This window comes from Dryobates pubescens, chromosome 7 (genome assembly GCF_014839835.1).
Source record: "Dryobates pubescens isolate bDryPub1 chromosome 7, bDryPub1.pri, whole genome shotgun sequence".
NCBI classification, from domain to species: Eukaryota; Metazoa; Chordata; class Aves; order Piciformes; family Picidae; genus Dryobates; species Dryobates pubescens.
In genome coordinates, this window is record NC_071618.1 from 42,886,580 (window position 1) to 42,951,318 (window position 64,739).

The 64,739-nt window shown below is 48.2% G+C and overlaps 1 protein-coding gene across 2 annotated transcripts; it reads left to right on the plus strand.

The window, feature by feature from the left end:
* The first annotated feature begins 20,583 nt into the window (after positions 1–20,583).
* Positions 20,584–60,676, plus strand: ITM2B (integral membrane protein 2B). Of its 2 annotated transcripts, none has more exons than XM_054163118.1 (6): positions 20,584–20,897; positions 46,920–47,051; positions 51,265–51,468; positions 54,187–54,297; positions 58,928–59,078; positions 59,957–60,676. In XM_054163118.1, exons 1-6 carry the CDS (start codon positions 20,799–20,801, stop codon positions 60,043–60,045), a joined length of 786 nt encoding a protein of 261 aa, XP_054019093.1. In that variant the 5' UTR covers positions 20,584–20,798; the 3' UTR covers positions 60,046–60,676. The 2 variants fall into 2 exon arrangements, with proteins under 2 accessions (XP_054019093.1, XP_054019092.1); XM_054163117.1 differs by having other exon boundaries at positions 20,588–20,897; positions 51,262–51,468; positions 59,957–60,674.
* The last annotated feature ends 4,063 nt before the right edge of the window (positions 60,677–64,739 follow it).

Sequence of the window (64,739 nt, forward strand, 5' to 3'; positions counted from 1 at the left end):
AGCCCAGAGAGTGGTGGTGAATGGTGCCACAGCCAGCTGGCAGCCAGGAACCAGTGGTGTGCCCCAGGGATCAGTGCTGGGCCCCATGCTCTTTAACATCTTTATTGATGATCTGGATGAGGGGATTGAGTCCAGCATCAGTAAATTTACAGATGACACCAGGTTGGGGGCAGGAGTTGATCTGTTAGAGGGTGAGAGCTCTGCAGAGGGACCTTGCCAGGCTGGACAGATGGGCAGAGTCCAAGGGCATGAGATTGAACACATCCAAGTGCCAGGTTCTGCACATTGGCCACAACAACCCCATGCAGAGCTACAGGCTGGGGTCAGAGTGGCTGGAGAGCAGCCAGGCAGAGAGGGACCTGGGGGTACTGGTGGATGGTAGGCTGAACATGAGCCAGCAGTGTGCCCAGGTGGCCAAGAAGGCCAATGGCATCCTGGCCTGGATCAGGAACAGTGTAGCCAGCAGGAGCAGGGAAGTCATTGTGCCCCTGGACTCTGCACTGGTTAGGCCACACCTTGAGTACTGTGTCCAGTTCTGGGGCCCTCAGTTTAGGAAGGAATTTGAGATACTTGAGTGCGTCCAGAGAAGGGCAACAAAGCTGGGGAGGGGTCTGAAGCATAGCCCTGTGAGGAGAGGCTGAGGGATCTTAGAGAAGAGATCTGGAGAAGAGGAGGCTCAGAGAAGACTGGATGTGGCACTTGGTGCCATGGTTGAGTCATGAGGTCTGTGGTGACAGGTTGGACTTGATGATCTTTGAGGTCTCTTCCAACCTTGGTGATACTGATACTGTGATTCTTGCTCTCTACAACTACCTGAAGGGAGGTTGTAGACAGGCAGAGGTTGGTCTCTTCTTCCAGGCACCCAGCACCAGAACAAGAGGACACAGTCTCAAGCTGTGCCAGGGGAGGTTTAGGCTGAAGGTTAGGAGGAAGTTCTACACAGAGAGAGTGATTGCCCACTGGAATGGGCTGCCTGGGGAGGTGGTGGAGTCACCATCACTGGAGGTGTTCAGTAGGAGACTTGATGGGGTGCTTGGTGCCATGGGTTAGTTGTTTGGGTGGTGTTGGGTGATAGGTTGGACACGATGATCTTGAAGGTCTTTTCTAACCTGGTTTATTCTATTCTATTCTATTCTATTCTATTCTATTCTATTCTATTCTATTCTATTCTATTCCATTCCATTCTATTCTATTCTGTTCTATTCTATTCTATTCTACTCTATTCCATTCTATTCTATTCTATTCTATTCTATTCTATTCTATTCTATTCTATTCTATTCTATTCCATTCCATTCTATTCTATTCCATTCTACTCTATTCTATTCCATTCTACTCTATTCTACTCCATTCCACTCCATTCCATTCCATTCCACTCCATTCCATTCCACTCCATTCCAATCCATTCCATTCCACATTCAAAGCCAGACTGTGCATGGGTTTCTTGAAGTACCGAATTTCAGCTGTAACAAACCCGCTGTCAGCATGCATCACATGTGAATACAGAAAGCCACTACAGGCTGCTGGGAGATGGCTATCTGAGATGAGGAAACCAGCCCAACTGGCATGTACAGAAATGCCTGCAGCCTGCTCTGTTATGACTACAGTGAAAATACACCTTTCTTTTCCTAGAATAACAGAGCAGTCATTCCCTCCTGCTCCAAGCTGCTAGGCATCTGCAGCATGTCATTAGCAGCTACACAAATGTCTTGTGCTTGGAAAAATCAAAGGGATTAGTGAGTAAGGAGAATTAATGCCTCCCCTATAGCCCTGCCCTTGGATTTGCTGATGTGTTTTGCTTGAAGAAGTCACTGGATTGAAAAAGTGTAATCCATACTGGAATCAAGGACTGGCAGCCAAGAACCTCTGTCCCTCAGGGGAGCACCCCTGTAATTAAGGTGCTCGGTTGGGCTGCTTATTATTGCTTGTGCTGTTCCTGGCTTTGTGACTCTTCAGTGGATTGTTTTGCCCAGGGGTCTCTAATGAGAGAGGGAAGGCTTACCCTCCTAGCTCTGGATTAAGGACAATCATGGAATCAATAAGGTTGGAAAAGACCTCAGAGATCATCAAGTCCAACCTAGCACCCAGCACCTCAGGACTAACTAAACCATGCTTCAAGTGCCACCTCCAATCCCCTGAGCCTCCTCTTCTGCAGGCTAAGCAACCCCAGCTCCCTCAGCCTCTCCTCACAGGGCTGTGCTCCAGACCTCTCCCCGGCCTCATTACCCTTCTCTGGACACATCCAAGTGTCTCAATGTCCTTCTGAAATTGAGGGGCCCAGAACTGGACACAGGACTCCAGGTGTGGCCTAAGCAGTGCTGAGTCCAGGGGCACAATGACTTCCCTGCTCCTGCTGGCCACACTGTTCCTGATGCAGGCCAGGATGCCATTGGCCTTCTTGGCCACCTGGGCACACTGCTGGCTCATGTTCAGCCTACCATCCACCAGTACCCCCAGGTCCCTCTCTGCCTGGCTGCTCTCCAGCCACTCTGACCCCAGCCTGTAGCACTGCATGGGATTGCTGTGACCAAAGTGCAGCACCTGGCACTTGGACTTGTTGAATGCCATCCTGTTGGACTCTGCCCATCTGTCCAGCCTGTCAAGGTCCCTCTGCAGAGCTCTCCTACCCTCTACCAGATCAACTCCTGCCCCCAGCTTGGTGTCACCTGCAAATTTACTGATGATGGACTCAATCCCCTCATCCAGATCATCATTAAAGATGATGAACAGGAATGGGCCCAGCACTGATCCCTGGGGGCCACCACTAGTGACTGGAGCTCTTCTTTGAGATGAAGGGAGCTGCAGGTTTGCACACAGTCCATCTGAGGAGTACCTAGGTAAAACCTTGATATCTTTTGCCCTTGGGTGGATGTTTAAACCATTAAGCATTTCTCCCTTGAGGCCATGTTTCACCAAGACATGCATTTGTTCCCCAGGGCAAGATCTAGTTTCCTAAATCTAGAAGCAAGTGCAAAGAAGAAGGGCTCAAAATATGTTCCAGTCTCATATGTGCAGAAGTCTAAATCAGGGAAGAGGAAGAATCTCAGCTCTCCTCTTAGCCTTGTCATTTCCCACTGGCTGGCTTCAACAGATGCTGCTCTCCCTTACTCAGAGGTTTTGTTGCTAGGAAAGGATGCACTCTCTCTGTTCCTGGAATGGGAGAGAGAGCTCATGATACCTGCCTAGAGAGAAAATACTCAGCCTGAGTCTCATGTGAATCTTCCCTTTTCAGTTCCCACCCCCCAAGCATGAAAACATGCCTACTCTGCATATTAAAGTTCACTCTGTTCAATGGTTGTTGAAAAGGAAAGACCTCTTCCTCTCCTTTGTTAATGCCATGAGCTAAATGCCTTGCACCCCATCCCTTGCATGACATGGACTTGATCAGTTGTCTGAGTCAGAAAAGAGATGCCTGAGGAAACAAACCACTTTCTGACAGGTTAGATGCAAGCTAAATCAGCTCAGGTCATCTTCTGATTCCACTGGCACCAATGCTATGCATGACATGAGGACAAAACATGCAGGAAAGGAAGAAATGTGTGAGAAGGGAGGGGAATCAGGCAACAGTAGCACAAACTTAGAGCTGTTTAGGCTGCACTGGAATCACATTCCAAGGTACAGTGTGGGCTGTTTTCTGCCCAGTGGGTTGCCATCATCCATAACTCCTGTACCATGAACCTGTTTGAACTGCACACTGAGTCCCAAAACAGATTAGATATCACCCACTGTAAGGTTTCCTGATTAAAAACCCAACCCAAACCAAAACCTGTCAATGAACAAGGCCCAAGGGTGAGGTTTCATGTGATGCTGAGAGAAACTGAACAGCCTGATGTTGCTGAAAGAGGACTGCATTTTTCTCCTTCATTTTCTTCCCTCGAGGCACATGCCACTAATCATAGAATCAATAAGGCTGGAAAAGACCTCAGAGATCATCAAGTCCAACCTAGCACCCAACACCTCAGGACTAACTAAACCATGGCTTCAAGTGCCACATCCAATCCCCTCTTGAACACCTCCAGGGATGGGGACTCCACCACCTCCCTGGGCAGCACATTCCAATGGCCAATCTCTCTGTGAAGAATTTCTTCCTAACATCCAGCCTAAATCTCCCCTGGCACAGCTTGAGACTGTGTCCTCTTGTTCTGGTGCTGCTTGCCTGGGAGAAGAGACCAACCCCCACCTGGCTACAACCTCCCTTCAGGCAGTTGGAGAGAGCAAGAAGGTCTCCCCTGAGCCTCCTCTTCTCCAGGCTAAGCAACCCCAGCTCCCTCAGCCTCTCCTCACAGGGCTGTGCTCCAAACCCCTCCCCAGCTTTGTTGCCCTTCTCTGGACACCTTCCAGCAACTCAACATCTTTCCTAAACTGAGGGGCCCAGAACTGGACACAGGACTCAAGGTGTGGCCTAACCAATGTTGAGTCCAGGGGCACAATGACCTCCCTGCTCCTGCTGGCCATGCATGCCTTGCAGCAATTACAGCATTCAATCTGCACTTAGTTTTTGAGTGGGTCAGTCTGTCTTGCTAATCATGTCAGAAAACAAAGCCCATAAAAAGTGAGTGGTCTGGTATGCTTAGGAGCCTGAGTCAGCTTTCTTGGTCACCTGGCTTGGTCAAATGAGCTCTACACCAGTTGGAGGAAAGGGGCAAGATCAGAGCCTGTTGGCAATGTGAAGCTGCTAGGCTGGCTCAGCTTCCTGCCCAGTTTTAGCCCAACTCTCCTTGGACTTTGCTATCCAACATATATTATTAAATGCATGCAACTCCTGCATCAGAGCCCTGCCAAACTTCTGCTGCTACACATTCTGAGCCTCATGAATTTGCAAATCTTTGTAGACTCAAGAACCATCTTTGATCTTGGCTCTTGCTGGCACCTTGGCCAGGCTGTGGAACAGTGATGCAGTGTGCTTCCCCTTCAGCAAATTCTGCTTGCTAAGGGAGCAATCCAATTATGTGCTCAAAGCTTATGGAGAATCTGTATCACCAGCTCCCTGGAGGGAAGTTGCAGTAACCCAGATGCTAGGCAACAATAGTAGGAAATGCTGTGATGAAGCCTGCATTCAGTAGGGAAGAATGTCTCTTAAATGACAAAATACCTACTTGAGAACTTCCCCTCTCTGAGCAGCAGTCTAGTGGTTCCTTTGTTAAAAGGAGTTCACATTTGTTCACTGTCAGGTCACTTTTTACAGTCAGCTGTCATAATGGGCCCAGCTCCTGAGAGATACACACATCTGTTTCATAGGTCACAGCTCAGGCCCTTCCCTGTTGCCCAAACAAAAGTGGTTTCAGGTGGCCAATAGTCAAGCGGAAAGGAGAGCTTTCACCCACAGGGAGCAGCACAGACAGTTGGAGCAATTACAATCTACAGTGTCAGCCACATCTCTGGGACAGAAAAAGAATTGATTCTATCTCAGTTCAGTCTGGAGAAGAGAAGGCTCCCAGGTGACCTCATTGTGGCCTTCCAGTAGCTGAAGGGGGCTACAAGAAGGCTGGGGAGGGACTGCTCAGGATCTCAGGTAGTGATAGGACTAGGGGGAATGGAATGAAGCTGGAGGGGGGGAGATTGAGGCTGGAGGTGAGGAGGAAGTTCTTCCCCAGGAGAGTGGTGAAGCCCTGGAATGGGTTGTCCAGGGAGGTGGTTGAGGCCCCAGCCCTGGAGGTGTTTAAGCCCTCCCTTCAGGGAGTTGCAGACAGCAAGAAGGTCTCCCCTGAGCCTCCTCTTCTGCAGGCTAAGCAACCCCAGCTCCCTCAGCCTCTCCTCATAGGGCTTGTGCTCAGAGGGCTTATGCCACAGTGTGTATGATCTGTGCACCTCATGTTAGGATCTAGCTGTGAGAAAGAAGCTGATTACTTGTGGCTCTGTTCAGTTCCTGGTGTGCAGCATGTTTTCTGTGAACTCACTTGCCTTAGGCCTGCAGCATGAGTCTTCAGATATGCTTAGCATTAAAATGTGGTTAACCAGGTTCCAGCTCAGCTGAACTCTTGCAATCAAGGCAGACATTGTGCAGTGAAATCAGACTTTTGTGTTTATTTCTTTTTAGCTTCTATGGAAATGAGAATGAAGCAGTCATGCTCTGAGCATATGTGTGCTCTTGTCTGTCTCTCTGTCTGTCCTCCTTTTGCAAATGACTCCTGGCCATTTTCATCCCAGTTTCACTTAAAGATAAAGGTTTCAAACATAGAATCATAGAATTGTTAAGGTTGGAAGGGACCTCAAGGATCCTCTAGTTCCAACCCCAACTGCTGTGGGAAGAGCAGGCTCAGGGGAGACCTTCTTGCTCTCTACAACTCCCTGAAGGGAGGTTGTAGAGAGGTTGGGGTTGGTGTCTTCTCCCAGGCAACCAGCACCAGAACAAGAGGACACAGTCTCAAGCTGCTCCAGGGGAGGTTTAGGCTGGATGTTAGGAAGAAGTTCTTCCCAGAAAGAGAGATTGGCCATTGGAATGTGCTGCCCAGGGAGGTGGTGGAGTCACCATCACTGGAGGTGTTTAGAAGAGCCTGGATGAGGCACTTGGTGCCATGGTTTAGTTGATTAGATGGTGTTGGGTGATAAGTTGGACTTGATGATCTTGAAGGCCTTTTCCAACCTGGTTAATTCCTGTTTCTATTCTATTCTATTCTATTCTATTCTATTCTATTCTATTCTATTCTATTCTATTCTATTCTATTCTATTCTATTCTTATCCTATTCTATTCTATTCTTATTCTATTCTATTCTAATTCTAATCTATTCCTATTCTATTCTATTCTATTCTATTCTATTCTATTCTATTCTATTCTATTCTATTCTATTCCTAGGACAGACACAGCCTTAGTGTCTTGCAGTTGCTAACGTGGATGCAGCTAATGTGAATTTGTGAGCATAGGAAGGATCCCCTTTAAAGGCTGGCTAATTATTAAAGGCTGGCTAATTATTTGCTACTCTTGCATATCCATTTTGCTCTTTTAAAGATGGCTTTGACATCAATCTCTCCTTCACATCTGAGGCCCAACCATCTGCATTTCTCCTTTCCACAGCTCACCCTGACACTGAGGTATATTCCTTATGCTCCTCCAAAGCAGCAGTGATGTCAGCAAGTATCACAGAAGCAGTGCAGAGCCTGCAGGAAAGGCTTGAGAGCCATCTTTGGCAGATTTAAAAGCCTTTCATCCCTCAGTGCAAAACTGAGCCTGTGTAAGAGAGGATTAGCTCAGAATGCATTTTACATTGAAGTTCAAACACTGTCCTTGGAGAAAAATGCTTTTCTTCTGCTTTTTCTTTTTAAGGGAAACCTTCCAATGCATACTTTGATCATTGTTTCTTCTGCTTCTGACAAAAGTCTGTGCAGGAAGACTCAAAAGTAGTGAAATACTACTTAAACAGGGCAAAACTTGAGGAACTGGAAGTCAGTATCTGCTGTTTTTATTAGCCATGGATTTATACTAGTCAACACATTCAATATGTTAAAGCCTGCTATTTGCTCCTCAGTAACCTTTCACTTTCTTTCCTTATTGCTATTTGTATTAGTCAACATATTCAGTATGTTAAAAACCTGCTATTTGCTCCTCAGTTACTTTTCATTGTCTTTCCTTATTGCTATTTTATTGTCAAGGCATCTGGAGGCATCTGAGGATTGTGATCCTCACTTTGCCCACACTAAGAATTTACACTGGATGGGTTTCTCTTTCTTTCAAAATGTTTGCCAACCTTATTGCTGTCTCCAACTCCCTGAAGGGAGGTTGCAGCCAGGTGGGGGCTGGTCTCTTCTCCCAGGCAACCAGCACCAGAAGAAGAGGACACAGTCTCAAGCTGTGCCAGGGGAGGTTTAGGCTGGATGTTAGGAAGAAGTTCTTCCCAGCAAGAGAGATTGGCCATTGGGATGTGCTGCCCAGGGAGGTGGTGGAGTCACCATCCCTGGAGGTGTTTAGGAAGAGCCTGGATGAGGCACTTGGTGCCATGGTTTAGTTGATTAGATGGTGTTGGGTGCTAGGTTGGCCTCAATGATCTCAAAGGTCTTTTCCAACCTGGCTAAGTCTATTCTACTCTATTCTGTTCTATGGTTATTACTCAAATGATGCAATGCTATGAATGTAGACTCTTGATTAACATGGACAGATGGTCTTGAATCAACTCACTGGATTTTGTTGGTTTAATAAATTGCATGATTTAACAAACAGAAATAATTATTCTCCCTGTGCACTCATCTGATTATGAAAAGAGCTGATGTTCTCAGCATTCCTCCCTTTGCTGGAAAGTATTGTTCCTGTTTTACAGAGGAGGGCAGTAAGAAACAGTTTCATCTCAGCTTGAAAGCTGTTATCAGGCAACTCCATCATCTTGAAGGTCTCTTCCAACCTGGTCTATTCTATTCTATTCTATTCTATTCTATTCTATTCTATTCTATTCTATTCTATTCCATTCCATTCCATTCCATTCCATTCCATTCCATTCCATTCCATTCCATACTGTTTGATACTATGGTATTATATATTCATATTATGGTTGCAAAATATTACTCTGTGCAATGTAAATTTTCATTTGAGAAAGCAAATTATGATAAAAAAACTGAGAAACTAACACATTGCCTTCCTATGATCAGCTTAGCCTGGAGAAGAGGAGGCTCAGGGGAGACCTTCTTGCTCTCTCCAACTCCCTGAAGGGAGGTTGTAGCCAGGTGGGGGTTGGTCTCTTCTCCCAGGCAGCCATCACCAGAACAAGAGGACACAGTCTCAAGCTGAGCCAGGGGAGGTTTAGGCTGGATGTTAGAATAGAAGAATGGAATGGAATGGAATGGAATGGAATGGAATGGAATGGAATGGAATGGAATGGAATGGAATAGAATAGAATAGAATAGAATAGCATAGAATGGAATGGAATGGAATGGAATGGAATGGAATAGAATAGAATAGAATAGAATAGAATAGAATAGAATAGAATAGAATAGAATAGAATAGAATAGAATAGAATAGAATAGAATAGAATAGAATAGAATAGAATGGCATGGCATGGCATGGAATGGCATGGAATGGAACAGACCAGACCAGGTTGGAAGAGACCTTCAAGATCATCACGTCCAACCTATTATCCAACACCACCTAATCAACTAAACCATACAGCCAAGCACCCTATCAAGAAGTTCTTCCCAGCAAGAGAGATTGGCCATTGGAATGTGCTGCCCAGAGAGGTGGTGGAGTCACCATCCCTGGAGGTGTTCAAGAAGAGACTGGATGAGGCGCTGGGTGCCATGGTTTAGTTGATCAGATGGTGTTGGGTGATAGGTTGGACTCGATGATCTCGAAGGTCTCTTCCAACCTGGTTAATTCTATTCTATTTTTTATCTATAAGTTCTCTCTACTGCTACCTATAGATAGGTTTGGGGTTTGGTGTGGGTTTTGGGGGGGAGAGTTTTTGTTTATTTGTGTGTTTATTTTGTTTTATTTTGGTTTTGTTTGTCTGATTTGTTTGGAGGGAGGGGTTTGGTTGGTTGTTTGGTAAGGGTTGGGTTGGGTTTTTCTTGTTTGCATTTCTGTTACTAGCCCAATCTATGACAAGTGTTTCAGTTTCCCTGCACCAAACTGGCATTTTTTTGTTGTTGTTTTTTTTTTCTGGGATATTTGAAGGGGAGCTAATTTACATCAGGAAATTGCTTCAAGGTGATCTATCTGGGACAGTCAAAAAGTCTGCACGCTCCACACATGCTGTGCAGGCATACTTTAATATTTCTTTTGTACTTCACACACAATGTCTCACAGGCAGATTAGCCTGGAAAGCCAATCAGATCCTGGGCTGCAGCAAGGGAAGTGTGGCCAGCAGGGCAAGGGAGGGGATTCTCCCCCTCTGCTCAGCTCTGGGGAGACCCCACCTGGAGTCCTGCCTCCAGTTCTGGAGCCCCTGTTCCAAGAGGGATCTGGAGGTGCTGGAAGGGGTCCAGAGAAGGGCCAGGAGGATGAGCAGAGGGCTGGAGCAGCTCTCCTGTGAGGACAGACTGAAGGAGTTGGGGCTGTTCAGTCTGGAGAAGAGAAGGCTCCCAGGTGACCTCATTGTGGCCTTCCAGGATCTGAAGGGGGCTACAAGAAGGCTGGGGAGGGACTGCTCAGGATCTCAGGTAGTGATAGGACTAGGGGGAATGGAATGAAGCTGGAGGTGGGGAGATTGAGGCTGGAGGTGAGGAGGAAGTTCTTCCCCATGAGAGTGGTGAAGCCCTGGAATGGGTTGTCCAGGGAGGTGGTTGGGGCCCCATCCCTGGAGGTGTTTAAGCCCAGGCTGGATGAGGCTCTGGCCAGGCTGATCTAGTGTGGGGTGTCCCTGCCCATGGCAGGGGGGTTGGAACTAGATGATCCTTGGGGTCCCTTCCAACCCTGACAGATGGGCACCAGGGGAAGTTTAGGCTTGAGGTGAGGAGAAAGCTCTTCCCAGAAAGAGCAATTTGCCATTGGGATGTGCTGCCCAGGGAGGTGGTGGAGTCCCCATCCCTGGAGGTGTTCAAGAGGGGATTGGATGTGGCACTTGGTGCCATGGTCTAGTCATGAGGTCTGTGGTGACAGGTTGAACTTGATGATCTTTGAGGTCTCTTCCAACCTTGGTGAAACTGTGATGCTGTGATACTACTCTGATACTGTGATCTCTGGCTATCTCTCTCCACCATGAGCAGTCTTTGCCCTTTTCACTGTAAGTGGCCAATAAACATGTGGCTGCCAATCATGATATCCCAAAAAAATCTGTGAGGGCAGCCAAGTGCAATCAAGTTGGAGACTAAGAGGAGCTCCCATGGGTCAAGACTGGCTTCCAGCTCTGAGGGGAGAAGCATTAAGAGAGAAAACAGGGTCCTTTCTTAGCCTGGCAATATTGCAAAAGGACTGCTCAGAATGTCCTTCCTTCCTTCCTGAGCAAGGTTATTTTTGTGGCTTTTTTTCTGAGTGGAAAAGCCATTTATTCTCTGCCATGTCCCACCTGGGCAATATTAAATGCTTCATTGACCACTGAGCCACTAAACTTAGGAAACTGAAAAATTGTGTTTAAAATTTATAGCTGGTATGCAAGTGACTTGAACAGCATTGCCACAAGAGTGGCTGGCCATTGGGATGGGATGCCCAGGGAGGTGTTGCAGTCACCAGCACTGGAGGTGTTTAGGAGGAGCCTGGATGAGGCACTTGGTGCCATGGTTTAGTTGATTAGATGGTGTTGGGTGATAGGTTGGACTTGATGGTTTCAAAGGTCTTTTCCAACCTGGTTAATTCTATTCTATTCTATTCTATTCTATTCTATTCTATTCTATTCTATTCTATTCTATTCTACTCTATACCAAAAGATGAGAGACCACAGGCATGCAGAGAAAAGCACAATAAGCAAAACCACATCTACCCCTTTTCAACACAAAATATTTACCAGTTTCTTCTTAATTTGGATTTTAAACTAGCATGAAAAGTGTCTTCGTTTTCATGCTCCTGGTCTCACTAAACTGTCTATTTCTCTTGCTGTTTCCCTTCAGTTATTTACTTTTGAGTCCTTCTGCATGGCTCCTGGTTCCTATTTATGTGTGTTTGCTCTTGTTTTTCAAGTATGGGACCTGGTTCTATTGTCTTTACTCAGGCAGCTCTTTATTGAAAGCAAATGGGAGGCTTACTGGAGAAAAGGCAATGGAAATGATCCCTGCTCTCTGCATTAGGACCTTGCTTCTGTGGCAAGCTGTGCGCCAGTGGAGCTATGCACAAACATACAAGTAGCCTCAGACTTGATGGCAGATGACCAGTTAAACACCAGCTTTCCACTGACAACCTATGTAAAGAATTTGTTGTTTGTAAACTTTTCTATGAGATTAAAATGTTTTCCACTCAGAAGGGGCAGTGTTATTTAGAAATCTAACTGCTAGGCTATGAATTATTCATAGATTCATAGAACACCAGGTGGGAAGGGACCCCAAGGATCATCTAGTCCAACCTTTCAGGGTAAGAATATAGTTTAGGATAGGATAGGATAGGATAGGATAGGATAGGATAGGATAGGATAGGATAGGATAGGATAGGATAGGATAGGATAGGATAGGATAGGGTAGGGTAGGGTAGGGTAGGGTAGGGTAGGATAGGATAGGATAGGATAGGATAGGATAGGATAGGATAGGATAGAAATAGAAGGAGAGTAGAATAGAATAGAATAGAATAGAAATAGAGTAGAATAGAAATAGAGTAGAATAGAATTAGAGTAGAATAGAATTAGAGTAGAATAGAATTAGAGTAGAATAGAATTAGAGTAGAATAGAAATAGAGTAGAATAGAATTAGAGTAGAATAGAATTAGAGTAGAATAGAATTAGAGTAGAATAGAAATAGAGTAGAATAGAAATAGAGTAGAATAGAATTAGAGTAGAGTAGAGTAGAGTAGAGTAGAGTAGAATAGAATAGAATAGAATAGAATAGAATAGAATAGAATAGAATTGAATTGAATTGAATTGAATTGAATTAACAAGGTTGGAAAAGACCTTTGAGATCATCAAGTCCAACCTCTCACCCAACACAATCTGATCAATTAAACCATGGCACCAAGCACCCCATCCAGTCTCTTCTTAAACACCTCCAGTGATGGTGACTCCACCACCTCCCTGGGCAGCACATTCCAATGGCCAATCTCTCTTTCTGTGAAGAACTTCTTCCTAACATCCAGCCTAAACCTCCCCTGGTGCAGCTTGAGACTGTGTCCTCTTGTTCTGCTGCTGGTTGCCTGGGAGAAGAGACCAACCCCCACCTGACTACAACCTCCCTTCAGGGAGTTGTAGAGAGCAAGAAGGTTTCCCCTGAGCCTCCTCTTCTCCAGGCTAAGCAACCCCAGGTCCCTTTTGTTGAGCCAGTCAGAAGTTAGCAGCTGCTAGGATGCTACAGGCCAAGAGCTTGCACACATGTTTTATTTCTATGAAAGGAAATGAGAGATGAGCTTAAGGGAAGGAGAGTGAGTCTTCAAAGTCATTCTGTGTCCTTAGCTTCCCTGAGATTTCTTTTTTCCTTTCTGTATCTGATTGAGATTATAAAATCCCTGGGGGAGCAACAGTCTTTGAGTATTCTTCACTCGTGGCCATATCATTGATGCTTAATGAGCAAATAGAATGTTGAGAAATGAATATGAAGGCTGCCTTCCTGCAGTCTGGCACTGTAAAAGATGACACCCAGTTAGAACTGAAGTAAAAACATTTGTATTGAATGTGAGCACAGGACTAGAAGAGTAACATGAGAGTCCTTCCACTGCCTTGAGATGAGGGAACATCTGCCTCCTGCTGCAAACAATTCATTGAAATTAAGAGCGTACCACTGGGTGCTGTACACTCAGGTTATGTCTCTGCATATTGTGTAGCCAGCAGGAGCAGGGAAGTCATTCTGCCCCTGCACTGGTTAGGCCACACCTTGAGTATTGTGTCCAGTCCTGGACCCCTCAATTTCAGAAGGATATTGAGACACTTGAACATGTCCAGAGAAGGGCAACGAGGCTGGGGAGAGGCCTTGAGCACAGCCCTGTGAGGAGAGGCTGAGGGAGCTGGGGTTGCTTAGCCTGGAGGGCTCAGGGGAGACCTCATTGCCCTCTACAACTACCTGAAGGGAGATTGTAGCCAGAAGGGAGCTGGTCTCTTCTCTCAAGCAACCAGCACCAGAACAAGAGGACACAGTCTCAAGCTGCACCAGGGGAGGTTTAGGCTGGAGGTGAGGAGAAAGTTCTTCCCATAAAGAGAGATTGGCCATTGGGATGTGCTGCCCAGGGAGGTGGTGGAGTCACCATCCCTGGAGGTGTTCAAGAGGGGACTGGATGTGGAACTTGGTGCCATGGTTTAATTAGTCCTGAGATGCTGGGTGCTAGGTTGGACTTGCTGATCTTTAAGGTCTTTTCCAACCTTATTGATTCTATGATTCTATTTCTTGCTTTGTTTTAGTGGCTACATGTTAAACAGATTGTGAAAAATATGTTGTTTTTAAGATGTAGATTACAAGACTGCTTAGAGACTAATAAAAATTGGGGATTCTGCTGTAATGGTTTGGTCCCAAAATATGCAGGAGCAGCAGCAGCCTGCAATCCTGACCATCTGCAAGCTAAAGAATGGCAAAGATTTATGTATCATTTGGTTGGCCAACTTCAGCAGGCTCTGAGATATTAAAAGACATACAGACACAGATAAACAGAACTATATGCTTTCTGGTGTGTTGCCTATCCTATCCTATCCTATCCTATCCTATCCTATCCTATCCTATCCTATCCTATCCTATCCTATCCTATCCTACCCTACCCTATCCTACCCTACCCTACCCTACCCTACCCTATCCTACCCTATCCTATCCATGGTGGATTTGGAGAATAAATCTTTTGAAGAGTGACTGAAGGAACTGGGGCTGTTTAGTTTGGAAAAGAGGAGGCAGAGGGGAGACCTCATTGCTCTTTACAACTACCTGAAAGGATGTTGTAGAGAGGCTGGTGCTGGTCTCTTCTCAGAGGTGAATAGCATAGGATAGGATAGGATAGGATAGGATAGGATAGGATAGGATAGGATAGGATAGGATAGGATAGGATAGGATAGGATAGGATAGGATAGAATTAACCAGGTTGGAAAAGACCTCAGAGGTCATCGAGTCCAACCTATCACCCAACACCATCTAATCAACTAAACCATGGCACCAAGTGCCTCATCCAGTCTCTTCCTCAACACCTCCAGGGATGGTGACTCCACCACCTCCCTGGGCAGCACATTCCAATGGCCAATCACTCTTGCTGGGAAGTACTTCTTCCTGTCATCCAGCCTAAACCTCCCCTGGTGCAGCTTGGGACTGTGTCCTCTTGTTCTAGTGCTGCTTGCCTGGGAGAAGAGACCAACCCCCACCTGACTACAACCTCCCTTCAGGCAGTTGGAGAGAGCAAGAAGGTCTCCCCTGAGCCTCCTCTTCTCCAGGCTAAGCAACCCCAGCTCCCTCAGCCTCTCCTCACAGGGCTGTGCTCCAGACCCCTCCCCAACTTTGTTGCCCTTCTCTGGACACCTTCCAGCAACTCAACATCTTTCCTAACCTGAGGAGCCCAGAACTGGACACAGGACTCAAGGTGTGGCCTAACCAGTGCTGAGTCCAGGGGCAGAATATAAAGAAATGTCTGTGACAGAAACAACTTCCCCTTGTCTCCTCCCTGCCCCCCAAAATAAGAATGATATACATAGCTAGATATAGATAGATATATATAGACATAGAACTGGGAAGAGTGGTTGAGGGAAAACTAAGCCATACCATATCAAAATGTCATTCAGGAAAGGAGAAACGAGGAGTAGAAGAAACAATTAAAAATGACTGTGACACCATATGGAACTTTTCATGCTCAGCTGCACTTCCAAAGCTTCACAAAAGCAGCTTTTAGAACAACTCCATTCTCCTCCCCTCAAAATAGTGTCCTTTGCTGCAAGGCAAATTGTTACTTAAAACTCCTGTGGGTTTAGGTGTTTGAGGTTTTAGGTGTTCGACCTTGCCAGGCTGGACAGATGAGCAGAGTCCAACAGGATGGCATTCAACAAGTCCCAGTCCTGGGTGCTGCACTTTGGCCACAACAACCCCATGCAGAGCTACAGGCTGGGGTCAGAGTGGCTGGAGAGCTGCTAGGCAAAAAGGGACCTGGGGGTACTGGTTGACAGTAGGCTGAACGTAAGCCAGCAGTGTGCCCAGGTGGCCAAGAAGGCCAACAGCATCCTAGCCTGCATCAGGAATAGTGTGGCCAGCAGGAGCAGGGAAGTCATTGTGCCCCTGGACACAGCACTGGTTAGGCCACACCTTGAGTCCTGTGTCCAGTCCTGGGTCCCTCAATTTAAGAAGGATATTGAGACACTTGAATGTGTCCAGAGAAGGGCAATGAGGCTGGGGAGAGGCCTCAAGCAGATGTGTGTATACATATATATATATGTATATATTCTTCTATCTGTTCCTTCCCACTTCCATCTTCCCACCTGCTCTTGGCCTTGCAGGCTCACTGCTTATGGTGGGGCTGGTCCTGAACTGACATAATGCATAAGCCCTCTGAAGTGCCATAACACACCAACCCAGCAGAAAAAGAACCCAGGAAAATGTAGCTCAGCACAGGTCAGACATGTGGCACAGACACTGGGTGGCTTGCTGGTGGGAGGAGTGGAGTATAAAAAGTGGTATGAAAGGGAAGATGAAGGACAAGAGGAGGGAAAGATGTGGCACAGCCACTGGGTAGATTGCAGGTGGAAGGAGTGGAGTATGAGAAGTGATGTGAGAGGGAAGATGAAAGCCAAGAGAAGGAAAAGATGTGGCTCAGACACTGGGTGGATTGCTGGTGGAAGGAGGGGAGTATAAAAAGTGGTATGAAAGGGAAGATGAAGGACAAGAAGAGGAAAAGATGTGGCACAGCCACTGGGTGGATTGCTGGTGGAAGGAGGGGAGTATGAGAAGTGATGTGAGAGGGAAGATGAAGGCCAAGAGGAGGACAAGGTTTCCTTTTGGAGGAATGGATCCATGCAATTGCCTCAGCTGCCTATGAAACCACAGCTTGGAACCAAGCACATAGAAGCTGAGATGTTCTCCTGAAGCTTTATTCTTACTCTGCTCTCTAACAGAAAGGACCCCAAATTTCCTCAAGTTTTGCTCACAGCAAGGTCAGAAGTGACAGCACTCTAAGGACACTGCTCTAATCCAGCTGTGCTAAGCCACCCTGATTTTGCAAACATGATTTAAGAAGCAGAGAGAGTATATTTGATCTGGAAAGATAAGAGTGTATGCTGCCCCAGGGAAAGAGAGACACTTTGACACAGATAACAAAATGCCATGCCTTAGCCTTGCCTGTCTTCTGCATGCCCATCTTTCTGTGAGAGGTATCTGAATTAAGGAGCAAGTCAGGGAGAACAAAGCAAGGTGAAACTGAACTGCACATGGCCCTTGCAGGCTAAATATCGACCTGAACACACACAGGGCTTGCAGAGATTCCCACTGGAATGGGAGCAGAAGTCTCTCCCGGTGCTTCTCTCAGCCTGAGAGTGGGACAACAAAGTCCCAGGTATTAAAACAAATAACATCCATAGTGCTAGCCTGTTGAATAGAACACCCAGCTGCTGGCCAGTCACCAGTGGTGTGCCCCAGGGATCAGTGCTGGGCCCCATCCTCTTTAATATCTTCACTGATGATCTGGATGAGGGGATTGAGTCAGTCATCAGCAAATTTGCAGATGACACCAAGTTGGGAGCAGATGTTGGTCAGTTAGAGGGCAGAAGGGCTCTCCAGAGGGACCTTGACCGACTGGACAGATGGGCAGAGTCCAATGGGATGGCATTTAACAAGTCCAAGTGCCAGGGGCTGCACTTTGGCCACAGCAACCCCATGCAGAGCTACAGGCTGGAGAGCTGCCAAACAGAGAGGGACCAGGGAGTGCTGATTGACAGCTGCCTAAACATGAGCCAGCAGTGTGCCCAGGTAGCCAAGAAGGCCAATGGCATCCTGGCCTGCATTAGGAATAGTGTGGTCAGCAGAAGCAGGGAAGTCATTGTGCCCCTGCACTCAGCACTGCTTAGGCCACACCTTGAGTCCTGTGTCCAGTTCTGGGCTCCTCAGTTTAAGAAGGACATTGAGACACTTGAATGTGTCCAGAGAAGGGCAACGAGGCTGGGGAGAGGCCTTGAGCACAGCCCTGTGAGGAGAGGCTGAGGGAGCTGGGGTTGTTTAGCCTGGAGAAGGAGGCTCAGGGGTGACCTTCTTGCTGCCTACAACTCCCTGAAGGGAGGTTGTAGCCAGGAAGGGGTTGGTCTCTTCTCCCAGGCAACCAGCACCAGAACAAGAGGACACAGTCTCAAGCTGTGCCAGGGGAAGTTTAGGCTCGAGGAGAAAGTTCTTCACTGAGAGAGTTGTTCACCATTGGAATGTGCTGCCCAGGGAGGTGGTGGAGTCCCCATCCCTGGAGGTGTTCAAGAGGGGATTGGATGTGGCACTTGGTGCCATGGTTTAGTCATGAGGTCTGTGGTGACAGGTTGGACTTGATGATCTTTGAGGTCTCTTCCAACCTTGGTGATAGTGTGATTCACCACATCAGTGAATAGAATAGAACAGAATTAGCCAGGTTGGGAAGCTGTAGCCTAGGATAGTTTTATTAAAGTAATTTCTCCTTTTAATGTGGAGCACTCAATGATTTTTTTTATGAAAGTTCCTACTAAAGAGAAAAAGCTCCAGGATCATACCAAATATGGTCAGAAAGTGCCTGAAGAAACCTCTGTATTCTGTCTGTCCCTGGCACCCATGACATCTTATCCTGTAGTAGAATATCTGCAAAGGATTTAGTTAACCTCTGCTGAATTTTAAGGTGGGTAGAATGAATTCTTGGGGAGGCAATGTGCAGTCTTGGGTGCAAGCTGTACCATCAGTGGTTTTGTTTTGAGATCACATGAAATTATCATGGTTTGCCTGCTGGATTTTATGTCTTTATGAGAAAGAAATTAAAAAATAAACCTTTAAACTGTGCACAGATCTTTAGGTGAAAATACTCTAGAATGAGAGCATGAGCAAAGGTAAGCTGGCTTTTCTGTCAGCCATTTTAGGGCAACAACAGTAAAGGACACATAATGACCAAGCACATAATGTAAGGACAAGTCAGTTGCAGCACCACCTAATGCCCTAGGGAGAAAGGCCAAGTTTTGCCAGAGTCAGCAGCAGAGCACCCTCTGAGCTCAAGGACTGCATTTTGCTTGCTAGGTATCTTAGTAGGAGAAACATTACTCTGCCAAGCTCATGCCAGGAAATCTGGCCAGACTCTAGCCAGGTGAGTCACCAAAATGAAATCCTTCTCAGAGCAGACTGTAACTGTATCAGGAATAGTGTGGCCAGCAGGAGCAGGGAGGTCATTCTACCCCCTGGACTCAGCACTGGTTAGGCCACACCTCGAGCCCTGTGTCCAGTTCTGGGCCCCTCAGTTTAGGAAAGAAGTTGAGTTGCTGGAAGGTGTCCAGAGAAGGGCAACAAAGCTGGGGAGGGGTTTGGAGCACAGCCCTGTGAGGAGAGGCTGAGGGAGCTGGGGTTGCTTAGCCTAGAGAAGAGGAGGTTCAGGGGAGACCTTCTTGCTGTCTCCAACTCCCTGAAGGGAGGTTGTAGCCAGGTGGGGGTTGGTCTCTTCTCTCAGGCAACCAGCACCAGAACAAGAGGACACAGTCTCAAGCTGTGCCAGGGGAGGTTTAGGCTGCAGGTGAGGAGAAAGTTCTTCATAGAAAGAGAGATTGGCCATTGGAATGTGCTGCCCAGGGAGGTGGTGGAGTCACCATCACTGGAGGTGTTTAGGAAGAGACTGGATGAGGCACTTGGTGCCATGGTTTAGTTGATCAGATGGTGTTGGGTGATAGGTTGGGCTTGATGATCTTGAAGGTCTTTTCCAACCTGGTTAATTCTATTCCATTCTATTCTATGCTAAACCATATCCACAACATAACTGCATGCATCACATAGTTTTACTGAAGAGCACACTACTCAGGAAGGCATGTTTGGTTCATTTGATGTTTTACACTCACTATATTGGAAAGGAAGTGGGGGAAGCTCAAGTCTCCACTTTCCTGGTACCCCTCTTATCGTTGCAGAGGGTTTTAACACTGGTGGGCTTCACTTTCACACTGCCTATATAGCATTTGGGGAAATTTATTCCCAGTCACAACACTTACAAATGTTAATTAAAAAATTATTAAGTTGGCTACCTGAGAAATGCAGACCCTGCACCAGATGAACCAGCCAGCTTGTGCTGCCCCTGGTCCCTCGGGGAACGTGGCAACTCCTGCGAGGATGCAATAGAATAGAATAGAATAGAATAGAATAGAATAGAATAGAATAGAATAGGAATTAACCAGGTTGGAAAAGACCTTCAAGATCATCAAGCCCAACCTATCACCCAACACCATCTAACCAACTAAACCATGGCACCAAGTGCCCCATTCAGGCTCTTCCTAAACACCTCCAGTGATGGTGACTCCACCACCTCCCTGGGCAGCACATCCCAATGGCCAATCTCTCTTTCTGAGAAGAATTTCTTCCCAATATCCAGCCTAAACCTCCCGTGGCACAGCTTCAGACTGTGTCCTCTTGTTCTGGTGCTGCTTGCCTGGGAGAAGAGACCAACCCCCACCTGGCTACAACCTCCCCTCAGGGAGTTGTAGAGAGCAAGGTCTCCCCTGAGCCTCCTCTTCTGCAGGCTAAGCAACCCCAGCTCCCTCAGCCTCTCCTCACAGGGCTGTGCTCCAGACCCCTCACCAGCTTTGTTGCCCAACAGCAGGTACAGCAGCGTTCCAGAGCCTGCCAGGTCGCCACCGAGCCTGAGGCGAGGCGCAGGCCGGGCCCAAAGGCCTTGCAGGAGAGCCAGGCCCGGGGCTGGGAGAGGCGAGGGGACTCGGCTCCCCGCCCGAGCCAGGGCGGAGGCACCAGGCCGCTGCAGGCAACGCTGCCCGAGGGCGCAGCCTGGCATCGGCACAAAGGTGAGCCCCAGGGGCGGTTGGCCCTCAGCCGGCAGGAGGGGAGGTGCTGGGCGATCAACCCAGCCCCACCGCCCCCTCACAGCAGCGGGCTGAGCTGGGCGGGCGCAGGGCTAGGCCCTGCCGCCCCCTCCTCCTGCTTCCCGCCCGCCCTGGCAGGCACCGCCTCCTCTTCTCTCCGCCTCGCCGCAGGCCACCGCCCGTTTCTCCTCCTCTGCTCCTCCTCGGCTGCCTGATTAGGGGACGGGGGCGGTAGCCGCGGCGAGGCGGTCGCAGGGGGAGCGATAAGGCAGGAGGTAGACCTCAGAGCTCTGCGGGTTGAGGCTTCTTCTCGTCCTCCTTCTCCTGCGTGTGGGTGTTGAGGCGCGGCCATGGTGAAGGTGTCGTTTAACTCCGCGTTGGCGCAGAAGGAGGCGGCGAAGAAGGAGGAGGAGAACAGCCAGGTGCTGATCCTGCCGCCGGACGCCAAGGTGAGGGCGGCGGGGGAGCGACCCGCCGAGGCTGGCCCGGCTGCGCGGCGGCCGCTCCGCTCCGCTCCCCTCGGCGGCTCGGTGCTGCCGGAGGGAGGGGAACGCGCCGGGGACGATTTTATTCTTCATCTGCTCTTCGCCTCCCGGCGATAAAACCGCGGGCGGGCCAGCACAGGGAGATGTGCGCAGCGGTTTGCCCCGCCGCCCCTCTCCGCTCACGCTCCTAAAATGGCTGACAGCAGAAGGAGCTTTAAAGCTCTGCTGCTCTCCACTTTAGGGATTTTTGCGGCGGTTGGGCTTTTATTTTTGTTTCGGTCCGACAGCGCTTGGACCGCGTCCAACTCGGCTTGTAAAGGTTCTCTGGACTCCTTCGCCGTGTCCCGTCCGGAGCCGCGGCAAGCTGAGGGGCCGGCCCGGCGAGGGGGCTGCTGTGGCCGGCGTGCCGCGGTTCGCCGGCGGCGCCGAGCCCGGCAGCCCCCAGCCCGGCAGCCCACCCGGCTCCACGGCCGGCTGCCGGCGGCCAGCAGGTCGGGGCGCCCCTTGGCTGTGTTTGGGTCGGTCGCGGAAGTTGGTTCTCGTGTCGAAGGCTCGATCGCGTCTGGTCTTCACGCCGCGTTTAATCCCGCGGGTAAATCCGGCGAGGTGGTGGCGAGCTGGCGAGCCTGAAATGCTTCGGGGCAGGGAGTATTTGGCGAGGGCGATGCTGGAGCTGTGGCCGGGCTTGCGCCGCGGCGCGTTTGCGGAGCCTGGTGATTTGTGTGTTACGGCGAACTTCGCCTGCAAACTTGGGCTGCTTTAAATAAAGGAACAAAGAGCTGCCTCCCCGCTCCCCAAAACACCCCCCGGGCTCCCGGCTCTGTCGCCTATCCCTTAGCGTCTTCAGACAGCGGCAAAGAAGAAAACAGCAGCGGCCTTTAAAGTTGATGAAGTGCCGAGCTGCCTAGAATATAAAGGGGTTTTGCTCGCAGTTTCTGTGCTGCTGTAACCCAAACCAGTTTTTAATTCGGAGCAGCGTAATTTGCTCTGAGCTCTTCAGAAAGAGAATGAAAACTTGGAAGAAGTGGCCAGCTGCACAGAAAAAGCATGCCTCGCTATTTCCATTTCCTTCGCAATCTGTTGTGCCTCTGGATTGCCGGGTTGGATCTGCAAAGAGAGATACTGTTGATTTGATTTACTGAATCGCTGTGATGAACTTCTGCCCGGGAAGACAGTTACCTGCTGAATTTTTTAGCTTCAAGTTGTGCCCTGGTGTAGGTCTCGCTGTGATTTCCATGGGGCCGTGTTCGTAACCTGCACAATCCTGGTGTCGTTTCAAAGCCAAGGGGGTGACCGCAAGACGCTTTCTGGTGGCATCTTCCTGCGACAGCGGTTCGTGAAATCTCACACTTCTTTTGAACGTACTGCGCTTACAAAACGCCCAAGCAGGGTACCGAGGCCCTTAGACTAGTGTTCCACAGCAGGTGAGACGGTATCGTCGCTCAAATTGCCTGCAGTTACGGGAAATCCGTTAGGTGATCTGCGTGCCTGGTTGCTCCTAACGCGGGAGTGCTGTGCTCTAGAAGGTAATGGATTTCCCAAGGCCGGCCTGAGCTGTGGAGTTCCTTCCTGACCCCAGGTGTGGTGAGCAGTGTGGTCTCATGTAACCGAGACACAAGCTGCCAAGTTCCAGAAAACGGGGATTTCCTACTGCCTTGGAATCCACATCTGCCCTGGATGATGCTTGTTTCACAGAGCCTACCGCTCTGGCTTGTGGTTCCTACTGCTAAACAAACAAATACATCAGGCAAATTGTACACTGGGGATTGAATTCTCCCGACCCTGGCCAGATACTGACAGAGGTCTGTTGTTTGGCTGTGATTTCATTAACAGCTGTAAATTCTTGCAGCTGAGGATGAGATGCATCATAAGGATCTACCTTAACTTTGCCCATGTCATAGTGCTGTTGTTCTCGCCGGGAAATGAGACTTGCAGGCATTTATTAACCAGGTCAAAAGGTGGTCTGGTCTCACAGTAGTAGCTTCTTTGAAGTTCTTGCACTGTTACCAGAGGTTGATCATGGCTGAACAAGGCTTGAAACAATCCTAAAATAGCATGTGAGCAGTGGATGCTCTGTACAGATGAAAATTCATAGTACCATAGAATCAGTCAGGGTTGGAAGGGACCACAAGGATCAGCCAGTTCCAACCCCCCTGCCATGGGCAGGGACACCCCACACTACATCAGCCTGGCCACAGCCTCATCCAGCCTGGGCTTAAACACCTCCAGGGCTGGGGCCTCAACCACCTCCCTGGACAACCCATTCCAGGGCTTCACCACTCTCATGGGGAAGAACTTCCTCCTCCTTGCAAAAGAGCACTCCTAAGGAATATCAAGCCTTGGACATTCTCCTTGACACATTTCCATCCTTTCTCTGCAGAACTGCAGACCTATACCCACTAGTGTGCAGAATTCTCTTGAATAAGCTTTATTTGAGCTTGCATGTGTTGGAGCATAACCAAAAGCAGATCTCACAGTAGTGTAATCGGAAGTCTTAGTAGAAAAGGCTATGCAACTCATCCAGGATTAACACTATTGAAACAAATTATGTCATGTGCAGTAACTGGCTGGAAAGCAGCCCTGAGGAGAGAGCCTTGGGGGTGCTGGGGGAGGAGAAGCTCACCAGGAGCTCTCAGTGTGCACTTGCAGCCCGGAAAGCCAACCAGATCCTGGGCTGCAGCAAGAGAAGTGTGGCCAGCAGGGCAAGGGAGGGGATTCTCCCCCTCTGCTCAGCTCTGCTGAGACCCCACCTGGAGTCCTGCCTCCAGTTCTGGAGTCCCTATTCCAAGAGGGATCTGGAGGTGCTGGAAGGTGTCCAGAGAAGGGCCAGGAGGATGAGCAGAGGGCTGGAGCACCTCTCCTGTGAGGACAGACTGAAGGAGTTGGGGCTGTTCAGGCTGGAGAAGAGAAGGCTCCCAGGTGACCTCATTGTGGCCTTCCAGGATCTGAAGGGGGCTACAAGAAGGCTGGGGAGGGACTGCTCAGGATGTCAGGTAGTGATAGGTCTAGGGGGAATGGAATGAAGCTGGAGGTGGGGAGATTGAGGCTGGAGGTGAGGAGGAAGTTCTTCCCCAGGAGAGTGGTGAAGCCCTGGAATGGGTTGTCCAGGGAGGGGGTTGAGGCCCCATCCCTGGAGGTGTTTAAGCCCAGGCTGTATGAGGCTGTGGCCAGGCTGATGTAGTGTGGGGTGTCCCTGCCCATGGCAGGGGGCTTGGAACCAGGTGATCCTTGTGGTCCCTTCCAACCCTGACTGCTACTATGATGCTATGTATCTGTAGAGCTTATTTGGATCTTTAAATCTGGGGGAGTTATTCTCAGATTTCAGACAAAATAAAAGGAACTGAGTGCCCCTGTAAAACTTGATTCCTTCGAGGTTGAGTGCAAGATGCAGTCTTTGAACTTTGCCTTTTCTAATAGAAATGCATTAGAAATGCATCTTTTTACCCCCTCCACAAAGACCTCCAGCTACCTATGCAGTTCTTTGGGTGGCAGGGGAAAATAAAACCCATCTGACAGATGTAGTATTCATACCACTACATCGCTGGGAGACCCTTAGCTTGAAGTGAGGTTTGAAGAAAATAGGAGAATGTATGTTGAAGAATGAGTTTTGGTAGATGGAGAAAAGGTCACCTCTCCAAACAAGCATATAAGAGATGTTTGGTTTTTTCCCTCTCTGGTATCTTTACAGACATTGTTTCTGTAGGCCATTAAACACATCTGGACACAAGGGTGAATGTGAAAAGTATTACACAACATTTTATGAAGCTTTCATTTTTGAAGCCCTGGGAGATGTTCTGGCTTTGAAGTAAGGGGAAACAACTTAAGAATGGAAGAGGATCAGCAGAGTTAGAATAGAATAGAATAAACCAGGTTGGAAGAGGCCTTTGAGATCATCATGTCCAACCTATCACCCAACACTACCTAATCAACTAAACCATGCAACCAAGCACCCTATCAAGTCTCCTCCTGAACACCTCCAGTGATGGTGACTCCACCACTTCCCTGGGCAGCACATTCCAATGGGCAATCACACTCTGTGTAGAACTTCTTCCTAACATCCAGCTTAAACCTCCCCTGGCACAGCTTGAGACTGTGTCCTCTTGTCCTGGTGCTGGTTGCCTGGGAGAAGAGACCAACCCCCACCTGGCTACAACCTCCCTTCAGGGAGTTGGAGAGAGCAAGAAGGTCTCCCCTGAGCCTCCTCTTCTGCAGGCTAAGCAACCCCAGCTCCCTCAGCCTCTCCTCACAGGGCTGTGCTCCAAACCCTTCCCCAACTTTGTTGCCCTTCTCTGGACACGCTCCAGCAAGTCAACCTCCTTCCTAAACTGAGGGGCCCAGAACTGGACACAGGACTTAAGGTGTGGCCTAACCAGTGCACACTGAGAGTGTTTATTATCAAGCACTTCCAAAGGCTTGAGCAAGAGCTGTTAATGAATCAAGCCAAATACTCTGAAAATTAAAGAAAATAAAGTTTTGTGTTACAAGCCTTTTGGGCAGTTCTTTGATGATCTTGTTCTGCTGCTTCTCCCAGCATGGTGTCGTGAAGATTACCACTCTGCTATTGCAGGCTTACTCTCAAGTCTATATTCGTCTTGGGGTTTGCTAAAGAGCCAAAACATGCTGGGTTTGTGGCACTAGAAATACTCTGATCTCACCAAAATTTCACCAGTACACTCTGATGCAGACACCAAGAGGCAGTGAGTGAGGAAGGGAGGAGAGGAAGATGCAAGAAGAGTAGGAACAGCTTGGAAAAAGCTTTTGCAGAAGGCAGTGGTCTCAATGCATTGCAATTTGCTACTTTAAAAGGAGTTTAAAAATCAAGATGGCTAATCCTGCCTCTGCATAAATCACCTGTCAGTATTACTGCCTGTTGTGAAAGGGGCTCTATGCTTGCTGTAGGCAGCCATTAAAGCTGCTGCTCCTGTAGGCATAATCCTTACATGCCATAGTTCTTGGCCCACATACAGAATATACTTAGTAAAGATTCTCAGACTGCATTTGCTTTTCTGCTTTGTTCAGTGTCTGTACAGTAAGGTATTTTGTGACCCAGTTTCCCAACAAGCAAACATGGTATGGTATTTAAACATTTTTCCTTACAATGGATCTTTGGAGAGCCAAAGATGATTCTGAGCATAGTTGAAGTATCATAGTATCAGTCAGAGTTGGAAGGGACCACAAGGATCAGCCAGTTCCAACCCCCCTGCCATGGCCAGGGACACCCCACACTAGATCAGGCTGGCCAGAGCCTCATCCAGCCTGGGCTTAAACACCTCCAGGGATGGGGCCCCAACCACCTCCCTGGACAACCCATTCCAGGGCTTCACCACTCTCCTGGGGAAGAACTTCCCCCTCACCTCCAGCCTCAATCTCCCCACCTCCAGCTTCATTCCATTCCCCCTAGACCTATCACTACCTGACAGCCTGAGCAGTCCCTCCCCAGCCTTCCTGTAGCCCCCTTCAGCTCCTGGAAGGCCACAATGAGGTCACCTGGGAGCCTTCTCTTCTCCAGACTGAACAGCCCCAACTCCTTCAGTCTGTCCTCACAGGAGAGGTGCTCCAGCCCTCTGCTCATCCTTGTGGCCCTTCTCTGGACACCTTCCAGCACCTCCAGATCCCTCTTGGAATAGGGGCTCCAGAACTGGAGGCAGGACTCCAGGTGGGGTCTCAGCAGAGCTGAGCAGAGGGGGAGAATCCCCTCCCTTGCCCTGCTGGCCACACTTCTCTTGCTGCAGCCCAGGCTCTGGTTGGCTTTCCGGGCTGCAAGTGCACACTGAGAGCTCCTGGTGAGCTTCTCCTCCCCCAGCACCCCCAAGGCTCTCTCCTCAGGGCTGCTTTCCAGCCACTCACTGCCCAGCCTGGATTTGTGCCTGGGGTTGCTTTGACCCAGCTGCAGGACCCTGCCCTTGGTCTTGTTGAACCTCCTGAGGTTGGCTTGTGCCCACCTCTCCAGCCTGTGCAGGTCCCTCTGGATGGATCCCTTCCCTCCAGATCTATGGGATCTATGGAGAGCCAAAGATGATTCTGAGCATAGTTGAAGCCTTGAGAGATTTTGGCAGAGTCTGTTCAATACAACAAGTCTTCCCCAAAGCTGTTGGGGCCCTCAGTAGCTCTCCCTTCTGCCAGGTTAGGTAGCAGCCTTTTGACTTTTATTGTCTTGGGGTGCTTGAGCCAGCACATCTCTCAGCAGATGCCACTCTGTGAGTGGATGGTGGAGTGGATTCCCACCTATGTATCACAGCTGTCCTTTGGCCAGCTGTGTCTGCAGACAGCTCAGTGTCATAGTGTAAATGTGGAGGATGTTTTTATAGTAGCTCTTCTACATTTATTCCTTATTACATTTTCCATCAATTATTGCATTTTAATTTTTTTTAGCTTGATCTTTTCTAAAGCATAGCAAAATGGGCACTTGTAACACAGAACAAGAAGGTCCACCTGGGAAATACTGTTGAGCAGCTACTGAGTGCTATCTGGCTGTGTAGAAATGCTCTTGGATTTTGTGTAATTGGTGTTACATGTTCCTGAAATAAAGGTGCTGGCTTTACAGTTGCCATACTCTGTATGTGTGTGTGTAGAAATACTAGATAACATGTGTGTACTATCATCCCTGGAGGTGTTCAAGAGGAGACTGGACATGGCACTTGGTGCCATGGTCTAGTCATGAGGTCTGTGGTGACAGGTTGGACTCGATGATCCTCAAGGTCTCTTCCAACCTTGGTGATACTGTGATACTGTGATCTTCATTGATGATGTGGATGAGGGCATTGAGTTCATCATCAGTAAATTTGGAGATGACACCAAGCTGGGGGCAGGAGTTGATCTGTAACAGGGTGGAGAGGCTCTGCAGAGGGACCTCAACAGGCTGGACAGATGGGTAGAGGCCAAGGGCAGGAGATTGAACACATCCAAGTGCCAGGTCCTGCACATTGGCCACAACAACCCCATGCAGAGCTACAGGCTGGGGTCAGAGTGGCTGGAGAGCAGCCAGGCAGAGAGGGACCTGGGGGTGCTGGTCGACGGTAGACTGAACAATGGCCAGTAGTGTGCCCAGGCAGCCAAGAGGGCCAATGGCATCCTGGCCTGCATCAGGAACAGTGTGGCCAGCAGGAGCAGGGAGGTCATTCTGCCCCTGTACATCGCACTGGTTAGGCCACACCTTGAGTCCTGTGTCCAGTTCTGGGCCCCTCAGTTTAGGAAAGATGTTGAGTTGCTGGAAGGTGTCCAGAGAAGGGCAACAAAGCTGGGGAGGGGTCTGGAGCACAGCCCTGTGAGGAGAGGCTGAGGGAGCTGGGGTTGCTTAGCCTGGAGGAGGCTCAGAGGAGACCTTCTTGCTGTCTACAACTCCCTGAAGGTAGGTTGTAGCCAGGTGGGGGTTGGTCTCTTCTCTCTAGCAACCAGCACCAGAACAAGAGGACACAGCCTCAAGCTGCACCAGGGGAGGTTTAGGCTGGACGTGAGGAGAAAGTTCTTCATTGAGAGAGTCGTTCGTCATTGGAATGGGTTGCTTGGGGAGGTGGTGGAGTCCCCATCCCTGGAGGTGTTGAAGAGGGGATTGGATGTGGCACTTGGTGCCATGGTCTAGTCATGAGGTCTGTGGTGACAGGTTGGACTGGATGATCTCTGAGGTCTCTTCCAACCTTGGTGATTCTGTGATACTGTGATATCCAGGATGCTGGTTAGATACTTGCTTTCATGGGTACCTGCAAGCATCCAGTCAGGGAAATTGAGTTTATGTGAGCAGAATTTGTGACAGGTATTTCTCACGCTCCTTTGAAGTGAGTTTAAGGATTTGGAGTCACGCAGAAGAAAGTTCACAAGTTAGACAGGTCAGAAAGTGATCTGGAAGAAGCTGTGTCAGTCCCATCCCCCCAGCAGTGGAAACCAACCTGTGGGACAGAGTTCTGTCAGTGGTCCCTGTCTCACTTTTCTGTTTCTCATCACTTCCTGACTTGAGTAAGAAACACAAAGCTTTGGCTGGGAAACACAATCATTTCCCAGAAGAATGATAGTTAATATTTCAGACAGGATGTATTCTGCCAGACCTTTGTGATCACTGCTTTGTCAGATGTTTGTATCATTTACATTCTGGCTGGCTGAGCAAGAGCTGATGTCCATACATATCATTACAGCTTGCATGAATGCAGTGCAGGGATGAGCATGGAGACAATACAAATCCTGCACTAAATAATTGATCTTCTTTTGGATTAACAAATTTAGACTTGGCTGAGGCCTCTGGCCCTAAAAATATATTTAGGTTTTAAAATTTAATGGTTTTATTTGCTTAATATTGTCATGTGGCAAAGTCCAGAATTAGATGAAGCTCTGAACAGTGCAGGAGCTAGAGAAAATATCCTGTGCTGTAGTGTATGAGGCTGAGGGAGCTGGGGTTGCTTAGCCTGGAGAAGAGGAGGCTCAGGGGAGACCTTCTTGCTCTCTACAACTCCCTGAAGGGAGGTTGTAGCCAGGAGGGGGTTGGTGTCTTCTCTCTAACAACCAGCACCAGAACAAGAGGACACAGTCTCAAGCTGTGCCAGGGGAAGTTTAGGCTGGAGGTGAGGAGAAAGTTCGTCCCAGAGAGAGTTGTTAGCCATTGGAATGTGCTGCCCAGGGAGGTGGTGGAGTCCCCATCCCTGGAGGTGTTCAAGAGGGGATTGGATGTGGCACTTGGTGCCATAGTCTAGTCATGAGGTCTGTGGTGACAGGTTGGACACGATGATCTTGAAGGTCTCTTCCAACCTTGGTGATACTGTGACACTTAATTCATTGTGCCCCTGAACTCAGCACTGGTTAGGCCAAATCTTGAGTCCTGTGTCCAGTTCTGGGCCCCTCAATTTAAGAAGGACATTGAGACACTTGAAAGTGTCCAGAGAAGGGCAATGTGGCTGGGGAGAGGCCTTGAGCACAGCCCTGTGAGGAGAGGCTGAGGGAGCTGGGGTTGCTTAGCCTGGAGAAGAGGAGGCTCAGGGGAGACCTTCTTGCTGTCTACAACTCCCTGAAGGGAGGCTGTAGCCAGGAGGGGGTTGGTGTCTTCTCTCTAACAACCAGCACCAGAACAAGAAGACACAGTCTCAAGCTGTGCCAGGGGAAGTTTAGGCTGGAGGTGAGGAGAAAGTTCTTCCCAGAGAGAGCTGTTAGCCATTGGAATGTGCTGCCCAGGGAGGTGGTGGAGTCACCATCCCTGGAGGTGTTCAAGAGGGGACTGGATGTGGCACTTGGTGCCGTGGTTTAGTAGTCCTGAGGTGTTGGGTGACAGGCTGGACTTGATGATCCTTGAGCTCTTTTCCAACCTATTGATTCTATGATTGTATGTTCACTCCTGTGATAGAATAATCTTTTCTTCCTGATAAGATTCCAGAGCTAGTTTGGATATTAACATTCCAAACCCAGTATGAAATTACCTCTTAAATGGAGGCTGTTGGAACCAAAAGTTCTTTACAGTGGGAAGAGCTGCAGTGTTTTCTTTCTGAAGGTGTGGATCAAAGGTAATAGCTGAACTTGCCTGTATAAAGCAAACATCTGAAAGAAAATGTGCTCAGAATCAACAACATTTGAAAGGGGAGTGGTTTAGGCTCCTTCTATCATAATGAATATTTAATCCAAGGGGTGAATGTTGACTCCAGAAAGGGGTTGATTTCAGAATACAATCTGTATGTGGGGCTCTTTGCTGGGTAAGTGTTTCTGTGAAGTGCTTGCAGCAGAAAATGTAATCCTAACAGACGTGTTTCGACAGCCTCAAATAAATTCATTTTCTCTGTTATTGGGTGGCATTTTCGGGTTGGTTTTTCCCTATCAGGAATTTCATACCTTGATGCTAATGGTTATTTCAGAGGGAACTTATAACAATGGTAATCACAATTAACTCCAGTCATGTTTTCTGCAGTTCCACTTTGGGAATATTTGTCAGTGCTTTCTGTACTTTCAATCAGAATAGGAATAGAATAGAACAGAATAGGATAGGATAGGATAGGATAGGATAGGATAGAATAGAATAGAATAGAATAGAATAGAATAGAATAGAATAGAATAGAATAGAATAGAATAAGCAAGGTTGGAAGAGACCTTCAAGACCGTTGTGTCCAACCTATCATCCAACACCACCTAAACAACTAACCCACGGCACCAAGCACCCTATCAAGACTCCTCCTGAACATCTCCAGTGATGGTGACTCCACCACCTCCCCAGGCAGCCCATTCCAATGGGCAATCACTCTCTCTGTGTAGAACTTCCTCCTAACCTCCAGCCTAAACATCCCCTGGTGCAGCCTGAGACTGTGTCCTCTTGCCCTGGTGCTGGTTGCCTGGAAGAAGAGACCAACCTGTGCCTGTCTACAACCTCCCTTCAGGTAGTTGTAGAGAGCAAGAAGGTCTCCCCTGAGTCTCCTCCAGGCTAAGCAACCCCAGCTCCCTCAGCCTCTCCTCACAGGGCTGTGCTCCAAACCCCACACCAACTTCTTTGCCCTTTTCTGGACACACTCCAGCAAGTCAGCATCCTTCCTAAACTAGCTGCAGGCACCAAATAGCTTACATGCAAAGAAAATAGTTCTCCTGACCTCAGGAAATAGCTTCAAAAGCAAATACTGCATTTTTAGTCTTGGTTATTTTAAATGTGCTTAGAATTTTTATTCTGTGCTTCCAACACACTATGATGTATTTCAAACATAAGAACTAGGAACATGAGCCAGCAGTGTGCCCAGGTGGCCTAGAAGGCCAGTGGCATCCTGGCCTGCATCAGGAACAGCGTGGCCAGCAGGAGCAGGGAAGTCATTGTGCCCCTGGATTCAGCACTGGTTAGGCCACACCTTGAGTCCTGTGTCCAGTTCTGGGCCCCTCAGTTTAGGAAGGAGGTTGAGTTGCTGGAAGGTGTCCAGAGAAGGGCAACAAAGCTGGGGAGGGGTTTGGAGCACAGCCCTGTGAGGAGAGGCTGAGGGAGCTGGGGTTGCTTAGCCTGGAGAAGAGGAGGCTCAGGGGAGACCTTCTTGCTCTCTCCAACTCCCTGAAGGGAGGTTGTAGCCAGGTGGGGGTTGGTCTCTTCTCCCAGGCAGCCAGCACCAGAACAAGAGGACACAGTCTCAAGCTGTGCCAGGGAAGTTTTAGGCTGGATGCTAGGAAGAAATCCTTCATAGAAAGAGAGATTGGCCATTGGTATGTGCTGCCCAGGGAGGTGGTGGAGTCACCATCCCTGGAGGTGTTTAGGAAGTGACTGGATGAGGCACTTGGTGCCATGGTTTAGCTGATCAGATGGTGTTGGGTGATAGGTTGGAGACAATGATCTTGAAGGTCTTTTCCAACCTGGTTTATTCTAGTCTAACTCCATCAGGGGTAAGTAATAGTGTGTTCTATTAGCTAGTGCATAGGTACATTCTGGTTTTTTCCCTCCCTTCCCTCCCTCCCATCTAAGCCCTGATTGACAGAGGTTAGCATAATCTGATTTTACCCTCCTGATGCATATAAATAATACAACATTCATTTTCTTGCTATTTATGTAGTGCTTTGTATCCTCAGTGGAAATTACTTTGAATCTGCAGATGAAAAGCAGGCTAATTTATAAAACTCAGATATCTGTCCTAATTTTCCAGAGGTGGTAAACCAAAGGGATGAGATAATTAACAAGACTGAGCTGTGCAGTGAAGTTGGAAATGGTTTTTGCAGCAGACATCACATGGCCTAGGGTTTGGACCTCAGTGAATGTACAGAGAGAGACTCTGGCTCCTATCTGAGTGATCCATGCAGCATCTACAAAGTGAAGGTCCTTTGTGCCTTACAAGGTTTAGCATGAAAAGAATGGCAAAGTAATACTTGCCTAGGGGTGAGTAGAGATGCTGTGGGAGACATACATTGATACTTTCTTTGTCCTTTCCAACTAGTGTGTGTGCACAGCCTCAGCCCTCTGCCACTGGTGAGAGAGCCTCTCAAACAATGGTGTTCAGTTTTGGGCCCCTCACTACAGGAAGGATATTGAGTTGCTGGAGTGTGTCCAGAAAAGGGCAGTGGAGCTGTTGAAGGCTCTAGAGAACAAGGCCTATGAGGAGCAGCTGAGAGAGCTGGGATTGATTATTCTGGAGAAAAGGAAGCTGAGTGGAAACCTTATTGCTGTCTACAGGAGAGGTTGTAGTTAGGTAGGTGGGTGTTGGTCTTTTCTCCCTAGTATCAGGTGATAGAAGGACAGGAAATGGCCTCAAATTGCACCAGGGGAGGTTTAAGTTGGATAGCAGGAAAAATTAATTTCTTGAAAGAGTGGTCCAGGCTTTGGAATAGGCTGCCCAGGGAAGTGGTGGACTCACCATCCCTCAAGGCTATGTGTAGACATGGCAAGTCAGGCCATGCTTTAATCATCATGGTGGTGCTAGGTCCAGGGTTTGCCTCAACTTTAGAGGTCTTTTCCAACTGAAACAAGTAAACTAGAATAGAATAGAATTAACCAGGTTGGAAGAGACCTCAGAGATCATTGAGTTCAACCTGTCATCCAACACTCTCTAATCAACTAAACCATGGCACAAAGCACCCCATCCAGTCTCGTCCTGAACACCTCCAGTGATGGTGACTCCACCACCTCCCTGGGCAGCACATTCCAATGGCCAATCTCTCTTGCTGAGAAGAACTTCTTCCTCACATCCAGCCTAAACCTCCCCTGGCACAGCTTGAGACTGTGTCCTCTTGTTCTGGTGCTGGTTGCCTGGGAGAAGAGACCAACCCCCACCTGGCTGCAACCTCCCTTCAGGGAGTGGTAGACAGCAAGGAGGTCTCCCCTGAGCCTCCTCTTCTCCAGGCTAAGCAACCCCAGCTCCCTCAGCCTCTCCTCACAGGGCTGTGCTCCAGACCCCTCCCCAGCTTTGTTGCCCTTCTCTGGACACCTTCCAGCAACTCAACATCTTTCCTAACCTGAGGGCCCCAGAACTGGACACAGGACTCAAGGTGTGGCCTAACCAGTGCAGTGTACAGGGGCAGAATGACCTCCCTGCTCCTGCTGGCCACACTGTTCCTGATGCAGGCCAGGATGCCATTGGCCCTCCTGACTGCCTGGGCACACTTCAGGCTCATGTTCAGCTTACCATCGACCAGCACCCCCAGGTCCCTCTCTGCCTGGCTGCTCTTCAGCCACTCTGACCCCAGCCTGTAGCTCTGCATGGGGTTGCTGTGGCCAATGTGCAGAACCTGGCACTTGGATGTGTTAAATCTCCTGCCCTTGGCCTCTGCCCATCTGCCCAGCCTGTCGAGGTCCCTCTGCAGAGCCTCTCTACCCTCCAGCAGATCAACTCCTGCCCCCAGCTTGGTTTCGTCAGCAAATTTACTGATGCTGGACTCAATGCCCTCATCCAGATCATCAATAAAGATGTAAGGCCATTGCACCCTGTGGTGAGTTGCCTTGCCTAAGCTTTGCAGTTTTGGGAAGGTCTTTTGCCTGCTGAGGCATTTGAACACTGGGCAGCCTCTGCATCTGCAGGGTGTGATGCAGCCAGGTGCTGGAGTGTGCTCCACTAAAGGCTTTGCAAAGTTGCCCATGGAGGTGGTGGAGTCACTGTCCCTGGAGGTGTTCAAAAAATGTGGACATGGCACTTTGGGACATGGCTTAATGGTGCTGGTGATGTGAGGTCCATGGTTGGACTCAATGATCTTACAGGATTTTTTTTTTCCAACCAAAATGTGATTCTATTGCAGTGGAATCCATCAGGATGTTAGGAAGAAGTTCTTCACAGAAGGAGTGATTGGCCATTGGAATGTGCTGCCCAGGGAGGTGGTGGAGTCACCATCCCTGGAGGTGTTTATGAAGAGCCTGGATGAGGCACTTGGTGCCATGGTTTGGTTGATCAGATGGTGTTGGGTGATAGGTTGGACTCAATGATCTCAAAGGTCTTTTCCAACCTGGTTAATTCTATTCTATTCTATTCTATTCTATTCTATTCTATTCTATTCTATTCTATTCTATCTATTCTATTCTATTCTATTCTATTCTATTCTATTCTATTCTATTCTATTCTATTCTATTCTATTCTATTCTATTCTATTCTAGTTTCTTCTAGAAAGGGCATAAGCCTTTCAAGCTCAGCTCTTCTGTGCTGACCCTCATAAGTGCTACCAATTCAATGCTGTTCTACATTTGCATGTGGAATGGCTTCCACTCTGAGAGCTCTGCTTGCTGTACAAGTACTTTGCATCTTAATTCACTAACACATGTGTTAGCTGGCTCTGTATTACCAAGGGCAGGACTGTCCTTCAGAGGGGCCCTGCCAGGCTGTAGTAATGGTCTGAACAAGACTATGAGTTCCAGAAATAACATGCAAAAATCCACTAAGTCCTGTACCTGGAACAGACTCACTTTTCCATTAAGGACATGCTGGGAACCACCTTGCTGGGAAGCCAGTCTGCTTGAGGAAGAGGCAGGGCACCTGATGGACAGCTGGGCATGAGTCCCTAGCATCACTGCAGGCTGAGAGCTTTCCTATCCAAAAAAAAAGATAAACAAACTGGTGCAGGTGCAGAAGTTCTTCCCAGAAAGAGAGACTGGCCTCTGGAATGTGCTGCCCAGGGAGGTTTAGGAACACTGGAGGTGTTTAGGAAGAGACTGCATGGGGTGCTTGGTGCCATGGTTTAGTTGATCAGATGGTGTTGGGTGATAGGTTGGACTCGATGATCTCGAAGGTTTTTTCCAACCTGATATATTCTATTCTATTCTATTCCATTCCATTCCATTCCATTCCATTCCATTCTCAATGAGGAGTGTCCAATGGAGGCTTGTCCAGCCTGTAGTTGAGATGGCTGTAGGAAGATTTCACAGTATCCTCCTGCCACTGGTGAGTTGATTGAAAAGAGCATGGCCATAACTTGAAAAATGAGAGCTTCTCACTGGGTATAAGCAGGGATAACTGAAAGCTGAGCAGGTTACCCAGAGATGCTTTGAAGTGTCAGCTGCTGGAATGTGTCCAGAGAAGGGCAACAAGGCTGGGGAGAGGTATGGAGCACAGCCCTGTGAGGAGAGGCTGAGGGAGCTGGGGTTGCTTAGCCTGGAGAAGAGGAGGCTCAGGGGAGACCTTCTTGCTCTCTACGACTCCCTGAAGGGAGGTTGTAGCCAGGTGGGGGTTGGTCTCTTCTCCCAGGCAACCAGTACCAGAACAAGAGGACACAGTCTCAAGCTGTGCCAGGGGAGGTTTAGGCTGGAGGTGAGGAGAAAGTTCTTCATAGAAAGAGAGATTGGCCATTGGAATGTGCTGCCCAGGGAGGTGGTGGAGTCACCACCACTTAAAGACTGGATGAGGCACTTGGTGCCATGGTTTAGTTGATTAGATGGTGTTGGGTGATTGCTTGGACTCGATGATCTTGAAGGTCTTTTCCATTCTGGTTTATTCTATTCTATTCTATTCTATTCTATTCTATTCTATTCTATTCTATTCTATTCTATTCTATTCTACTCTATTTTATTCTGTTCTATTCTATTCTATTCTACTCTATTCTATTCTCTTCTCTTCTCTTCTCTTCTCTTCTCTTCTATTCTATTCCACTCTATTCTATTCTATTCTATTCTAGTCTACTCTATTCTATTCTATTCTATTCCTTGAAGGTTTTGAAAACTTGACTGGAAGAGAGTCCTGAGCAACCTGAAGAGGCTTTAGAGTCTGCCCTCTCTTTGAGCAGGAGGCTGGACTGGAAGCCTTCTGCATAGCTCCTGTGGTTCTGCTCCTGAGCGCCAGCCGGGCGCAGTTTGGTTAAGGTGCATGAGATGCCATACCATCTGTGGCTGGGCTGGGAATAGAGTTATTAAACTGTGAGGCTCAGTGGTGCATATGTGCATGCTAATGAGATCTCTTGGGTGAAAGAGCCATCACCGCTTGGGAAAAGAGCCTGGAGAGAAATCTAGGTTAAATCCACACAGCGTTCCGGCCCACGGATGGCTGAGGCTCAGGCAGGCAGAGGAAAAAACCAGAGGCGTTTCAGACACCAGAAGTGAGCAGGATAAGGAATAGACAGGAACTGGAACAGTCAAGGTCACAAAGATAATTTAGTATCGATCCATTTGAGGTGGAATAGGAACCTTCTGAGTTCCTTTTTCAAAGGTTGATCTAATTCAGGATAAAGTGGAGAGAAGGGCTGCATTTAAAGTCATAGACTGATGTAGTGCAGGGGGGTTTGTAAGTATGGTAAGAGCACAAGTCACTATTGAAGAATGCAGGGCAGGTGGGGTCAAGGGTTTGTTTTGGCAGTGTGTGAAAATGAAGCATTATTCAAAACTGGGCAGTATAAGGAGGTGCTGTGTTGGACATGCTGTGGGCACGGAGCGTGTGGGGATTCGGCAAGAGCAAGTGCCGGCTGCTGCACTTCGGTCACAACAGCCCCATGCAGTGCTGCAGCCTGGGGACAGTGGCTGGAGAGCAGCCATGCAGAAAGGGACCTGGGGGTACTGGTTGACAGCAGTCTGAACATGAGCCAGCAGTGTGCCCAGGTGTCCAAGAAGGCAAACAGCATCCTGGCCTGGATCAGAAATAGAGTGGCCAGCAAGAGCAGGAAGGTCTTTCTGCCCCCACACCTTGAGTCCTGTGTTCAGTTCTGGGCCCCTCAATTTAAGAAGGATATTGAGACACTTGCATGTGTCCAGAGAAGGGTAATGAGGCTGGGGAGAGGCCTCAGGCACAGCCCTGTGAGGAGAGGCTGAGGGAGCTGGGGTTGCTTAGCCTGGAGAAGAGGAGGCTCAGGGGAGACCTTCTTGCTGTCTACAACTCCCTGAAGGGAGGTTGTAGCCAGGAGGGGGTTGGTCTCTTCTCCCAGCAACCAGCACCAGAACAAGAGGACACAGTCTCAAGCTGTGCCAGGGGAGATTTAGGCTGGAGGTGAGGAGAAAGTTCTTCACTGAGAGAGTTGTTCACCATTGGAATGTGCTGCCCAGGGAGGTGGTGGAGTCACCATCCCTGGAGGTGTTTAAGAGGGGATTGGACATGGCTTAGTTAGTCATGAGGTGTTGGGTGATTGGTTGGACTTGATGATCTCAAAGGTCTTTTCCAACCTGGTTAATTCTATTCTAAATGTTGTTTAGTATATGAGGTAGTAAAACAAAGTAGACAGAAAGTATAATGCTTGCATTGTTAAGGTCTGGTCTATCCTGTCCCATCCTATCCTATCCTATCCTATCCTATCCTATCCTATCCTATCCTATCCTATCCTATCCTATCCTGTCCTATCCTATCCTATCCTATCCTATCCTATCCTATCCTATCCTCTTCACTGCTGTGGTGAATGCTTTATCTCCTACACTAATAAAGGGAGGAAAATGGAAATAAATTGTGCCCAGGACTTAACTGATCTTTATGATGGTGAGAGATGTTTGGGGCATAGACAGTGAATAAGAAGGAAATTACAGGAGAGCTTGGAACTATTGGTCTTGATGGTGAGAGAAGCACTTTGGGTGATTTGGGAGATGGACAGAGGAAAGAGGAACAATGTGGGGATCACCATTTGAAGGTAAAAAAGAGTATTGTGTGGTTAGTTGTACAATTGCTGTAGATAGCTTGTATGATCATACAGCCAAAAGATGATGTAAATGTGAATCACCTGAAAAAAGAGATTGGCTGCTTTATGAAGACAGGCCTTTCAGGTTGTTCACGTATGTGTGGCTGTGGTTTGGTTTCTCTCTGGGGTTTTTTCTTCTTTTTTTTCTTTTCCCCATTTCACAGAATTATAGAATCAATAAGGTTGGAAAAAACCTCAAAGAGCATCAAGTCCAACCTAGCACCCAGCACCTCAGGACTACTAACCATGGCACCAAGTGCCACATCCAGTACCCTCTTGAATACCTCTGAGGACGGCAACTCCACCAGCTCCCTGGGCAGCACATTCCAGTGGCCAACAGCTCTCTCTGGCAAGAACTTTCTCCTCACCTCCAGCCTAAATTTCCCCTGGTGCAGCTTGAGACTGTGTCCTCTTGTTCTGGTGCTGGTTGCCTGGGAGAAGAGACCAACCCCCACCTGGCTACAGCCTCCTTTCAGGTAGTTGTAGAGAGCAAGAAGGTCTCCCCCGAGCCTCCTCTTCTCCAGGCTAAGCAACCCCAGCTCCCTCAGCCTCTCCTCATAGGGGACACAGTCTGAAGCTGCGCCAGGGGAGGTTTAGACTCGAGGTGAGGAGAAAGTTCTTCACTGAGAGAGTCATTCATCATTGGAATGTGCTGCCCAGGGAGGTGGTGGAGTCCCCATCCCTGGAGGTGTTCAAGAGGGGGTTGGCTGTGGCACTTAGTGCCATGGTCTAGTCATGAGGTCTGTGGTGACAGGTTGGACTCGATGATCCTTGAGGTCTCTTCCAACCTTAGTGATCCTGTGATCCTGTGACTTTGTGCTCAAGGCCTCTCCCCAGCCTCATTGCCCTTCTCTGGACACCTTCAAGTGTCTCATTATCCTTCTTAAATTGAGTGGCCAAGAACTGGACACAGGACTCAAGGTGTGGCCTAACCAGTGCTGAGTCCAGAGGCACAATGATTTCCCTGCTCCTGCTGGCCACACTGTTCCTGATGCAGGCCAGGATGCCCTTGGCCTTCTTGGCCACCTGGGCACAGTGCTGGCTTATGTTCAGCCGGCAGTCAGTCAGCACCCCCAGGTCCCTCTCTGCCTGGCTGCTCTCCAGCCACTCTGATCCCAGCTAGTCTGTATAGGACCAAAGCTGATAGTAAAAATAACTACTCTTAAGAGTACTGCTCCCAAATTTAATCAAGACAGCAGCCCAAATAATTGCAGGTTTCTTCCTCTTTGCCCATCCTCTGTAATTGCTGGATGCTATCAAGTGCAGTAATAACTTATCTCAGAAGTTGAAGGCCATGTTCAGGTAAATCAGGATTACTCATCAGTTAAGAGCTCCAGGATTACTCTTCCAAGACAACTCCTTTTATTGTCCCTCCATCATGTAGCTGTAGGTAAAGTGCTGATTCACATCCTTCACATTCACTGCAGCTGTAATTTTCCTTGGCTTCCTGCAGAGGAGTTGAACTGTGCATGTTTCCTTGTGTTTCCCTCTAGTTTTGTCTCCTGCTCCCCTTTTCTTGCCTGTTTTCATGTTCTTCCTTCACCTCCATCTTTCCCAGTATCTCCAGTTTTCTTCCTGTCTGCCAGCACTGATTCCCTTGTAAAGATGATCTTGAACTGGCTGCTTGTATTAATGCTGACATTCAATTATGATTCTAATGTTTGAACTATGAAATGAATAATTTGGCAGACACTTCTTTATTTAATAAGCCCCATGGTTTGATGGAGGGTAGCAGGTGACTGATGCAAAACTGACCTTGGACCTTCAACTTTGGAAATCTCTTGGAATGTTATTTGCTTCTTGCTGCTGCATTTCCTAGTGCTGTGCATCAGACTTTGTGTTTACAGTAGTGTTTTGTGCAGAGAGGGACCTGGGGACACTGGTTGATAGTAGGCTGAACATGAGCCAGCAGTGAGCCCAGGTGGCCAAGAAGGCCAAGGGCATCCTGGCCTGCATCAGGAATAGTGTGGCCAGCAGGAGCAGGGAAGTCATTCTGCCCCTGGACTCAGCACTGGTTAGGCCACACCTTGAGTCCTGTGGCCAGTTCTGGGCCCCTCAGTTTAAGAAGGATTTTGAGACACTTGAATGTGTCCAGAGAAGGGCAACAAAGCTGGGGAGGGGTCTGGAGCACAGCCCTGTGAGGAGAGGCTGAGGGAGCTGGGTTGCTTAGCATGGAGAAGAGGAGGCTCAGGGCAGACCTTCTTGCTGTCTACAACTACCTGAAGGGAGGTTGTAGCCAGGTGGGGGTTGGTCTCTTCTCCCAGGCAAGCAGCACCAGAACAAGAGGACACAGTCTCAAGCTGTGCCAGGGGAGGTTTAGGCTGGATGTTAGGAAGAAATCTTCACAGAGAGATTGGCCATTGGGATGTGCTGCCCAGGGTGGTGGTGGAGTCACCATCACTGGAGGTGTTTAGGAAGAGCCTGGATGAAGCACTTGGTGCCATGGTTTAGTTGATTAGATGGTGTTGGGTGAGAGGTTGGACTTGATGATCTCAAAGGTCTTTTCCAGCCTGGTTAATTCCATTCCATTCCATTCCATTCCATTCCGTTCCATTCCATATATGCAGATATTAGAATGCAGGCAGAGGCTGACAGTGCCGACTACCTACTAAATCATAGAATTGTTAGGATTGGAAAGGACCTCAAGGATTGGCCAGTTCCAACCCCCTGCCATGGGCAGGGACACCTCACACTGGATCAGGTTGCTCACAGCCACATCCAGCCTGGCTTTAAAAACTTCCAGGGGTGATTCTCATCAATCAATCAGTGTGGTTATCCATGCTATGTGACTGCAGCAAGCAACACCAGAACTGAGGCCTGACTTTTGTGTTACTCTTTAGGCAGAGAGCCTCTGGCCAGATGGGCAAGTGCCTGCCTATCTTGAGGGAAGAGAGGAACTGGCAGTGCTGCCACAGAAGGGTTGCAGTGTTCAGATATCAACTGTGCATAAACAACCACAGCTTGTTTTCAGGCTTCATCATCTGAGTACAAAACACACGTCACTCCTTGTGATAAGCAAGAGACCTCTGAGGCATCTCTTGTATCTGGAGTCTGTTTTTCCAACTAGCAAGTTAAAAGACCATTGTGCTTTAAAATTTAGCTTTCATTTTATTAGGAAGCATGAAATTGCTGCCTGAGAATCAGATCAGTATTGATGGCCTTCCAGATTCATAGCACCTGCCAAGTTCAGAGTATTGCAGAAAGCCTGCCTTAATTTCCCATCTGCAACAAGTAATAAATAGAATCCCAGGCTCCTAGCAGTCTTCAGGCAGGAATGCCATGGGGGGAATGCAGGCCTCTTGCTAAATGAAGTGCATTTTAAATTGGCTGTCTTTTGGAAGGATTTTCTGCAGATGTGAGATTTACAAGTCAGGGCAGGCAAGCCTCCCCAGCAGAATTCAGCTGACACAGCCATTGGTCAGTGTTTTATGTAAAGACTTTTTACCTTCCCTCATTAAAAGACACTTTCAGGGAGCCATCGATGTCCATTCTCCCCTTTCCACTAATTAAAGCTGCAGTTGGTCAATATTTACCTTCAGGAACCTCAGTCTGCCCCACTGCATTCTGTCCATCCACATGAGCTAACTGGCACACAAAGGACCTCAGAAGAGTAGAGTAGAATTAAATAGGTTGGAAAAGAGCTTTGAGAGCATCCAGTCCAACCTACCACCCAACACCGTCTGATCAACTAAACCATGGCAACTAGAAAACTATTTTGAACAGCTTCCAGCTAGTTCTGTCCTCATTAACTGTAAGTTTTTGTGTGTGTGTGTGTGTGTATTAGTTGTTACAGAAAGGGACCTGGGGGGACTGATTGACAGCCACCTAAACATGAGCCAGCAGTGTGCCCAGGTGGCCAAGAAGGCCAATGGCATCCTGGCCTGCATCAGGAATAGTGTGGTCAGCAGGAGCAGGGAAGTCATTGTGCCCCTGGACTCAGCACTGGTTGGGCCACACCTTGAGTCCTGTGTCCAGTTCTGGGCCCCTCAGGTTAGGAAAGATGTTGAGTTGCTGGAAGGTGTCCAGAGAAGGGCAACAAAGCTGGGGAGAGGCCTTGAGCACAGCCCTGTGAGGAGAGGCTGAGGGAGCTGGGGTTGCTTAGCCTGGAGAAGAGGAGGCTCAGGGGAGGGCTGCTTGCTCTCTACAACTCCCTGAAGGGAGGTTGTAGCCAGGTGGGGGTTGGTCTCTTCTCCCAGGCAACCAGCACCAGAACAAGAGGACACAGTCTCAAGCTGTGCCAGGGGAGGTTCAGGCTGGATGTTAGGAAGAAATTCTTCCCAGGAAGAGAGATTGGCCATTGGGATGTGCTGCCCAGGGAGGTGGTGGAGTCACCATCCCTGGAGGTGTTTAGGAAGAGCCTGGATGAGGCACTTGGTGCCATGGTTTAGTTGATTAGATGGTGTTGGGTGACAGGTTGGACTTGATGATCTCAGAGGTCTTTTCCAACCTGGTCCTATTCTATTCTGTTGTACAAGTGGTAGAGAGATGCTTCTGTTTCTTGTCTAGGCTTTGGGAAATTGGCTTATCAAATGTTTTCCAATGAGAACAATCATCTCATCAAGGGAAGCAGTGAGGTTGCACCCAGTTCCTCCTGAGGCATTTTGCATCAGAGAAGGTTGGTTCTGTGGCATCATCTTAAGGTTGAGGATTCACCGGGGCGGGGGCAGAAGTACATGGGGCAGGGGTGAAGCAGAAGAGAGGAAAGAAAAGGGTCAGAACAGCAGTGGTTACTGCTCACAAAAGTACAGGGGCTTATTTTTAGAGGTCAGTCTTCAAGTACATGATGTTTTCTTTGCTCAGATCCCTCTCTCAGCAGAAAGCTGACCTTGAGGAACACGAGCGAGTGAGACTGCAATTTCATGTAGCGCTCCTGCTTCCGAAGCTGACAACTGCTGCCTGGGAGCAAAGGGCAGTTGTAGCAGTGGGGAGAGGTGCTGACTCAGCACTGTCCCTCTTAGTGGGGATCCACTTTCACTTAATGGTTTTTTTCTCTCAGAAAATTATTTGCCTGGAAGGAGGGTGAGCATCCTTCCCTTGCAGTGCAGAGGGTCAGATTTAGGCAGGGAGGGATGAGTTGCTTTTGGTCAGTTTAGCCCACACTAAGCTGTCATGGCAGCAGTACAAAAGTTTACTCAGCTTAACCACAGAACAGCTGAGCATAGTTTACCTTCAATAGGTTATTCATAAGATTTTAATGTATAAGGTGTTTTTTAAGCTGCTTGGCAATGTTCCTAGTTTTCAAATTCAAAAGAGGAAATCAACCTGGTCTGGTCTGGTCTATTCTATTCCCTTCTATTCCCTTCTATCCCATTCCATTCCATTCCATTCCATTCCATTCCATTCCATTCCATTCCATTCCACTCCATTCCATTCCACTCCATTCTATTCTATTCCATTCTATTCCCTTCTATTCTATTCTATTCTATCCCATTCCATTCCATTCCATTCCACTCCACTCCATTCCATTCCATTCCACTCCATTCCATTCCACTCCATTCCATTCCATTCTATTCTATTCTATTCCATTCTATTCCATTCCATTCCATTCCTCCTTCAACAGCATAAAATGTGTTCAGTGTTACCTAATGCTTCTGGTTCCTCTTTACTGCAGTACTTCTGTGAACTCTGCTAAGCAAGAAGCTAACTCTTGCTCTATATTTGGTGTGCTGCTTTCAGTAGGCTGTGGGCAAATCAATGCAATAGGCAGCTACAAATACAGAATAGCTTAATGTGCCACCAATAGAATCATAGAATCAGTAAGGTTGGAAAAGACCTTTGAGATCATTGAGGCCATCCTAGCACCCAACACCATCTAATCAACTAAACCATGGCACCAAGTGCCTCATCCAGGCTCTTCCTAAACACCTCCAGTGATGGTGACTCCACCACCTCCCTGGGCAGCACATTCCAATGGCCAATCTCTCTTGCTGGGAAGAACTTCTTCCTAACATCCAGCCTAAACCTCCCCTGGCACAGCTTGAGACTGTGTCCTCTTGTTCTGGTACTGCTTGCCTGGGAGAAGAGACCAACCCCCACCTGGCTACAACCTCCCTTCAGGGAGTTGGAGACAGCAAGAAGGTCTCCCCTGAGCCTCCTCTTCTCCAGGCTAAGCAACCCCAGCTCCCTCAGCCTCTCCTCACAGGGCTGTGCTCCAAACCCCTCCCCAGCTTTGTTGCCCTTCTCTGGACACCTTCCAGCAGCTCAACATCTTTCCTAAACTGAGGAAATATTCTTCACTAGGGAGTATTTAGGCATTTCTATCTCAGAGGCAGTTTGCTCTCCATCTGACATCAACTTTCAACAGCTTAAATGACAGCTATTTAATAAAGTTTCAGTTGAGTGTCCTTTATTCTTTGAAGTACCTAGGGAAATTGTTACCTAATGATGTGGGGCAACATAAAAATAAAAAACCTTGTTTTACCTGCTTTAGATTTATAATTGGGATGATTTCTAGAAGCATCCACAGTGAATCTTAACCTGACCTGAAAGTTAATTAGATTACCGTGGGTATGATGTCCTTTGAAAACAGGTTAAAAACCCTGCAGCTAGTAACTTGGTAATTCTTTACACTGGATTCCTGAAGTAATTAGTAATGTTAAAACTCAGCTGTTACTTGGCTCTCTCTTCTGGTTTTTGGAATAGAATAGAATTAACCATTGGCCTTGACCACAAGCCCATGAGGAGAGGCTGAGGGAGCTGGGGTTGCTTAGCCTGGAGAAGAGGAGGTTCAGGGGTGACCTCATTGCTCTCTACAACTGCCTGAAGGGAGGTTGTGGCCAGGAAGGGGTTTGTCTCTTCTCTCTAGCAACCAGCACCAGAACAAGAGGACACAGTCTCAAGCTGTGCCAGGGGAGGTTTAGGCTGGAGGTGAGGAGAAGGTTCTTCATAGAAAGATTCATTGGAATGTGCTGCCCAGGGAAGTGGTGGAGTCACCACCACTGGAGGTGTTGAAGAGGGGATTGGATGTGGCACTTGGTGCCATGGTCTAGTCATGAGGTCTGTGGTGACAGGTTGGACTGGATGATCTCTGAGGTCTCTTCCAATCTTGGTGATACTGTGATACAGTGATACCAGGCTGGAAACGGCCTTTGAGATCATCGAGTCCAACCTAGCACCCAACACCATCTAATCAACTAAACCATGGCACCAAGTGCCTCATCCAGGCTCTTCCTAAACACTTCCAGGGATGGTGACTCCACCACCTCCCTGGGCAGCACATTCCAATGGCCAATCTCTCTTTCTGGGAAGAACTTTCTCCTCACCTCCAGCCTAAACCTCCCCTGGTGCAGACTGAGACTGTGTCCTCTTGTTCTGGTGCTGGTTGCCTGAGAGAAGAGACCAACCCCCACCTGGCTGCAATCCCCCTTCAGGTAGTTGTAGAGAGCAAGGTCTCCCCTGAGCCTCCTCTTCTCCAGGCTAAATTTGTTATCTAGTTTCTTAACCAGGAAATTTCCCTCTATAATCAGTGAAAAGAAGGAAGTACCTCTAAAACACTGCTGCTTGCTCTCTAGGATGGTTGGGATGAGTCATTGCCAGGAAGTACCTTTCTCCCCTCTTTTTACAGGGAGAGTTCCCCTTGCCCTGAAGCATCAGAGTTGCATAGAGGGCTTTAGCCAGATGAGTGGAATTCCTTCTTAACTGGGCCAAAGCATTTAGGGAATTTACACCAACAGCTTTGTTGAGTGGGAAATCATCCTAATCAGCAAATACTGCAAAAAAACCAAACCCTGCAGGCAGAACCAGAGCTGTCAATGCCTTCTCAAGTGCTGCTCTCACTCTTTCCCTCCATTTTCTTACTACTTTTGTTTGTTTGGCCAGGATGATTTTGTTAGTGTTTTCACAGTATCACAGTATCACCAAGGTTGGAAGAGACCTCAAGGATCACCAAGTCCAGCCTGTCACCACAGACCTCATGACTAGACCATGGCACCAAGTGCCACGTCCAGTCCCCTCCAGAACACCTCCAGGGATGGTGACTCCACCACCTCCCTGGGCAGCACATTCCAATGTGCTTCACTCTCTCAGTGAAGAGCTTTCTCCTCACCTCCAGCCTAAACGTCCCCTGGCACAGCTTGAGACTGTGTCCTCTTGTTCTGCTGCTGGTTGCCTGGGAGAAGAGACCAACCCCCACCTGGCTACAACCTCCCTTCAGGGAGTTGGAGACAGCACTAAGGTCTCCCCTGAGCCTCCTCTTCTCCAGGCTAAGCAACCCCAGCTCCCTCAGCCTCTCCTCACAGGGCTGTGCTCCAGACCCCTCCCCAGCTTTGTTGCCCTTCTCTGGACACCTTCCAGCACCTCAACATCTTTCCTAAACTGAGGGGCCCAGAACTGGACACAGCACTCCAGGTGTGGCCTAACCAGTGCTGAGTCCAGGGGCAGAATGACCTCCCTGCTCCTATAGCCTTTTCTGATGGATGCAGTATTTGCACTTGCTGGGCCTGAAGTGTCTCTGTCATGCACATCTTGTGTTGAAGTTCTGTCTCTGATGCCTTGCAGGACCCCGAGGATGCTGCTGTGCCTGTTGGGCAGAGGAGGGCCTGGTGCTGGTGCATGTGCTTTGGCTTGGCCTTTATGCTGGCTGGTGTGATCCTGGGTGGTGCCTATCTGTACAAGTATTTTGCATTTCAGGTAAGTCAAACACATTTTCCTCTGGGAGGGATATGTTTTTCCCTGTTAGGCCTCCCATTTAGAAGGCAGAAGAGGAGCAGCAGACTGAAGCCAGTAGCCTTGCTACTCCTGTTCTTACCTTTCTAAAACTCCAGCTTTTCTGAAGGCCAATTGTCTTGCTTCCTCTGAACACAGCAGAGAGGAACAAAGCTGGCAAACAAAAGAGAGCAACACTTCTGAAGGCCTTGCTTTGCAGAGAAAGGATTCTCTCTAAGTAGGACTCAGGCTTAGGAACCCCAGTGGTGTCCCAGATTTTGCCCTCTTCTCTCCCCTGGTTCAAAGTGCCAAGTGCTGGAGGCAGATTAACCTCTTGAAAGCCTCCTTGTTTGACCCCAGGTTTCCTGGGCACTAGGGTGCTGCTGTTGCACATGAAAGGCACTGCTTATCAAAGCAGCACAGTGACTCCCCTCCTCCTTCCTAGGCTTCACCTTCTGTGCCCCCGGAGGGGTGAGAAATGCAGGCCCCGCAGGGCAGCTGGGAGCCGTGCAGTCAGTGTGGTCATGCTCTGTCAGGTTGAAGCCACACTGACAGGATGAGAAACTCTGACAAAATGTGTTTGCAGTTTCCAAGGACTGCCACTGCTGCAAGAGAGCCCTGAGAAGGAAGGGAAGTGGAGCTTTTGCCTGAAACAGGGAAGATCTGGGTTAAATGTTGTCTTCCTTGGGCAAGAGCCCAGTGCATCCAATTTCCCCCAAGTGGTGTGAGCACACCCTCCCTCCTTCAGAAACTGCTGAGGTGGCAAGGTTCACAAGGTCAGAAAAAGAGAGTATAAGCACAATGGGAATCCCTCTGGCCTGCTGCTTAATGCACATAGCTGCAAGGTAGAAATGCTGTGTTCCTATCCTCGCTGTCAGGATTTCCTTGCCCCCACCCCCTCCTGGTTTTAGTGGCTGCTAATGTGGGAGGCAGAGTGATTAGAATTAGCAATTCTGGCTGAACTTGCAGTTTACAGTCTCTTTGGCCACTACATTAGCCTGGCTTACAGGGGAGCAGTAGTGTTGCAAATGATGCTTAAACAGCATAGCATATCTTGGTGGATTAACACATTCAAAGCAGCTGAGTGCCTGCTGCATTGCTCACATGTTTCATCTGTGCTGAGCACCACGGTGCTCTGCCTTTCCTATGCCAGCCAGCTGAAAGTGAAAGGGCTGTTTATCAGATCTGGCTTGAAGGAAGCATTCAGGAATTGAGCTAACACTGCACTGAAGACATGGCAGACTTCAAGTTGGTGATATGTATATGCACACATTGTGTGTTTCCAGAACTTTCTCTCCTCCAACTTTGCTATAGGAGGCCTTTATTTTGCTCTTCATTTGCTCTTCATTTAGGTCATCTGTGACAAAAGGACACAAATTGGTTAATTTAATTACCTTTTTGTTTTGTCTTTTCAAACTGTTTAAATGAAGTGGTTCAGGAATGGACTTCCAGCACTTTTGAAGCCTTCTGAAAACTAAGCAGTGTTCACAGACTAACTGAGGTTGTGTGGAAACTCTTGAAGTCATCTAGGCCAGCTACTGCAAGCCAAATTCAGAGTTAGACTTGGCTTTTTTTTGTAAGGGTGATTGGGATGACCCATATCAGTGTTTTTAAATTGCAATTATTGACTGCAGTTAAATAATAACTGAATAATAGCATGCATGCATATAGAAGTAGGAAGCTTGATGCCTTTCTGAAAAGCAGATGCAATGGCCCACAGAGAAAGCAAGAGCAAAATTGGAAGCAAACTGGAGAGGTGAGTTTTAAGAAGCTGCTGTTGGAATCCTGTTTGCCTTGAAGTCAAGGCTCAAGGTACCAAACTCTGGGTTCAGTACCATCCAGATCTTACCATGCAGTTAGCACCTGGTTTCTACTATGGTGTGTGAATCTAAAAGGAACACATTTCATCTAGTCTGACACCTTCTTCTTCTCCCCAGTGCTTTGAGAGTATTAGTCCTAAGCTTCTACCAAGGCCCCTGATGTTTTTGTTGCTGGGTTGCTGCTCTCTTACTGAAAATAAGATGCAATGGCCCACAGAAAAAGCAAGAGCAAAATTGGAAGCAAACTGGAGAGGTGGGTTTTAAGAAGCTGCTGTTGGAATCCTGTTTGCCTTGAAGTCAAGGCTCAAGGTACCAAACTCTGGGTTCAGTACCATCCAGATCTTACCATGCAGATAGCACCTGGTTTCTACTATGGTGTGTGAATCTAAAAGGAACACATTTCATCTAGTCTGACACCTTCTTCTTCTCCCCAGTGCTTTGAGAGTATTAGTCCTAAGCTTCCAGCAAGGCCCCTGATGTTTTTGTTGCTGTGTTGCTGCTCTCTTACTGAAAATAAGATGCAGTGTGCCACAGAAAAAGCAAGAGCAAAATTGGAAGCAAAATTGGAGAGGTGGATTTTAAGAAGCTGCTGTTGGAATCCTGTCTGCCTTGAAGTCAAGGTACCAAACTCTGGGTTCAGTACCATCCAGATCTTACCATGCAGATAGCACCTGGCTTCTACTATGGTGTGTGAATCTAAAAGGAACACATTTCATCTAGTCTGACACCTTCTTCTCCCCAGTGCTTTGAGGGTATTAGTCCTAAGCTTCTACCAAGGCCCCTGATGTTTTTGTTGCTGTGTTGCTGCTCTCTTACTGAAAATAAGATGCAGTGTGCCACAGAAAAAGCAAGAGCAAAATTGGAAGCAAAATTGGAGAGGTGGATTTTAAGAAGCTGCTGTTGGAGTCCTGTTTGCCTTGGGCTCAAGGTACCAAACTCTGGGTTCAGTACCATCCAGATCTTACCATGCAGATAGCAGCTGGCTTCTACTATGATGTGGAATCTAGAAGGAACACATTTCATCTAGTCTGACACCTTCTTCTCCCCAGTGCTTTGAGAGTATTAGTCCTAAGCTTCTACCAAGGCCCCTGATGTTTTTGTTGCTGTGTTGCTGCTCTCTTACTGAAAATAAGATGCAGTGTCCCACAGAAAAAGCAAGAGCAAAATTGGAAGCAAAATGGAGAGGTGGGTTTTAAGAAGCTGCTGTTGGAATCCTGTCTGCCTTGATGTCAAGGTACCAAACTCTGGGTTCAGTACCATCCAGATCTTACCATGCAGATAGCACCTGGCTTCTACTATGGTGTGTGAATCTAAAAGGAACACATTTCATCTAGTCTGACACCTTCTTCTTCTCCCCAGTGCTTTGAGAGTATTAGCTCTAAGCTGCTACTAAGGCCACTGATGTTTTTGTTGCTGTGTTGCTGCTCTCTTACTGAAAATAAGATGCAGTGTGCCACAGAAAAAGCAAGAGCAAAACTGGAAGCAAAATTGGAGAGGTGGGTTTTACGAAGCTGCTGTTGGAATCCTGTTTGCCTTGGGCTCAAGGTACCAAACTCTGGGTTCAGTACCATCCAGATCTCACCCATGGTTCTGTTGTAGGTAGCACCTGGCTTCTGCTTTGGTGTGTGAGTCTAGAAGGAACACATTTCATCTAGTCTGACAACTTCTTCTTCTCCCCAGTGCTTTGAGATTATTAGCTCTAAGCTTCCAGCAAGGCCACTGATGCTTTTGTCGCTGGGTTGCTGCTGTCTTACTGAAAATAAGATGCAGTGTGCCACACAAAAAGCAAGAGCAAAATTGGAGAGGTGGATTTTAAGAAGCTGCTGTTGGAGTCCTGTTTGCCTTGGGTTCAAGGTACCAAACTCTGGGTTCAGTACCATCCATATCTTACCATGCAGATAGCAGCTGGCTTCTACTATGATGTGCAATCTAGAAGGAAGACATTTCATCTAGTCTGACAACTTCTTCTTCTCCCCAGTGCTTTGAGAATATTAGCTCTAAGCTTCTACCAAGGCCACTGATGTTTTTGTTGCTGGGTTGTTGCTGTCTTACTGAAAATCAGATGCAATGTCCCACAGAAAAAGCAAGAGCAAAACTGGAAGCAAAATTGGGGAGGTGGATTTTAAGAAGCTGCTGTTGGAATCCTGTTTGCCTTGGGCTCAAGGTACCAAACTCTGGGTTCAGTACTAGCCAGATCTTATCCATGGTTCTGTTGTAGGTAGCACCTGGCTTCTGCTTTGGTGTGTGAATCTAAAAGGAAGACATTTCATCTAGTCTGACAACTTCTTCTTCTCCCCAGTGCCTTGAGAGTATTAGTCCTAAGCTACTACCAAGGCCACTGATGTTTTTGTTGCTGGGTTGTTTGCTGTTTTTAGCAGGGTGGTGTCTATTTCTGTGGAATAAAGTACATTGAAGATGGCTTAAGTTTACCTGAGGCTGGGGCAGAGGCTCAGAGTGCTCATTACCACACAATTGAGCAAAACATTCAGATCCTGGAGGAGGAAGATGTCGAGTTTATCAGCGTGCCAGTCCCCGAGTTTGCTGATAGCGACCCCGCTGATATCGTCCACGACTTCCACCGGGTAAGAGAGACTTCTGGAAGCCTTGAAAACTGCTCCCCCTCAGCCACCCTGATAAGTGTGCTCTCTAATTACTGTTGTGGGGGAAAGTGGAGGCAGGAGGAGGCAGCAGAAATATTTTGATCAGCAGCAGGCTGCAAGCAGTCATTAACTGGGCTTACAAAGTACAGCGTTACACAAGCAGCAGGAGGGAGTTTGCAGCCCACCACTGGCACAGAGCAGTTCTGGTTTTAGAAAGGGAAAAAAACTTGGAGTTAATTCCTTTTCTTAGCATGAGGCAGCAAAGAGAATATAGTTCTTGGGGTCCACCAAGTTAGAATATGACAAACTGCTGTAGTGCCAAGGGACATTCAGGAAGAGGGCTGTCATAGCTTCAGCCTCAGCTTGCAGGAGCTGATGGCATCTGGCATCACCAGATGTGTTTAAGCATCCTCTGAGGAGAGGCTGAGGGGGCTGGGGTTGCTTAGCCTGGAGAAGAGGAGGCTCAGGGGAGACCTTCTTGCTGTCTCCAACTCCCTGAAGGGAGGTTGTAGCCAGGTGAGGGTTGGTCTCTTCTCCCGGGCAAGCTGTGACAGAACAAGAGGGCACAGTCTCAAGCTGTGCCAGGGGAGGTTTAGGCTGGATGTTAGGAAGAAGTTCTTCCCAGAAGGAGAGATTGGCCATTGGAATGTGCTGCCCAGGTAGGTGTTGGAGTCACCATCACTGGAGGTGTTTAGGAAGAGCCTGGATGAGGCACTTGGTGCCATGGTTTAGTTGATTAGATGGTGTTGGGTGATAGGTTGGACTTGATCACAGAATCACCAAGGTTGGAAGAGACCTCAAGGATCATCGAGTCCAACCTGTCACCACAGACCTCATGACTAAACCATGGCAACAAGTGCCACGTCCAGTGATCTTGAAGGTCTTTTCCAACCTGGTCTGGTCTGGTCTGGTCTGGTCTGGTCTGGTCTCTTCTCTTCTCTTCTCTTCTCTTCTCTTCTCTTCTCTTCTCTTCTCTTCTCTTCTCTTCTCTTCTCTTCTCTTCTCTTCTCTTCTCTTCTCTTCTCTTCTCTTCTCTTCTCTTCTCTTCCTATTCTATTCCCTTCCCTTCTGTTCTATTCTATTCTATTCTATTCTATTCTATTCTATTCTATTCTATTCTATTCTATTCTATTCCCTTCTATTCTATTCCCTTCTATTCTGTTCCCTTCTATTCTGTTCTGTTCTATTCTGTTCTGTTCTGTTCTGTTCTGTTCTATCCCCCAGAGATGTTCTGCTAGCATGGCTCAAAAACCCCAAAGCATCAGCAGAAAGGGAAGGCAGCATGGAAGAGAGCTCACTTTCTAGATTCTATAGGAAGCCTGGCAGAAGCTAACTCTTCCTTGTGCATCACAGACTGCTGTGACTCCTAAAGGCACTGTTGTGCTGGGACATTAAAGCATTTTCAGCTGTTTCTGCCTTTTTATTGTTTTAGGAGCACCTTTGGTGGATAGGAATCATAGCAATAGATTTTTGCCAAGGCAGTTGACTGGCCTGCAACTCTTGGTAATAATGACAGCTGTGAAACAATTAGAAGCCCTTCTTTTCTGTGTCAGCCTGATGGAAGCTGTCTGATGGTGATGAAGTGTTCTACAGCTGGTATTCAGGAAGCAACATTTGGGTGAATGTTTGAAGACTTTGCTGAACAGCTTTCTTAAAGCAGGCTGCAAAAGAATCAGGGAAGGTCCTCATTTTTATGCAGACTTCAGAGTTAAAAGTTTTCCAGGCAAAGGGAGTGCTGTCTATCAAATATTCATCACCAGATTGGGAGGCAAATATTGCATGCTGAAGCCATGTAATTTAAAAATATTCATGAATATATTTAGGGAGCTTCTGTTAAGAGTTAGAGCAAAGCCTCTACAGAGGGAGAAAAGAAAGGGAAAAGGCAAGCAGGATGTAAGAATGCAGTGCTGCAGGCTGGGGTCAGGGGGGCTGGAGAGCAGCCAGGCAGAAAAGGACCTGGGGGGTGCTGGTTGACAATAGCTTGAACATGAGCCAGCAGTGTGCCCAGGTGGCCAAGAAGGCCAATAGCCTCCTGGCCTGGATCAGGAATAGTGTGGCCAGCAGGAGCAGGGAAGTCATTGTGCCCTTGGACCCAGCACCAGTTAGGCCACACCTTGAGTCCTGTGTCCAGTTCTGGGCCCCTCAGTTTAGGAAGGACACTGAGACACTTGAATGTGTCCAGAGAAGGGCAACAAAGCTGGGAGCACAGCCCTGAGGAGAGGCTGAGGGAGCTGGGGTTGCTTAGCCTGGAGAAGAGGAGGCTCAGGGGAGACCTTCTTGCTGTCCACAGCTACCTGAAGGGAGGTTGTAGCCAGGTGGGGGTTGGTCTCTTCTTCCAGGCAAGCAGCACCAGAACAGGAGGACACAATCTCAAGCTGTGTCAGGGGAGATTTAGGCTGGATGTTAGGAAGAAATTCTTCCCAGCAAGAGAGATTGGCCATTGGAATGTGCTGCCCAGGGAGGTGGTGGAGTCCCCATCACTGGAGGTGTTGGATGTGGCACTTGGAGCCATGGTTTAGTAGTCATGAGGTCTTGGGTGAGAGGTTGGACTTGATGATTTTTGAGGTCTCTCCCAACCTTACTGATTCTATGATTCATTGCAGGGTTTTGGACAGGCACTGTAGTGAACAAAACTTTGAGGACCAGCATGAGGCAATGGCAGTGTAGCAAAATCTAACTGTGAATTCCTGTCCTCAACAGAGACTCACTGCCTATCTTGACCTTAGCCTGGATAAGTGCTATGTGATTCCTCTGAACACTTCAGTTGTGATGCCACCAAAAAATTTCCTGGAGCTGCTCATCAACATCAAGGTATGGTTATACTCATTTGTTCTTACAACAGGGAAAGAGGAGAAATTTTCCCCTTTTTTGTGTTTTTGTTTCTTCCTCAGGACTCTGGCAGCCACACAAGGCTTGGGTTAGAAATGTCACTGATTGCTGCACATCTGTGCAGAGAGGAAAAAGTCTGAGAACTTCTTCATTACAATCAGGAACAAATGAGCAACTCAGAGGAAGGCTAACTCGACAGGCTGGACAGATGTGCAGAATCCAATGGCATGAGATTGAACACATCCAAGTGCCAGGTTCTGCACATTGGCCACAACAACCCCAGGCAGAGCTACAGGCTGGGATCAGAGTGGCTGAGAGCAGCCAGGCAGAAAGGGGCCTGGGGGTGCTGGTTGATGGTAGGCTGAACATGAGCCTGCAGTGTGCCCAGGCAGCTAAGAGGGCCAATGGCATCCTGGCCTGCATCAGGAAGAGTGTGGCCAGCAGGAGCAGGGAGGTCATTCTGCCCTGTACTCAGCACTGGTTAGGCCACACCTGGAGTCCTGTGTCCAGTTCTGGGCCCCTCAGTTTAGGAAAGATGTTGAGTTGCTGGAAGGTGTCCAGAGAAGGGCAACAAAGCTGGGGAGGGGTTTGGAGCACAGCCCTGTGAGGAGAGGCTGAGGGAGCTGGGGTTGCTTAGCCTGGAGAAGAGGAGGCTCAGGGGAGACCTTCTTGCTCTCTCCAACTCCCTGAAGGGAGGTTGTAGCCAGGTGGGGGTTGGTCTCTTCTCCCAGGCAACCAGCAGCAGAACAAGAGGACACAGTCTCAAGCTGTGCCAGGAGAGATATAGGCTGGATGTTAGGAAGAAGTTCTTCATAGAAAGAGAGATTGGCCATTGGAATGTGCTGCCCAGGGAGGTGGTGGAGTCCCCATCCCTGGAGGTATTTAGGAAGACAGGATGGGGTGCTTGGTGCCATGGGTTAGTTGATTAGGTGCTGTTGGGTGATAGGTTGGACTCGATTGTCTCAAAGGTCTCTTCCAACCTGGTTTCTTCTGTTCTATTCTATTCTGTGTCTTGAGGATGATGTGCCTGAGGTGTGCTGGATCTGCTCTGTGCTGAGGGAATTGGATGTGGCAGTAGATGTGATAGACTAGAACTGGATGTGAATTCATGAGGCTTCCAGCAGCCTTAAGATAGATCTTGTTTCCAGGGAGGTTTTGTGGGATGAGGATTTGGCCTGTGTGATTAGCACAGCCCATGGAAAAGGCAAGAGGGGTTTCAGTGCAGCCAGCTTCTAGTTCTTTAAGCCTCAATGTGCTTGAAAACAAAAGGCCCTGGAAAGACTACAGTCCCTGAACAACCAAACATGAGTTGTCAGTGTAATGTTGTGGCAACCCTGAATCACTTCCCAGCAGGATTTGATAATTGAACACTGCTGCCTAGCCTGTGGTGCTGGTGCTGGCTGCTTTGCTTCTCACTCCCACAAGGACATGCTGTTCTGTTAGTAGTGGTAACTGAGTGCAATGTAATGGCCTGTGAAATGGAGGAGGCCAAACCAGATCAGCTAATGGGGTCTCTTCCTGATTTAATATTCATCAGCTTTATCTTTTTAACTCTTCATGTGTGTATAGCTCTAAAGCAGAGGCAAATACTATCTGCCTTGTTTTTTAACCTTCTGGTTTCATTGCAGAAGAGCAAAGCACTCTGGGTGGGGGGAAAGAGCTGACTCACTTCTGCATAACATCTGGGGACAGTTTGATTTCAGGGGGTGTTTGCAGCTTTAGAATGGTTAGCATCATTTTTCCAGCCAGGCTTTGGACTAAGGAGCCCAGGAACCATTGCAGCCACTTCTGAGTGGTTTGTGTATAGAAATGAGACCCATGGGGGAAATGACTTCACAAGTCAGTCCTCTGCTGCTTTTTTTCCCCTGCATATGTAGAGACAGGCTATTTATCTGCACTTCCATTGCCTGTACATAAAGATGAGTTGTTGTCTGTAAAGCTCAGCAACCCCTTCTTTTTTTGGGGTGGTTTTGTTTGTTTGTTTTTTGTATGTTGTTTAGGTGACTGCCTGGTGGATGTGGGGCAGGCTGGGGATGGAGTCTGCCTGGACTCCAGCAAGGCCTTGGACACTCTCCCCCACAGGAAACTCCTGGCCAAGCTGTCAGCCCCTGGCTTGGACAGCAGCTCTCTGAGCTGGGTTAGGAACTGGCTGGAGGCTGAGCCCAGAGAGTGGTGGTGAATGGTGCCACAGCCAGATGGCAGCCAGGCACTAGTGGTGTCCCCCAGGGATCAGTGCTGGGCCCCAGCCTGTTCAATATCTTTATTGATGATCTGGATGAGGGCATTGAGTCCATCATCAGTAAATTTGCAGATGACACCAAGCTGGGGGCAGGAGTTGATCTGTTAGAGGGTAGGAGAGCTCTGCAGAGGGACCTTGAGAGGATGGACAGATGGGCAGAGTCCAAGGGCAGGAGATTGAACACATCCAAGTGCCAGGTTCTACACATTGGCCACAGCAACCCCATGCAGTGCTACAGTGGCCAGGGTGGCTGGAGAGCAGCCAGGCAGAAAGGAACCTGGGGGTACTGGTTGATTGTAGGCTGAACATGAGCCAGCAGTATGCCCAGGTGGCCAAGAAGGCCAATGGCATCCTGGCCTGCATCAGGAACAGTGTGGCCAGCAGGAGCAGGGAAGTCATTCTGCCCCTGGACTCAGCACTGGTTAGGCCACACCTTGAGTCCTGTGTCCAGTTCTGGGCCCCTCAATTTGAGAAGGACATTGAGACACTTGAATGTGTCCAGAGAAGGGCAACAAAGCTGGGGAGAGGCCTCAAGCACAAGCCCTGTGAGGAGAGGCTGAGGGAGCTGGGGTTGCTTAGCCTGAAGAAGAGGAGGATCAGGGGAGACCTTCTTGCTCTCTCCAACTCCCTGAAGGGAGGTTGTAGCCAGGTGGGGGTTGGTCTCTTTTCCCAGGCAGCCAGCAGCAGAACAAGAGGACACAGTCTCAAGCTGTGCCAGGGGAGGTTTAGGCTGGATGTTAGGAAGAAATTCTTCCCAGCAAGAGAGATTGGCCATTGGAATGTGCTGCCCAGGGAGGTGGTGGAGTCACCATCCCTGGAGATGTTCAAGAAGGGACTGGATGTAGCCCTTGAAGCCACGGTTTAGTTAGTCCTGAGGTGCTGGGTGCTGGGTTGGACTTGATGATCTGTGAGGTCTTTTCCAACCTGATTGATTCTATGATTGTAGGATTGTTTTGTTTCAGTTTTCAGTTCACAGAAACTCCCACTACTGAAATCTGTTCATTTCCTAGTTTGTGATCAGGCTAAATCAAATCTGCTTGGTTTCCTAGCAAGAGGATAAGCAGGCATCATGCACTGACTTGGAAATCTGTGCAAAAGCAAACTGTTTTGATCATTGTCTGCAGCAGTCAGTGCCCTAATTTTATGAGACATCTGTTTAATTCTTCTGGTATTAAGAAGAATCTGTGAGCATTTGAAGTCTGGAGACAATCAGGCTAAATGCTTAGGGGAAGCTGTTCTGCACAGACATAAAGTGAGTGCAGTTGCACTGGTAGCTCAAGGAGACAGAGGGGTGAACTGAGAAGTGCTCATTTAAAGGAGCTCTGGGTACCTGTAGAAGACACTTTATAGCAGTGGAGGTGCTCTGGGCTGTTTGGTTTTGTAAGAGAAGCCATCATTTTAACCTAAAGAACCACATAGAATAGAATACATAGAATAAACCAGGTTGGAAGAGACCTTCAAGATCATCGTGTCCAACCCATCAACTGTAGATGAACACAATTTGCTTGCATCTGCAGATTGGGAAAGGCCTCCTCCTTTCCCTGGGAACCAAGGCTGAAACCCAGCTACATTTGTGTAGTCACCTTGAGTCCTGTGTCCAGTTCTGGACCCCTCAGTTTAAGAAGGATATTGAGACATGAGCCAGCAGTGAGCCCAGGTGGCCAAGAAGGTCAGTAGCATCCTGGCTTGCATCAGGAACAGTGTGGCCAGCAGGAGCAGGGAGGTCATTGTGCCCCTGGACTCAGCACTGGTTAGGCCACACCTTGAGTCCTGTGTCCAGTTCTGGGCCCCTCAGTTTAGGAAAGATGTTGAGCTGCTGGAAGGTGTCCAGAGAAGGGCAACAAAGCTGGAGAGGGGTCTGGAGCACAGCCCTGTGAGGAGAGGCTGAGGGAGCTGGGGTTGCTTAGCCTGCAGAAGAGGAGGCTCAGGGGAGACCTTACTGCTGTCTCCAACTCCCTGAAGGGAGGTTGTAGATAGGTGGGGGTTGGTCTCTTCTCCCAGGCAACCAGCAGCAGAACAAGAGGACACAGTCTCAAGCTGTGCCAGGGGAAGTTTAGGCTGGATGTTAGGAAGAAATTCTTCCCAAAAGAGTAATTTGTCATTGGAATGTGCTGCCCAGGGAAGTGGAGTCACCATCCCTGGAGGTGTTCAGAAAGGGATTGCACATGGCACTTGAAGCCATGGTTTGGTTAGTCCTGAGGTGTTGGGTGCTGGGTTGGGCTTGATGACCTCTGAGGTCTTTTCCACCCTTGCCGATTCTATCATTCCATGATTCTATGTCTCACAGCCACGCTAAAGAAACACGAGGCAAAGTGTTTATTGTGTGCTTAGAGAGCTGGCTTTTGACAGAGCTGTTCTGCTTGTGTTCAACAGGCTGGAACATACTTGCCTCAGTCCTACTTGATTCACGAGCAGATGATTGTGACAGACCGCATCGAGCACGTGGATCAGCTGGGCTTCTTCATTTACCGCCTCTGCCGCGGCAAGGAGACCTACAAACTGCAGCGCAAGGAAGCCCTGAAAGGTAAGTGTGCCTCCAGTGACTTTAGCTTTTGTGTGCTGGCAGAAAGCTCAGTGCCTCTTGTGGTCAATAAATTGGCTTGAGGTGTTGAAAGGAAGTACTCTGGTTGATTAAAGCAAGGCTTGCTTGCTGCAGTAACTGGCGCTGTGGGCTTCTGCATCAGGAACAGTGTGGCCAGCAGGAGCAGGGAGGTCACTCTGCCCCTGGACTCAGCACTGCTTAGGCCACACCTTGAGTCCTGTGTCCAGTTCTGGGCTCATCAATTTAAGAAGGATATTGAGACACTTGAACTTGTCCAGAGAAGGGCAACAAGGCTGGAGAGAGGTCTCAATCACAAGCCCAGTGAGGAGAGGCTGAGGGAGCTGGGGTTGTTTAGCCTGGAGAGGAGGGGGCTCAGGGGAGACCTTGCTCTCTGCAACTCCCTGAAGGGAGGTTGTAGCCAGCTGGGGGTTGGTCTCTTCTCCCAGGCAACCAGCACCAGAACAAGAGGACACAGTCTCAAGCTGTGCCAGGGGAAGTTTAGGCTTGGGGTGAGGAGAAAGTTCTTCCTAGCAAGAGAGATTGGCCATTGGGATGTGCTGCCCAGGGAGGTGGTGGAGTCACCATCCCTGGAAGTGTTTAAGAAGAGACTGGATGGGGTGCTTGGTGCCATGGTTTAGTTGATCAGAAGGTGTTGGGTGCTAGGTTGGACTTGATGATCTCTGAGGGCTTTTCCAACCTGGTTAATTCTGTATTCTGTACTCTATTCTACCTCTGAGGAGGGGGATTGAAGAGGGATAGTTCTGGTTGCTGGTGACATCTTGTTGTAAGAGATGTAAAACTCTGATGTGTGTCTTCCCCTTTTCTGTCTTCCCTCCCCTGTTCCTTCCCCATGCAAACAGGAATTCAGAAGCGCGAAGCCACCAGCTGCCGGAAGATTAGGCACTTTGAGAACAAGTTTGCTATGGAAACCCTCATCTGTGAACAGTAATCCCCTTCTTCCAGGAGACTTAAGAACTACAGTATGACCCCACCCTCTGTATTGTGTGCAGTGATCAGTTTTTTTAATACCTTCTTTTATGTAAGTAGTGGAGAGAGCTTTGTTGCTGAGCACCTTCCACACCTCTCATCTCACGACGCCCGGCAAACCCGTGTCTTAGTTTTCCCCCCCCTGCCTCCCCTTACTTTCAGGTGTGGTGTTCTTCCATTTTAATAGCAGATGTATAAAAGACTTAGTTGCTAGTGCATTTCACGTGCTCAGCCTTGAATGCTGGGAAGAGGAAGAGTCTTTGGAATATCCCCCAGTTTTTAATCCAGGGAAGCTGGACAGAATCATTAATGTACAAACGGACTGCGAGAGCCGCTCCTGGCTGTAATCTCACCTGCTAGAGAGTTGGTTACAGCACATAGACAACCCTGCATTTGACTTTCCCTAACACAAGTGCAATTTGTTTTCCAGAATCCTGTCCTATTGACCTTTTTAGATTGATTTCTGACCTGGGTGTTTGCTGTAACAACCTTTTAGAGACTTCAGCAGTAACTTATGTTACTAACTTGTATATAATCCATGTACGTGCGATGGAAAATAAACCTTATAGACCTGTTTGTCTAAAAGCCTGGTGTGTTCTGCTGCTGCTGCTGCTGCTGCTGCTGCTACAGTTTGGCTTGGTTTATTTTTTTTTAGAGGAGTGGACTAAAGGTTGGATGTTAGGAAAAAGTTCTATACAGAGAGAGTGATTGCCCATTGGAATGGGCTGCCCGGGGAGGTGGTGGAGTCGCCGTCATTGGAGGTGTTCAGGAGGAGACTTGATGGGGTGCTTGGTGCCATGGGTTAGTTGCTTAGGTGGTGTTGGATTGGTTGATGGGTTGGACACGATGATCCTGAAGGTCTCTTCCAACCTGGTTTATTCTATGTATTCTATGAATGCTTTTTATTTGCAGTCTTTAGTTTTAAGAGTAAGAAGATAAAACTCTGTAGGTGATGGCTGAGAAATTAAATACGAGCAGAGGCGAGGCTGAGGGAGCTGGGGTTGTGTAGCCTGGAGAGGAGGCTGAGGGGAGACCCCATTGCTCTCTACAACTACCTGTAGGGAGGTTGTAGCCAGGTAGGGGTTGGTCTCTTCTCCCAGGCAACCAGCACCAGAACAAGAGGACACAGTCTCAAGCTGCACCAGGGGAGGTTTAGGCTGGAGGTGAGGAGAGAGTTCTTCCTTCCCAGAAAGAGAGATTGGCCATTGGAATGTGCTGCCCAGGGAGGTGGTGGAGTCACCATCCCTGGAGGTGTTCTAGAGGGGATTGGATGTGGCACTTGGTGCCATGGTTTAGTTAGTCCTGAGCTGTTGGGTGATAGGTTGGACTTGATAATCCAGTTCTGGGCCCCTCAGTTTAGGAAGGAGGTTGACTTGCTGGAATGTGTCCAGAGAAGGGCAATGAAATTGGTGAGGGGTTTGGAACACAGCCCTGTGAGGAGAGGCTGAGGGAGCTGGGGTTGCTTAGCCTGGAGAAGAGGGAGACTCAGGGGTGACCTTCTTGCTCTCTACAATTACCTGAAGGGAGGTTGTAGCCAGGTGGGGCTTGGTCTATTCTCCCAGGCAGCCAGCACCAGAACAAGAGGACACAGTCTCAGGCTGTGCCAGGGGAGGTTTAGGCTGGAGGTTAGGAAGAAGTTCTATACAGAGAGAGTGATTGCCCATTGGAATGGGCTGCCTGGGGAGGTGGTGGAGTCACCATCAATGGAGGTGTTCAGGAGGAGACTTGATGGGGTGGTTGGCTGCATGGTTTAGTTGATTAGGTGGGTTGGATTGATTGATAGGTTGGACATGATGATCTTGAAGGTCTCTTCCAACCTGGTCTATTGTATTCTATTTCTATTCTATTCTATTCTATTCTGTTTCTATTTCTATTTCTATTTCTATTTCTATTTCTATTTCTATTTCTATTTCTATTTCTATTTCTATTTCTATTTCTATTTCTATTCTATCTCTGAGGTCTTTTCCAACCTTACAGATTCTCTGGTTTTCAGTCCCTTTTTCAGTTAAAGGCAGGATTGTGCAGCTTGCTTAAAGTCTGGCTTGGTAATTCCACGGTAGAGAGAATCAGAGTAGGCTTCACATGCCTTCTTAATGTCTGAAACCCCTGTCCTGAGCACAGATACAAATGATGTCCATGATGGAGAGCATGCCCTGAGTCAGGCTGACCCAGCTGAGAGCCAGGAGTGTTCACCACATGCAGCCCTTTGCAGTTCAGCTTCATGGCATCCTTCCCAGGCTGTGGCATCCAGTTAATCTGCAGCTAGCTCAGATATCACTAATACCATTCTCTTATCATGCCACTTACACTTAAAACAAGTGCAAAGCAAGCTTAATTTGTTTATAGAACTGATATCTGCCCACAGCAACTTCTGAAGGGAAGAGTGCAGAACAAAGACACATTGCATTACATGAAGTTAGGGAACTTCAGAGTGCACTAAACTTAGCAAACTGAAAAACTGTGTTTCAAATTTATAGTTGGTATGCAAGAGACTTGAACAGCATTGCCACAAGAGTGACTGGCCATTGGGATGGGCTGCCCAGGGAGGTGGTGGAGTCACCAGCACTGGAGGTGTTTAGGAAGAGCCTGGATGAGGCACTTGGTGCCATGGTTTAGTTGATTAGATGGTGTTGGGTGATAGGTTGGACTTGATGATTTCAAAGGTCTTTTCCAACCTGGTCTATTCTATTCTATTCTATTCTATTCTATTCTATTCTATTCTATTCTATTCTATTCTATTCTATTCTATTCTATTCTATTCTATTCTATTCCATTCCATTCCATTCCATTCCATTCCATTCCATTCCAATTAGTCATGTTGCAAAGTCAGTGTTGGAAACCCATGTGAAAGCAAAGGATATAGGGCAACGAGGCTGGGGAGAGGTCCAGTTCTGCGCCCCTCAGCTTAGGAAGGATGTTGAGTTGCTGGAAGGTGTCCAGAGAAGGGCAACAAAGCTGGGGAGGGGTTTGGAGCACAGCCCTGTGAGGAGAGGCTGAGGGAGCTGGGGTTGCTTAGCCTGGAGAAGAGGAGGCTCAGGGGAGACCTCATTGCTGTTTACAACTCCCTGAAGGGAGGTTGTAGCCAGGTGGGGGTTGGTCTCTTCTCCCAGGCAACCAACACCAGAACAAGAGGACACAGTCTCAAGCTGTGCCAGGGGAGGTTTAGGCTGGAGGTGAGGAGAAAGTTCTTCCCAGCAAGAGAGATTGGCCATTGGAATGTGCTGCCCAGGGAGGTGGTGGAGTCACCATCCCTGGAGGGGTTCAGAAAAGGATTGGACGTGGCACTTGAAGCTATGGATTAGTTAGGGCTTGATGATCTCTGAGGTCTTCTCCAACCTTACTGATTCAGTGATTCTATGATGATAGTGCCTGCTCTTTTCAAGCTGGTTGGGGAAAGAAAATACAGGAGAGTAAAAAGGGAGTAACACTCAGAACCAAGGGTGGAAAACCTTCCCAAACCCCACTTCTGAGCTTTGAAGATGTGGGAACTGTCTTTGTCTTTCTGACCATATTTTGAGCACTGATTTTTTTTAGGTAAGTAGGACTACTTCCTGGAATTTTTGTGCCTATTTGCTTGCAAAAAAAAAGCACTGCTTAAACTGATACTCAAATAATAGGTACCCTAGGCATGCAAGTCTCTTGGCTTAGGTTGATCCTGTTAAGAAGCTTTGGACTAATCTTATCTCTTGATCTTTGAAAGGATCCTTTCTGGCTATAGTGGGAGGGATGCTTTACTGCTTTTGGCACTGTTCAACAATTGCAGACACGCTCCCATCCAGCTTCCTGCTATTGTGAGTGTTTGGATTGAGATCAAATAATTTGTTTTAAAGGAAGCTTCTTAAATATACCTCAGGGTTGGTTTTTGTTTTCCTCCCTCTGTATTTGGCTTTGTTTACAGTTTAGTCTTAGTGCTAGGGGCATGGTATATAAAATCAAACCTGTTATTTTCTGAAGGCTGGACTTGAAAACATCCATTCCTGCTGGTGCATGGCAGTCATGAGCATCAAATGAAGCCTCATGTAGCTAGAGGATAGAATGGAATGGAATGGAATGGAATGGAATGGAATGGAATGGAATGGAATGGAATGGAGTGGAATGGAATAGGAATAGGAATAGGAATAGGAATAGAATGGAATGGAATGGAATGGAATAGAATAGAATAGAATAGAATAGAATAGAATAGAATAGAATAGAATAGAATAGAATAGAATAGAATAGGATAGGACCAGGTTGGAAGACACCTTCAAGATCATCGTGTCCAACCTATCGACCAATCCAAAACCACCTAATCAACTAAACCATGGCACCAAGCACCCCATCAAGTCTCCTCCTGAACACCTCCAATGATGGTGACTCCACCACCTCCCCAAGCAGCCCATTCCAATGGGCAATCACTCTCTCTGTGTAGAACTTCTTCCTAACATCCAACTTAAACCTCCCCTGGTGCAGCCTGAGACTGTGTCCTCTTGTTCTGGTGCTGGTTGCCTGGGAGAAGAGACCAACCCCCACCTGGCTACAACCTCCCTTCAGGTAGTTCTAGACAGCAAGAAGGTCTCCCCTGAGCCTCCTCCTCTCCAGGCTAAGCAACCCCAGCTCCCTCAGCCTCTCCTCACAGGGCTGTGCTCCAGACCCCTCCCCAGCTTTGTTGCCCTTCTC

Bases quoted from the DNA above. Each gene is read 5' to 3' on its own strand.
- ITM2B (XM_054163117.1), top strand. From the start codon at position 20,799: ATGGTGAAGGTGTCGTTTAACTCCGCGTTGGCGCAGAAGGAGGCGGCG. The intron at 20,898-46,919 runs GTGAGGGCGGCG...GATGCCTTGCAG, and splicing joins TCCTGCCGCCGGACGCCAAG to GACCCCGAGGATGCTGCTGT. The intron at 51,469-54,186 runs GTAAGAGAGACT...TGTCCTCAACAG, and splicing joins TCGTCCACGACTTCCACCGG to AGACTCACTGCCTATCTTGA.